Source organism: Tetrao urogallus, assembly GCF_951394365.1.
Source record: "Tetrao urogallus genome assembly, chromosome: 1".
In the NCBI taxonomy this organism is placed as follows: domain Eukaryota; kingdom Metazoa; phylum Chordata; class Aves; order Galliformes; family Phasianidae; genus Tetrao; species Tetrao urogallus.
This window is the reverse complement of record NC_136813.1, coordinates 146,461,490-146,533,106: the sequence shown is the minus strand read 5'-3', so window position 1 is coordinate 146,533,106 and position 71,617 is coordinate 146,461,490. Positions and strand designations below refer to the sequence as shown.

Genomic DNA, 71,617 nt, shown 5'->3' with positions numbered 1-71,617 from the left:
TTTCTAATGGAGTTTAAGTTCCCTCCCATCATGTTAAAGCGTAATGACAAACATCTTGCTTGCCTTGGTTGTTTTTCATGATTCAGAACTATTTAGAAATAGTTCACGGAGTCCCTGGGGGCTATAGACCACAGGCTGAAAATCACTTAATAATTCTCTTTTTCACGGTGCCTTGCAGATCCTTGGGACACAGCATCTCTTTCAACAGAAAGACCAAGGGGATACATCCATGAATGCGGTTACAGCTTATTTGAGGCAGAGTGCGTGTTTGTAGGTCAGAACATTTGGGGATGCGTGGCAAAAAGAACATGGTAGAGAACAAGAGGCCTAAGTGATATTCAGTGTATGATAATGAATTATTCATTCATTTTTTGCATTTGAAACTTGCCTTAGGAAGGCAAAGCGAGGTGAGGTGAGGTAAGTTTGTAGGGGAGCAAATACTGGTTAGATTTACTGCGCTGTGGGTAGTTTTGATTTGGTGTTAGGAACAGTCTGTGGCTGACTCTTTCTTCTTCAATTGTATTTTTAACTTTTGGCAAAGTCTTGAAGATGCTTATATTTATAGATGTCAGAAAGCAAAATAAATAAAAATAAGCTATTTGTATCTCTGTGCTTCTGTAATTCCAAGTCATAACTATGACTTCCACTGACCTAAAGAGGACCAAACAGCTCTTTTTTTTATAGCTCTGAAGAGCTCTGACAATACCTGATAGTGCTAAATATATGATACATTTCCCTCAAAGCCCCCCATCCTTGCTTTTAGTAAGAGCAAATTCTTATTTATGAGACAGCTCTCACAAGATGGAATCTGTTCTATAAGAAGACTGGTCTTACTCAACTTAGTCTGTACCAGCAACTGGTGTTTGCTGGAGTAGAAGTCACTGCTTCTGCTCAGTGGCAATTTATCCTGAGATACACACATGTAATTATGGATGAATGTCCCAGCCCCAGACACCTCCTGTCCTCAGACACTGTGATGATGCTCCCCTCGCACACGTTGGGTTGGGTTGCAGGATGTAACTGGACTGTCCTAACTCCACATCCAGATGTTGGGCACTGCCAAACCCATGACTGTCCAGTCTTTTGGCTTGCCTGGGATACGCTGAGTGAAGAGGAATTTGTCTTGGCCTACATATATGTTGATCTGTCCAAAAATACTCTTATTTATTTCCTTGGAAACTGTAACAGATACAGTGAGCACAGTAGCACTGTGTGATAGAACAAATTCCTAGCTACAAAGCACTATTTTTCAACAGTCATCACTATTAGATATGTGTTTTCATCACCAATGAACAGGAGCCTGCATTCCACAGTAGTGAACATCTGCACCAGCAGATGTGACCCACCCTTACTGTAACCTTTGCTGAAACACACCACCCGCCACTGTGCTCACATCCACTGCTGGGTCTCCAGAACTGCTTGGCAAGCACTGATGAATGCCAGTTGGTGCCATTTTTTCTGCTTGGAGGAACTCACTGACACACCTTTGCTTCATCTGCACTTCCATGTCAGATGACATTTTGTCAGACTGCCCCTCTGCTGCCCTCTGTCACACGGCACCAAAATGTAGTGGGATATTGGTGGGAAGATTCAGCCTCTATTGCCATACCACCAACATCCACCACTGATGTTGTAGGCCATCATAATGAAATAGGAGGCATTACTTTCAGAGCACGTAAAATACATAATATAGTTAACGCATATAAGTAACGAAACCATAAAACTAGTGGTATATTTGACCTTGTTTTTGTGAAGCTAACTCATCAGTCTGGTTTGATGGAAGTAGCTGCAATTCTTAGTGAGTTCTCAAAGTGTTCATCAGTGATTTTTTGTGACAGTTTATCTTTCCTGTGCTTCATCCTTGAAAACTGTTGTTCACATACTGCCAAAAAGTGATGACATGAATAAGGTGTGATTGTGAAGAGAGGGATATTTCTCTCTGCTAAGATAGGGCTTATAACAGTCTGGTAGAGAGGCATGATCAGATCTTTGAGTTGAATATCTGATTGCAACTCTGTACATTCATACATGTGCACATTTCATGCATTTGAAAATTTGCAGATAATGTATTTTATTATATTGACTGAAAATGAAGCTGCAAATATACAAAAAAATCTTTTTTTTTTTTTTCAATCTTGAAACCTACTCTCAAATTCCTTTATCAAAATGGAATGTACAGCTGCATATTTTTTGCTGCTCACAGGACTGTTTTTAGCCAATGTATCAAAGTGCATGAAGTTATCTGTCATCACTTCAGCTGGCATTGCAGTGCACCCCATGCCCTGGTTTCAGCCCAGGCAGTGTTAAAGCACACCAATATTTGGTTGTTGCTGAGTGATGGTTGCACACCCGGCATGGGGCACAGCCACTAATATGATGGCATGGAGCCATGATAGTGGACCATTTTGGTCCACAGGAACCACTGTGACTCTCTTTTCCCCACTTGCAGACAGGCAGGCAGATGGCAAAAGCCTGTGTGAAGCTGTGGAGTGTCTTCCCTTGGTACAGTCTCACTCAGAAAAAAGTTGCACCAGAGACAGAAACAAGCATGGGCTGGTGAGGCTCCATTGGATTTTTTAAGGCTCTGTTTTTACAATCCCTTAAAGAGTACCATTATCGTAAAAGAACCTGGTATTTGTGGATTTGGAAAGTCCAATAAAATTTAAGTGGGAAAACATACCAAGTCACACTTATTTTCTATATTTATAACTCTAGTTCTGACAATATGCCACAGATACTGCAGTCTAACCATACAAGGCTGCATCCTCAGTAAGGACATCTCTGTGTTTAAGGCATTCCCCTTCAATTTGTCATGGCCAGGAGATGAGTGCCCAGCATGTTGTGTGGGCAGGGGAGCAGTGCACAGTGAACTGTGGGTGACCACTGGACAGAACCAGTACAAGCACATGGGAGCCCCAGGAGTGGAGGACATGTTTGACAGCCACTGTCATCATCATCCAAAAAAAGCTTAAATAATTACGTTCTATACAATGGATGGGGAGCAAGAACTGGAGAAAATGCCCGCTCACATTCTTGCAGCCTCACAGCCCCCAGCACTAGAGCAAAAGCCATGCTGGGTCAGTCCCAGGCTGCAATTATTGGTACTGACAGCAAATCCAAGAGGTGTGCTCATTGCTGTCGCTGGATGCAGCTCTTCTTGTTGGTTAAACTTGATTTGCTACTAATGAATTATTAGCACCTCTCCCTCTGATTCTACTGTCTCAGGTGTGGCCCATGCCTGCTGCACACCCTTATGATGTGAACCTCATGTGCTCAGTGTTTCTCCCAGGTGTGCTTTACCAGCTTCTGGGAGGCAGTAACTCCCCACCATACCCTTGCTTTGTGTAACACGATGTGTGACATGAAAGTGGTCATCTAGTTTGCCATAACTAGCTAAAATGTTAAAGCAACAAACTATCTTGTCTTCTGTGAAGTGTTCCTTCTTGCTCCTTACCTCATGGAGGCTAAGACCTTTGCAACTCTTGTCATACAAAGCCCCGAGCCCCATTGTTTTGGCTGTCTCATAGCAATGAGTTAGAAACTTAGCAGGGCCTATGTCAGACAGTGACATGATATAACGTACACAATAATCTCCTTTTTTGGGAAGACTTTTGGTGTGCATGTGTAGGAGTATAAAGGCATTTATTTATTAGTATTATTTGTTTAAAGGACATAAGAAAGGACTCTGTTTAGAGTCCTTTCTTATGGACTCCTGCCTGTGCACTAATGGGTGAGGATGGGAGACACATTGTCAGAACCATCTAGGATCATCCTAGTGACATCCTGTGTAGCTCTGACTTGAAAACTGCTCCAGTGATCCTGCACAAGAGCTCTAAAGTGTCATGAGCCACAGATGTTAGCCACAGCATGTCTGTCCTCCACCCTGTTATACACTCCTGGTTTGAAGACTTACAGGGTACAGATCACATAAGGAAAGTTTTTTCGGAGTTCATTATTTCCTCTGTCAGAAATAAGTGATGATATTCTTATCTCGATTTCCAGCCACTGCATCTGATTTTACCTCCACTGCTTTGAAGAACTCCTATTAGAAACTTGTTCTCATGAAGACATTGTCAGGCCTGATCTTTTAACCATCTCTTTAGTATACCAAATGGATTATGGATCCATGATAGAAAGCAATGAACCCATTTCAAGTTACTGAGGATTACTCAGCAGCTGAGTTGCAGCAATGTGTTGTGCATGTGCTCTGAGCTTGCTGCAAGCAGAAAAGATGCACACAAGCATAAGACATTGTGAGCTGTTCTTTAATGGAAATTGGAACAGCCAAAGAGATTGCAGCAAAAACTGTAACCCAGTTGATGAGCAGTAGCTTCTAAAGCTCTTGTGACCTCCACGCTTTGGGTATGTGTCTGAGCTCTGAGCTAATTTACTCTCTCTGTGTGTACATTCAGTGCTTCATCACAAAGCTCAAGGGAATGAAGGGGCTGTGGGGACAGGTTTCTCTTCTCGCTTTTCTTAGCACTGAAGTGAAGACACATGAAGGACACTGAATAGTTTTTGTACCACAGTGTAGCTCCCAGCCACAATCCCAGGTTGATGGCAAAACAGAAGGTTTGTACTGCTGCAGCCACATGAGACCTTCATTTGGGGCTCAGAGAGACTGCAGGCAGTCCCCACAGTATGACTTTTCTCAGTCCATCAAAAGAAGTGATTTAAAATGTACTCTGTAATTAAATTATTATAACTAGCAGCAATTTCCTCCTGTTTGTAATTTAGTTCATATTACATTTATCTCCATCATTTTTGTCTGTATAAACTTGGGAATCTGTTTTTTAGTTGACTAATTTAGATTGAGAGATGAGGTTCTTCTGGGAGTAGATATCTGTAGGCTCCAAACTTCTCATCTTGAATCACCAGATCAGCCCAGGGCCAGGTTAGTGAGAGGAAGAAAGTCATTCCTTCCTGCTTGGTTTATCAAAGCATCTTGGCATTATTATTCAGGCTAAACACTGCTTGAAATTCTTGTGAATGCAAATTTTATATACAGAGATACAGAGAAGCTACAAGTGAGAAGGATATAACACTGCAGCACTTTCCCAGTCAGGTAATTCAGTGGTTTGCAGTGAGCTGGGTTGGGCTTTTTTTTTGAAGCCTGACCTGACTCAAAGCCCATAGAAGTCAGCGGTAAAACTCCCAAGAGACTTTGGCTTTAAGTCAAGGAATTAACTTGTATGTCTTAGTGCCATAGGATATTATTGAACTAAAGAGCTTATTAAGATTAAAAATGGGATTAGGCATTACCATGAATGAATGCAAAGAGGTTACATGGCTGAGATAAAGCTGCAAAGCTTCATTCTGCCCTTCAGGAAAAGACCCCAGAGTGGAGCTGTGGAAAAGAAAATTACTCATCACAGCATTACAGATAATGAGGTGCATCTTTTATCTTCCTAAACTGAGAAATCTGGCACAAAAGGTAGATGTGGAACTGAAACATCACAGCTTTACTCCAAGCAGTGATTCTTTCTGATTGATGCAATGAAAATATCTTGTTCATCTCGGTGCTTCTTCTTTTGAGCCTTGGATTTTTATTTTTTTCCCAATGAACTTTTCTCCCTTAGCCACTAAGATATCAGCAAAGGACCTCAGCACTGCGGGGAAGAAGTGGGCAGACATCAGAGAAAAGAGGGGAAAGGAGGGAGATGTAGAGAGGGAGCAGTGAGCGCAGTGCCAGCAGCTGATGTATGAGGGAAAGGCTACATGCTTTGGCTTGATGAAACCTTGCCAAGGGCAGCTGCTTGCTGCAGGCCGAGGGCACACTTGGGGCGAGCACTGGTGTGCATCTGAGCCAACAGCAGCATTTGTTTTTTCTTTTGGAGGAGGCTCATTGAAATAATAAATTCTGACAGCAGGGAGTGGGGCTGAGAGCTCACCATTTCTCTTTGATCATATTTATGTCTTTCCATTTCTTTACTGGTCTATTTATGTCTTGTTATCAGAAGCTTACAGATGGCTGCTAAACAGCTACTATGTATTTAATTTTGATATCGTAACAACAAAATACATTTGGTTGAAGTGTGTGGCTAGAAAAGTGGCTGAAGAATGGCTGGAAAGTTACCTACGAAGAGGACTAGGGATGCTGAACATGAACCAGCAGTGAACCCAGGTAACCAGGAAGGCCAATAGCCTGGCCTGTATCAGAAATAACGAGGCCAGCAGGTCTGGGGAAGTGTGTGCTTGTACGCATCACATGTGAGGCTTCATCTCAAGTACTGTTTTGGGTTTGGAGCCCCTCACTACAAGGACATTATGTTGCTCAGGTGGGTGCAGAGAAAAACAATAAAGCTGGTGAAGGGACTGGAAAACAAGAGTTATGAGGACCTATGGTGTTGTTTAGTCTGGAGAAGAAGAGGCTAAGGGGAAACCTCATGGTTCTCTGCAAGCACCTGAAAGGAGGTTGCAGCAAGGAGAATGCCAATCTCCTTTCCCAGGTGACAAGTGATAGAATGCGAGGAAATGGTCTCGACTTGTACCGGAGGAAGTCTACGTTTGATGGTAGGAAAAAATTCTTCACAGAGATGGTGGTCAAATATTAGAATGGGACATTCAGAGAAATGGTGGAATCCCCATTTGTGGAGGTATTGAAGAGATATATAGACATGGTACTGAGAGATATGATGTGGTAATGGAACTTAGTAGGTCACTTTAATGGTTGGATTTGATCTTGAAGGTCTCTTCCAATCTAGGTAGTTCTATAATTCTATTTCACATGAAAAAGCGAACTTACTCACTCTATACAACACTACTGTATTTCATGCAAGAAAACTGCAGTGATGATGGCCAGAGAGACTGCCCTGTCTCCTGCCAGAGTTACATCTAATCCATACCAGATGTTCTCCGCAGGGGATTATTGGATTATTTCTACAGTCCCACTGCAAATGTCCTAAGTAATAGAGCCTTCCCACTCCCATGGAAGAAGACACCAGCTTTCCCGAGAAAGAGATTTGTTAAGACTTGATAACATCTACTTAAAATTTTGCTGTCTTGTTATGGTCAGGTAGACTTTTTCTTGTATTATCCAGGTGATATTTGTCTTCTTTTGTTATCTACCTCCAGGTGGGAATCACAACTCCACTTGGCTGTTTCAGCAACTGGATCAGATTCCCCGCTGCCTGTACAGTCCTTACAGCTGCATTTCCTCATCTTTCTATCTGTATGTTTCCTTCCTCTCCCTCCCCCTTCCATGTTTGCTTGAAATGCGTAAAAGTTTATTAGGCTCTGTCCTCAGAATGCCTGGATCTGAATGCAGCCTTCTGGATGGGATGTAGCAGTGTTAAGTTTCTTTCAGGTTTTTCATAATATAGCTCCTTGTGGTGCTATTTCTATATAAGCAGTCTTAGTCCAGAATTGCTTTGTTTGCTGACCATATTTGGTTCCAATTTCATAGCCCCTTGCTTTCCTCTTGTTCTCGTTTTGGGACTGGTGCTTACCTGATCTTCTGCCAGCTTAAGATGTGTGTTTCAATGAACTGCTCCCCAGTACTTTCATCTGTGTGATCACCATCCTGACTATTTATGTGTGACCTGGTGCATACTGGCTTTCCCAAGACTGTTTTCCTGCATTTCCACAGTCCCTGCTTGCTATTGAAATTCAGTATTTGTTGGCTGAAATATTATGCTGTCTTGGAGATCAGGCTTAGTACTAACCCATTAGTTTCCAGCGATGCATTTACAAAGTGCCTATCCTGGAAAGACGTTGATCTCAGTGAGGATTTCAGGTAAAACTGCAATCACCAAAGCCAATCCTTACGCTATTGTTGTTTCTCATGTTGTTGGCTTGGTGTTATTTTTCTTCCTTTACTCTCAGACCTGCAGCCAGCCCCCTTGGTGCAGACAGATGCAAGCTTGCTATGCCTGTACCAACAGCTGCCTGGATGGTGAGGTGGCTGTCTGCTACAGGTTTGAGCTGACTAGTGTCCAACTCGCTTGTGAGATGAGCAGAAAGAGCTTGCATTCTCTTTGTGCCTAGAGAAACTAACGGGGAGGGTTTGTGAAAGCAATATTATTTTGTGCAATATTAGGTCACGGAGAAGCATCCATGTACTTGAGGAACTGTAGTCCATCTGCCTACAACCTACTGTGTCCCTCCACCCTCTGTAAACATGCTTAGATCACACTTACAAGAGATGCTTGCTAACAGCTCACATTGGAGTGTGTGTTAACAGTCCTGGGATTTCCATCCTGTGCTCCTTCTGTTCAGTCCTCACCAGAGGTAAAGGGAAACAGAACAAAAGCATTTGAGCTTTTCTTAGTTCTTCTTACAGGTCTTCTAATAGCACAAGGCACCTGGCTGTTATTGGAGCTGATATGGACTGGCTCCTCCTTGGTAACTGTCATTCACACTCTTGAGGAAATCTTTCCTTCCTTGGCATGTTTCTTGTGCTCACTGCTGCCCAAATCTCTCAGGGTACCAGAATCTTTTTTTCCATTTCTAAAGCCCACCTGGCTAGAGTCACACTCTTAACAAGATTCTCAGGAATGGGAGAGACCCTCAGAAAAATGATGAGACAAGGATGCGTTTATGAATGTCTGAAGACAGTAAGACTTTGGAGTGAAAGCATCAGTTTCACCCAGCAGGGTCAGCAAGGGCCAACAATCCCTCCACAGTTGTCCTAAACTCCAGATAAAGAAACCACATGAAAATAGAGTGCTGGTTAAAGGTAAGAGCTGTGAAAAATCAGGTACTGGAGACCTCAAGGTGGAAGATACTCTTTACATTACTTTTTCTGACTCTTAGAATCTCATTTGTAAGATAGAAAAATGTCCCACATAACATCCAAAAATATTGTCAGAATACATTTTTTAGCATCTTCCATACCATTTTGATCAGTAGAAAAATGGTAGAAAAATGCAGTAGTGGCTTAGTACTGAGGTGATGATTTTCAGACTTCTGTTGGATGGGAATCTTGCAGTGGACATCTCCAGATCTCCTGTAAACTCCAGCTCACACTGAATGTTTTTTCTTTATTGTGTTTCCTGAGATGGTTTAGATCATCTGTGGAAGGAAAGGCAAGACACACACTTCTTTCTTTTCCCAAGGTTCAGACTTCTTTTCTCTCACACGTTTAGGTCTATTTAACTCTTCAGAGACAGAAACACACCAGAGAAGATTGGACTCATCTCTGACGGCACTGTTGGTGCGATACAGAATTTTCCAGGCATCAGCTAATCTCAGCTTTAGTTTGTACTGTTGAACAGCAGTAACCACGTTAAAAGAACTTTCACTGGCTTTCAAAGTCATGTTAGGAAAGGATCCAATTAAAAAGGAAAAAAAGATACCTGGCTAACTGATATTTGTCTTTCACAGGAGAGACCGCACTCAAAGCCAAAACACTTTGAATTAGGCACTCAGTGAAGACATGCAAGAAAGAACCTCTGGAGATTGGTACAAAAGAAATCAATGAGACCTACCAGCATGTACCAGCAGGAAGTTAGTCCTCAGGAGCCTGAATCTCCTATGGATCTGTAGAAAGTTCAACAACAACGAGAAGCAAAGGGACACGAGTGGTGTAGCTCTCCTTTGCAGTCATAGCAATGAGAAGGAACTATGTTCTATGGAACTACGGAAATTACTATGGGTTGGAAGCACGCTGACACCCAGTTGCACAGTCCTGAAAGAAATAAAAAGCTGCCTAAAAGATTTCAGCCCTGAGCAAATGGTGCACAGCACGCCTGGGAGAATGCACCAATCATCACTCAGGAGCATTGCTTCTTAGATGATATCACAGTTAAGACTTTATTGCCTATTGTTTGGAGATAAATAGCTAGTTTTCTCTCATGAGGAGGGGTAACTGGCACTCAGAGATTTCCTAAGGAAAGGATTTTAGAGTGAAAAGCCGAGTCATCTGCCTTTCTCAGGACATATTTTGTAAGTAAGTCAGACTAAAGTTTTAGGATTTTAAAAATGTATTTTATTATTTTTATTGCTTTTGACATGTTTTTATAGTAAAAGAACAAAGAATAACATATTTCAATGTATATAGACTGAAGTCCTTCTAGAAACTATTTAAATATATTTGCTTTCTTGCATCACAGCCATCTCTTACTACTTGAGAAATTACAGCTTCAGGAGTTACATCTTGTTAGAAAAAAACTCCAAGTCCCAGACAAAACAACCGTGAGAATGTTTTAAAACTCCTAACTCTTTGAACTCCTTACAAAGAAAGGAACAAATGTCATTCCTATTAATGCATATAAATTATTTTAAAAATAACTAACAAACTGTGGTGACTCAAAGCATCTTCTGGCAAAGCTCCTCAGCCAGGCATGGGACAGGGGTATATGTGCGTTCCCATTGGAGGTGTGGTTCTGCTGGGAGCAGGGGTTATGGCAGTCTGATATGGAACTACATCAAGACCTTCCCCTTCGCTGAAACACTTCAGTCTCTGGGCTAAGGAGAGCTTTGCTTTTACCCCAGTGTTTTCTAACTGAGAATCTCACTATTTTTGTACTGCTTTCCCAAGGACTGGGATGACAAGTGAGCAAAAGAACTAATTTGAAGGTTCTCCTCTTGGTGTACTCCTGCTTAAAAAAGGAAAAGCTCCATGGAAATGGAGGCAGCCAGCTTGCAGGATGCAAATCTGGATCCAGTGGGTCTTTTCACAGACTGAAAAAATGAAATAAGGATCGCATTCTACAGGATTAGCAAAATGGGATGAAAAGCACAAGAGCACTGACATAGGAACATTCACATTTAACCGCAAAAGGAGAAGGCTAGCACATGCTTGAAGAAAAATGAAATCTGTCTCCTGCTGTAAAAGCTAAATAAAATATCACTTACATTCAGAACACATACAGAAAGAAGAAAAGCCTTAAAAGATACGAAAGGTGTGAGAAATGAGGAGTGAGCAGAAAGGACAGACTTGCCTCTGCCCATGGAAATAGCCGTGTGCAGCAATTAGCTAAATGATACATGACTCCAGTGCTGTGATTGCACTGCTGTTCTGAGCCACTCGTTGCTTTGCTGCTGCTGCTAATGACAGGAGCACTGAATAATAAAAGCTCTACTCTGGGCTGCCAGTGAGAATTTCCTTCAGCTTCTGGTGCTGGAGCTATATTTTACATGAAAACTGCTGGCTTTTACTTCTGCCATGACAGCAGCTGGTAACTATAGCAAAGCTGTGGATTTATAGCAATGCTTTATGTGTGGGGATTGATCTTCTAGGCAGGACTTGCTTTCCTCCTCACAGCCATTCCTTGCTGCTCATGAACATTCTTAGCACAGGAAAGACAAACCAGGGAGAGGCGGTTCGTATGCACAGAGGCTTGTGAAGCTGAAAGCAGTGATAAAAAATGCTGTCTGCTCTTATGCATATCACGTAGCTACAACAATGCCTGCTCCTTGCCTCTGACCAAAATGAAAGTCCTTCTTTAGTGCAGGGCAGAAGGGAATGTGGGTGCCTTCACTCACTGCTCACCAGTGCTGAGGCTGCCAGAGACCAGGAGACACAAATCGATGAGGTTAAGTGGATTTCCTCTGTGCTTGCCTGCAAACCCACATCCTAACCTCCCTCTGCCTCCCACCTCCTCCACTCTTATCTCTCCCAGGGGAACATCCAGATGGGCTCTGGAGCTTTGAGCTGGCAGAGGGTGAGGAGAAGAGCCTTCCTGCAGCTGAGTGCAATGAGACAGACTTGCCCATGCTAACTAATGCAATGCCATCTTCTGCTAGATGAGACAGAACTACCAACACTATCTGGTGGCAAATGGTAATGATTTTTTGTCTTTGTAATCAGCAGCGTGTCCTTGGAAACAAACTCTTCATGTAAATATGTATGGGCATGGGGACAGTGCAAATGTCATTCAAGGGTCTGCTTTCTAAGGAAAGGACACACAGTGTGGTATGGAGGGTCGTTTCTTTGGCATCGCAGCCACTCGGGAGCAAAAAGTAATGAAAAGCAGGATTAATTCATTTAGCTTTTGATCTCAGACACACACATTTTCATTTAACAGGATTACAACAGCCAGAGTCTTGTGACCCATAGCTGGTGGGCAGAGAGAACATTTTCCAAGCCCTTTCCCCCTTTCTTGGTGAGGTGCATCTTAGCAGCAGGTTCCTGGTGGTGAACCCCTGGGGAAGGCTCTCCCACATAAAAACAGCCCAATGTCTGGACTAGTTACTCTGATTCTGATATCTACAGATGAACTCCTGGCAACTAGTTGGTGTCCCAGATAACGTGGGAACATACCCATGGAAATCCTATATAGAAAGCTGTCAGAGAGAGAAGGAAGAAAAAAGAATGCGTTTGATATAATTAGTTCTGGGCATACATGCACACCCATGCACACACTATCTCAGCTAACCAGAAGAAAAGCTTAAATGAGGCTTCCTATTTTCTCCACACACGTGAAGATCTACAACAGTGGGAGAAGACAGCGTATGGTGCAGGGAGGCATTAAGACATTTTCAGTAGTTTCTTCACATGGAGCATGCAATCTGTTCAGGGTCCTGAATAACTTCTTTGACAAATTAATTTGCAAAGGACTTTCTCATAACTAGCTCTTACAAAACCATCCTGCTCATGAGCAGGTGGGTATAAGGGCCAGAAATCAGTGTCAAACATAATAAAGACCAAGCTGGCATCTGTGGAGTCAGCAGATGACACCAGTAGAGATGCTGGAGCCTTAGATGATCCCAAACTGGGCCAGCTCGTGCAGTTCCAGATGGCTGAAAGCTTCCCATGGGCAAATCACCGTGATATCTGCGAAAGAGAGAATGAGAAACGGGTTCTGGAGCAGCACTTCTTGGATTTCTATTGTATGAACAGAAAGGCTGATTTACTGAGAAAACATTAAAATGTGGGACAAGAAAGAAAAGTGAGACTCCATTTGAAAATTAAGTGAATCAATGAGCTCTTTAAATGTGGTACTAATACCAGTCTGAACCAGATCACTGTATTTTCTCCTATGCCATCTTTCTCTGTGAACATGACTATGGTTGCTTCAGTGGTGAGACTGGTGTGAAAATTCATTCTGGTTACGGGGTTTCTCCTGTTCTTATAAACTACCTGTAACCAAACTGTGGTATCCTTGAAGATGTGCAGTCTTAAATCAGATGCTGAATGATTTAGTGTAACATGTCCAGGACCTGTAACTCATTGATAGGTGCAGCTGTTATTTGACTAATTATAGGTCATTCAGTGTGTATTTTTCAGTCCAAAATCAGTACATTACATTCTTAAAATTAGGATTTTGGTGATAGCACAAACACTTCTCTAGCTGAGGTTTAGTTACTGTGATTTCTGCTATTAATAGCTTAGCACTTGGCATTTATTTGAGAACCTCATGCTGCTGAAATTCTTAGTCAGAGTATTAGCAGAAAACAAAGACAAACAAGCCCATTTGCAGCCAAGTGAAAGTATCCAAAAATTGAAGCATGACTAAACAGCCTTTCTGCCTTGTGTATGTAAGCATGAGCATGGCCATGGCAGCTTGCAGAGGGAGCACTGACCTCCTCCAGTGACCCTGAGAGCTGCAAAGAGGCCAGGCAGACGAAGGCCACCCCAGACAGACCTCTACAGTGCTGAAAAGTATGCATTTATGTTCAAGAGGGGCACAACAGCAACATTCTGCAATGCCTACCTGTGCCCAGCCCCTCCATGCCTGGGATGTCATCTCCAAACCTAGGAAAGAAAAGAGCAGGTGAAGGGTGAGTTTGAGACAGCAATACCAAGGGGAGAAGCCCCACAGCCCCAGACAGGGAAGGGGGAGCGTGGGCAGCAGATGATGAGGAGCAGCTCTAGGCTCAGGTGGGCCAGCACCAGGACAAGAGAGCTGATGGCACTATGGGACAGGAGAAGCCTCCTGGTTCCTTGCCTGGGGAAGGTGGTGCCACAGGAGCTCAGCTCAGCAGTGAGGAGCAACCCAACTAGAACAGTTTTTTTCTTCCCAAAATACCCTTACCCTTTTACTCCTTTTTTAGGAGGCTTGCTCTTGAACTGCCTTGTCTGTCTCTGCTTGAACTTGGGAGGGCCCTTCCGTGGTGTGGTGGGACCAGTGGGAGCATCTCCAGTGGTAAGGTTGGTGGTGGGGTTCTCGCTCATCGTTCGGCTACTGCCAGAAGTAAGACTGACTCAGATCCCTCTATCTGCAAGAGAGTGGCAAGGACTGACACAATATTCTGCTTATCATATCTAGGTACCAATAGTCTTGTGATAATTATGGGAAGTAGAATTGTGACAGAATTAAACATAAGGATACAAAATATAAAGAGAGACTGTTATGCATGCAAAGCAAGCAGTTTAAGCATTGCCTTTCATTGTGAATGCTAGAATTAAGATAACAAACTGTGAACATTCCTAATAGGAATGAAAAGTAACTTAATCCCATAGTTCAGTGACCTGTGGAATCGTAGAGAATTATACCTTTTCTGTCTCAGACATGGCTGGATTATTGGAGACATGTTTCTGCTGCTGCAGTTTGCCCCATGGTTTGGGCAGGATAGGCAGGTTTAGCCACTATTGTCTTCCAGTTTGCCTTCATGAGAGTAGAGCTAGAGTTTTTACTTGCTAGTTCTAGATATGACTAGTATTAGGAGCAATAAAGGCATGCTTATGGACTTATGGCTTAGAGATTTATCTTGTTCTTTGGAATCATCATGATATACAACACTTGTTCCTGTATCTGTGCCAACGCATTGCCTTCTGCACAGTGGTGAAGATGGGATGCTGAGCTAGATGGGCCTTTAGTCTGAGTGCAACTGCACTTAGGGCTTCAAGTTTACCAGTGCCAACCTTATGAGGAATAGCACAGAATTTCTGAAAAATTGTCATTGCAAACTGTGGTTTAGACAGACATTAATTTCTGAGGATTGAGGAGATAAAAGCCTATAACTTTCCACATTATCTGTTGTCCATTTTGATGTTTTGAAGAATTATGTTGCATACATTGACCTCATGACAAAATGGTGCACATGAGGCAAGTTCCACTTCTCAGGGGCTGTAGAATTGTCAGGCAGCAGTTCTGGTGTGGGAAAAACCTTTCCTGACTGAGAGCTGCTGCACAGAAAGCCCAGAGAGGACAGCAGGAACTCTCTCCAGTGCCCAAGGGAGAACCCTCAGCTTGATCAAATTCTGTGCTAATTAGTGTGCTAGAGCAGTTTGACCACTCCATTTATGGACAAAAATAATTGCCAGTTTTTCCTCTCCTCCCTGGAGTCACATTCTTCCCCATGACCATTATATAACTCCTGTCTCCAAGTTTCTATCCCTGTGCAGCCAGGCTGATGGAATAGCTGATGGAATTAACTTCAGGATTTTGGTACTAAAAGATAATCCTATTATGTCATCATAATGCTCAGGCCTAATCCCCAATATCACCTGCAGTGACACTCCAGACTTCTAATCTCAGAACTATAAATGCCATCAAAAATGAGTGTTCTTTTTTTTCTTAGTTTAGAGAATAGTCCGCATCTTTGTCAGTGCCTGAAAGAGCCAGAGTGCTGAAAACAAGGCCTGAGACGGAAGGAGAAACAGCATCCAAACAATCCTTCTGTGTCACTGGCAGACAAGAGCAAGGTGAAGAGCCGTGTTTCTGTATCTGTGGCAGTCTGGGAATACTTCTCCCCTGACATCCTTCCATCTGTGATAGCAGTAGAATGGATCCTCATGAAAACACCTAGAGGCATGCTAGTTCTCCTGTTGCTTGTGGCCAGGCTCTTGTCTCAGCTGTAACATCCCGTGCAGGAGGCTGGAAAGGCTCCAGCAGCCCCAAATGGAGCAGCAGATGGTTGTGTCTGCAGCTGAAGGATGCACAGATGCTATTCCTTTGCCTGTAACACAACGATTCCCAAGCACACAGTGTGCCCACAAACACAGGGACCAGCTTAATTCAGAGAAGCTGCTGGTTTGGCTGATCTCTGAAGAACCTGAGCAATTCCCAGAATCTATGGCTCTATTCTCACAGCGTGGTAGCTGGACAGGCACATGCTGTCACCTTCATCTCTTGCAGAAAGGGACAGGAGGTGCAGTGATTGAAGTTTCTGTATCCTTGGCACCCCTTACAATGGCTGCTCCCAAAAGTACAACCGGAGAAACAAACTGGCTAGCAGATTTCCAACCCTTTGTCCTGACAGCCAAAATTTGTAAGAGGCAACTGAGCTCAGACTTAGTTCCCAACTCAAGTTGCCAACTGCTGTCTGCCAGCATGGTACCTTAATCACAAAATGGTCATTGAAGGCAATTCCCCGTAGTTCTTTGAGTCTGTACCTTCATTCCATTGAGAAATATCAATGGGAAGATACAGTCCTTGGAATTTACTTGTTCCCAATCCAAAGTAGCTGTGTCCACATGCAGCTACTTCTATACCTAAGATTTGGGATAGAAAAGGATCTCCTGAAATCACACTTCATCCTGTCTCTTACATACATGAATTCAAGAAACAGCATTCAAGATAATGGAAAGGGACAATTCTATTACCTTCCTTACCAGTATCCCTCTACCCACTCTTCCCACACATCACCAAAAGAACGGGCAGAGGCAGGAAGCAGCCTCAGTGTCACAGAACAGCCTCCACCTGGCAGAAGGAATCTAGCTTCCCTCCCACTATGGAGTTGGCGGGACTTGCTTGCCATCACCCACAGGCAGAGGTGCCTTGGTTCATGCTGGAGCCCACCCTTTCCCAGTTCCCACTCCTCGTTATCAGCTGCCCCTGCCTTGGGATGGCATATTCCCAGCGGTGTTTCCCAACTTCCCTGTACCTGGTTACTTGGCTGGTCCCTGGTCCCACACCAGGCAGATAGTTGATCAATGCTGGGTGCAGATGAGTCTCCTCTGTCCCCTATAGGTGTTACGCAGCCCCAGGGCTTCCCAGGCTGTTGGAGCTCCTCAGCTGCTGCCGGCACTGGGATGCAACTTGCGGGCAAGAGCAGCTGTGGACGTGCAGGCTGCTGGGGAACAAGATGTTCTTCCACACACTTCCTCTGCCCCCTCCTCTGACAAGGAGTTACTAATTGCCCCTGACAGCATTTCTGTTCAGTTCAGGGCTTAATCCTTGGGGTAAGAGCCTTGCTTGCGTCCAACTGCTAATTATACCTAATGCGCATTAATGTGCTTATCTCAATTGCGTCAGATATCCCACCTCTGGGTTGCTGGCCAGGTTAATCATCCTTCTTTTACTTCTCTTTGAACCTAAAGAGGCTTGAATACTACTGTCAAGTGCTGACTCTTTAATCTGCCTCCTTAATCTCTGATCTGCTATGGAAAATTTCCCTGGCAGATAATGCAGATGCCTCACTTGACTTTCTTCAGACAGATTCAGCACAGAGTCTCTTCTTTCTTTATCAGATAACTTCAGGTACGGAATCCACCATGTGCCTGGTGTCTTTATGGTGCTGCAAGGATGTCAGACACAGAGCCCTCCATGCAGTGATGCACTGGGAATACACAGAATCCAAGAGGAAATACCCTCAATTTTTCAATCCTTTGGATAATTATTTCTTGACCTCATGAGAGCCACAGGCATTTTCCTTGCAGACAGGCTTTCATCGGGGCATAATGAATCCAGTATAAGATGCCTGGGGGGAGTCTCGGAGGCAGTCTTAGTCTCTTGAGTTGGCTAATCATAGACATGGAAACAGCACATGCATGTCCAACCCTTTCTGATCCAGTGCTCTAGACAAGATCTCACAACTCTTCTTAAAGTGTTAAGACCACAAACAAATGAAAGATGGACTCCAGAAGACAGGAACACACATCAAGTTGAACTGTATTCCCACAAAAGCTTCCCAGATGGCGATTACTGGAAAGACTATCTCAGTTAGGGGGTGACATCAAAGGAGGGATTCATTCACATGGGAGATGCAGTGCTGCTTAGTACGAGCTTCCCACTGATGTGCCCTATGCCCTGATCATCCCTGGGAACTCCAGGAGTGAGCCCACAGCCAGGCACTGCCAACAAACCCTTCCGAGGACTGCCCAGCCTCAAAAATAGTGTGGTCCTGGGGGATGGTGGAGCCTGGGACACACCAGTGCTGCAGCATGTGCCCTGATGCCCCAGCAGCCAGCCCTAACAGTAGGAGGAAACAGCAACAACTGTGCAGAAACACAACTACCTCTCTCAGCTACTGGGTGCACTCACGTTTTCCAAGCATGAAAATCCAAGCTAGGAAAAGACACCAACTTCTCTTGCACATACCCCTTCCCCTCCCCCCCCCCCCCCCCACTTATTCCATCGAGCTCCTTAAAAATACTCACAGTCCTAAAGGCTCCTCTTGCAAACCATTCAACTCCTGTCCTGCTGCCTGGGTAGAAAAAAGTCTCGAGGTGTCCTGCCTCCCACAGATATACCCTGCCAGCAGGTGACATCAGGGCACCAGGCGCCAATCAGGAACAGGCCCACGTGGGGCAGTGCGTGACCTTGGTGCCCTGCAGGTACGGAAAGGAGAGAGTTGGGGCTTCAGCTCTAATTCCAGCCCAGCGAAACCCCACTGGCAGTAATATGCATTATTTTGTGCAGGGCTTCATACCTCCAGTGCATTTCTATTGCCCGTTGTGGCTGCCTGGGAGAGCTGTGCAAGAGATTTGGAAAAAAAGTGAGAGGTATCTGCAGATAAGAAGAACCAGGGTCCTATTGGAAAGTGCTAGAAGATCATTTTCATCCTCAGCTGCAGCAGCACTGTGTGGCTTTAGCCTAACCTCAGGGCAAAGTTGCAGTGCTCTGGGTGTACTGGCTCTAGTGAAGGTCTGCTCACATAACCTCACTGTGCATCCGGCTAAACTAAAAGAGGGGAGATTTAGGTTAGAAGTTAGGGGGGAATTCTTCACTCAGAGGACAGTGAGGCACTGGTACAGCTGCGGGTGCCCCATCCCTGGAGTTCAAGGCTAGGTTGAATGGGGCCCTGGGCAGCTTGAGATGGTAGGTGGCAGCCCTGCCCACGGCACGGAGTGGAGTTGGGTGGGCTTTGAGGTGCCTTCCAACCTGAACTATTTTGTGATTCTATGTCAAGGACAGGAGCTGCCTAACATGAGGGGCCCTGGCAGAAGGGTCTGGCACAGCATCAGTCTGCTGCTGAGCCAGAGCCCACAGACGAGGCCTCTGGCCTTCCAGATGGCTGAAAGTAAAGGAGATAAATTCTTACTGAGACTCTGGGGTTACATTTAGAACAATCGATAAGGTCCTACCCCTAAGAGTGGACACAGGGAGTTAAATCCTGAGTGCAGCTGAGGACCTGCCCATCAAGCATAGAGGCAGCAGAGAAAAAAAGTTCCACGTGTTTGGGGATGATCATGCAGCTTTTGGAGACTTTGCAATTCTTTCTGGACATAGGAGGAGGAGATGGGAGCAGCAATGCTGGAGTTTAAGAAATGTCTGCATAATGCTCTCAAATATACAGACTGGTTTTTGGGTGCTGCTGTGTTGAGCCAGGAGTCGGATTAGATGATCCTTATGGGTCTCTTCCAACTCAAGACACTCTGTGATTCTGTGATCATGTTGGCGTTGCTTCTTCCCTTGCACTTGCACACAAACACACTGAGGCTGATGGTACTCAGCAGCTCCTGACAGCAAAATTGATTTCTGTGGGCAGGAACCTGCCTGTATGGATATAAACAGGTGCAGCCCACTGGCAGCAGGCTCCATCCCATCCCTGCTGCTCATTCCCATGCCTCCATCTGCTTCAGTCAGATTTCTGGGGCTCCCCCTCCCTCTCTGCCTTCTCCTGTGTAGGCAGAGCTGCTGGGAAAATTGGCTTTGCAGCCCCCGGTCCTTGTAGTCCTTTTGCTTGCATTCTTCTTGCCTCCTCCTCCCTGCTGTTCTGAGATCTTGCAGGCTTCCTTTTCTTAACCTTATAAATTTACATGTTTCCAGGCAGTTTGTTTTTGAAATATTCCTTTTGTTTTCCTGTTTTTCCAGGGAAAGCAGGCCCATTTCTCTTTATAAAAGCGGATATATGGGAAAAAAAATTTCCAGTGCTCCTTAAGTAGTGTGGCAGAAACTCCCAGAGCAGTTCTGCTTGTTGTGTTCTCTCCTATTCTCCACCATGACCAGGTCATTCTCCCTCTCCTCTCCTTCCTTCTCCTCTCTGCTTTGCTCCTTTTGTAGAGCTGCAGGCACCAGCCCTACGACTTAACTGGACAAGGACATTTGCCCAGGAATAGGGTACCTATTTATAGAATCATACAATTACAGAATCGTGAAGGTTGCAAAAGACCTCTAAGAACACCTAATCCAACTGTCAGCTCATCCCACCATGCCCACTAACCATGTCCTCAGTGCCACATCCACATGGTTCTGGAACACCTCCAGAGATGGTGACTCTGCCACCTCCCTGGGCAGCCTCAATACTCTTTCAGAGAATAAAGTTTTCCTGATATACAGCTTAAACCTACCATGGTGCAGCTTAAAGCCATTACCTCTTGTAGATGATCCCTTCCCAGCCCACAGTCCCTATCCCTACACCTTCCCAGGCTCTGGGACCACAGCAGCAGCCACTGCACCCAGAGCAGATCTCCAGGAGCTGCAGGGCTGTGTGGTGTCTGGTTTCCCAAAGGGAAACTATGAGATTCATCACCTTTGGCCGGGTTTGTCCCTATTCTAAGGAATAGCTTAAAGACATCTCTGAGGTTTTTGACCCTATTTATGAGCTGTGTAGCCATGGCAACTGTAGTTATACCAGAAATAGCAGCTTGTTTGAATGACAGAGAGTGCAAGTTTACAAGACAGTGACTTTTCCAGGGCCACTTTGCTTGTGGGACTGTGGAAGGTAATCGTTGCCAGGGGTCAGGCTGAGGATGGAGTGACTGAGGACTACAATAGCTCTTTTGAAACAAATTTCTACAATCTTATATCAGGTGCTTCTGAGATGTTGTGCTGTATTGATAGAGTGTGATTGCTTGCAATACAGGCATACCTGGCTGGGAACTGCTGGGGGATTTCTGTGGGTAAGCAGAGGTTTCCTACCTTCAAAGGCACAGCCTACCAAGTGCTTCTGCATCCCTGGCAGGAGGACAGATGTAGGACCTGAATTGGGAAAGTGATTGCCTGTTAGTTTTGTAGGTCAGTGAGGTTGTCATGTCAACAGTACTTCAGTGGGAAGCTTGGTGCACTGAGGTGTCTGCAAAAGAAATTTCACATAGAATCATAGAATGATTTGAGTTGGAAAGGACCTTTAAAGATCATCTGATCCAATTCCCCTGCAATGAACAGGGACACCTACAGCTAGAACAGGGTGCTCAGAGCCCCTCCAGCCTGGCTTTGATCGTCTCCAGGGATGGGGCTTCCACCACCTCTGTGTGCAACCTGTGGCAGTGCCTCACCACCCTGATTGTAAAAAACTTGCTGCAACCCTCCTTGCCCACTGTTCACCATGTCCCCAGCAGTCTGTGATGGTGAAAAAAGAAACAGATACAGAGAACTGAGTGTAGCTGCAAATATACATAACTGCAGATGCATGCAAACCAGCTCATCACAACTGCAGAGAAGGCGGCACCTTCATGGCATGTTGCATTGTCCTTCCTTCAGGTCATACGCTCTGGTTTCAGGACAAAGCACCTGACAGCCTGCAGTAAGCACAGTAGTTTGCTGACTCTGGGGATCTGCGCCTCTGTTGTGCTGAGTGCCCCTGCACTCAGCTTGCAGAGCAGCCTGCACTTGGATCTCATTTCCACTCATGCCATGGAGACTGCTTTGTTGGTAGGGTGGGGGTGGCAGAGGCAAAGATTTGCTCCTCCACTGCCAAGGCTCCAGAGAGAGATTTCCATGGGCAGTCTGGAGAAAGATGTCCTTTGAGGAAATGTAAATCAAGCCTCTGGCAACACACGGGATGAATTCCCAGCACAGCTGCAGCTGCTGTTTCCTCCTGGAGCCGCTCGGTGGTTCAGTGCCTCTCACAGCCTGATGACTCATATCTGAGCTGTCCGACCATCCTGCTGTCCCAGGGCTCCCTCAGGAAAAATTAAGTCCTCACCTTTCTCCTTCAATCAAGGTGCTCAATTCATGCATGCCAGCAGAGCATCGTAAAACCCGAGCTCTCAGGCACCAACACTTGAGGATGTGCTTGTTTTTTGTAGCAGGTGACATAAATCCTGTGTAGCTGTCATACACTTCATTAGCTACCAGCTACATTTCCTTGCTTCTACGCAGTGAGCCTGGCCTTTCTTTACGTGGGTAACAAAGTCTTGCCACATAACGCTAACAAGGAGTACATGGCTACGGTTTTGTTAACTCACACCAACCTTTCCATGATTGGTACTAATAAATACGGAAGCTGATGTACACAAATTGCACAGACCTGCAGACCAGAACCAGCCGCCCCAACATCTGCCATAGGAGCCATGAGCGTGGCCGTGCAGCACAAAGAGCTCCACACTGTGTAACTGCGCTGTGATTTATCACTTGGGAGCATCCCCTGCCCATTGCTGAGCTGTCCCAGGAGAAAGCAGTAACGTTACTGAGCGTCTTTCCTGTGCACTGACACTGCTTAAATGTCTGCAGCCAGGCTGCTGGCAGTGCTGCAAGGGGACTGTGTTCGTTAGATCAAAAAGCTTCCTTTCTTTTCTGTTCTTGCTCTGTCAACAATTGAAAGATGTTTTTTTTATTTTATTATTTCCCCCCAAATACCATTTAGCAAACAAGTTTAAAGTCCTGAACTATGACCTGGCATTTTTTCAGTTTTCTAAACAAGCACAAGGAGTTAACCTTCCTGTCTATGTGGCTGCCAGTAGGCAGAGCACGTGGTCACTCTTAAAAATGCACCTCAACAGCAGTTTTTACAGCGGTGTCTCCAGGATCTTCCTTAGAATTTTCTCCTCCCATTATTGACTCCTTCTGTATGAATTAGATGCCATACACCTGCATGCAGTGATTCAGTGATCCACTAGCACTCACTTAACATGTTCATGCATTGAATTAAGCGTGGAGGTAATACTGTTTAGCTTTATTGCTAAGAAGAAAAACAGAAGAGCCAGCAAGAGGGTGTCTTTATTTAGATCAGATAATTCCAGTGCTTTTTCAGTTTGAAATAGTGAAGCAAGTGACTCAGTGTCACTGGGCTATGAAGAAGTAACTGCACACAAGTCAGCTCCAGATGTCTCCTCTCCTGACAGCTCCCCTTCTCTTGCTCTGAAGGATTGATTCTCTCTCCTTGGCAACCAGCAGCCCAATCCAGAGAGGCTCCTCTAAAACATTTTGGTGAAATGTTTCTTTCTTCTTAAGGAGACACATCCATTACTGTGGCTTGCACAGCACACTACAGACATGCTCTTCTTTCCTCCTCCTCCCAGATAAAAGCACTGCCTTGCAATCTCATTCAACTCAGCTCTTTGCCACCACCACCATAATTAGGATCTTTTTTTGAAGTAACAGCTGAGGCTCTCAAACAGAACTGATTGCTGCTGGGGAGCATCCCGCATTCTCCTCGGGAACATTCAGCTAATGGGCAGAGGAGGCAGCTCTTCCAGCCCCATTAGCTGGTCTCCTGGGTGACTGCACACCTTCCAGGCACACTGATGCTGAATGCTCCAGCTGCCACGCGATAGCTGATCCCTGGTGAAATGACTGTGGAAGGGGGAAAAGCCAAGAGATGGAAGTGTAAATCACACTGAAAAAAAAAAAAAAAATTCTTCTTTTACAGCTGAGGTCTATGGCCAGGGATTAAGGCTGAGGTTCTCTCCTCAGGGTTTCATAAGTCTTTAGGTTTCACTGTTTTAAGTTTTTTATTTTTATGTGATGGTTTTGATTGGCACACCCCAGACTTTCTATTACTGTAGATCCTTGCTTTCATGCTTGCTTGTGAGTGGAGGTGCACCTCTCACCAACTGAGTTTGAGCCTCTTACTGTGAGGCTGCTCTGTGGCACGGGCTTGGGGCTCCAGCCACTTCTAGGTCCAGTCAAATATGATGAGCACATCACAGAATCACAGAACCATAGACTATCCCAAGTTGGAAGGATCTGGTTCCAGACAGGACCGCCCAAAACTCAAACCCTATGTCTGAGAGCACAGCTCAGAGATGAAGTGAACTGTTCAGGAGTTGTCATTGCACACCTGGCTTACTCATGTTGCACAAAGGATACAGTGGCAGGTTGACATCCACAGAGATCGATTTGCAGGGTCCATAGCTGAAGGTGTACAGTGACTGTAAAGGTTAAAGCTGGTTATAGAGGAAAATGAAAAAAAGGAAGGAAAGAGAGAGAGAAGGGAGAACGTTTCCCTGGTGACCAGCTGGGAATGGCAACAACGAGCTCCCATTGGAGCAGGGGTGCTGCAGGTGATGATGAGGAAGATGATAAAGATGGCAATTTATTGCCATGTTTTCCCTTAGCAAGACATGCTTTTGATCAGAACCCTCTTAAGCTCCCTACTGATTGTCCTCGGCTATGAGGCTATGACTCCGTTAGCTCTGAGAGAATTCTAATTGCATGCAAATGTTGTTGAGCTTCTGTATATATATGTTTTGGATGGCAGCTACTGAGAGTTTAAATAGCTGCTACCTACTTTGTTGAGCATAACATTTTCTCTTTTATATCCCTAAGTCTACAAAACAAGTGGCAAAGAAGGAGAGGGAGGAGGGCAATCCTCACTCCAGTGCTTTCCATGAGACCAGCACAAAACCACTGTGGGGGCTGGCAAGGGTACAGCTGTGGGATCCGCAGTGGGAACAGCACAAGTGCAGTAAAGCAGAACTGTTGCCACAGTGCCCAGAGCAGCACTGTGCTGAACACCAAGGCACGCACAGCACTGGAGAGCCAGCGGGAGCCTGGGCACTGCCTTGCTCTGAGCCTGAATTTCAGCACCAATCCAGGCTCCCTGCTGAGATGAGTGTTCAGCACGGGCAAGGCAGGGTGCAGCTGGCAAGGAGATTTGCTAAAGCCAGCGGGGAAAAAGAGGATGCCACATCTTTCCTAATTTAGTTCCAGTTTCAGCTCTGGCTGCGTCGGAGGGAAGCCACAGCGCACGGGGCATGCTTGGATAAATACCTCCGTAACACTCTGCCCAGGGATCAGCTTAGGGCTGAGATTTGATTACACATAGTGAGATCTGACCTTACATAACCACTTCTGAGAAGCCCCCTGAGGTTGCTTCCTACCCAACAACCGCTGAGAGATGTGAGATGGGCACAGCTCTCCTCCATGCAGGCATTCAGAAGAGGGACCCCAGTCCTTGGGGAAGGAATGTTCCCACACCTATTACCTTCCTTCCTGTCTCCCCTTCACTCCTTCCACCTTCACTGCCCTCTCCTTAAGTGGGCTGCAGTAACCATCCTTAGCCTGTCTCAGGATGGCCTCTGGATTTCCTCCATGCTCTATTTGCCTTTGCTCCCCCAGCTCCAGCCAAGCCCTCTCCCTCTCCTTGCCCTGCTGTTCTCCCTATGGCCAGCAAGGCATGCAGGAATAACATGTGAAGACTTTGAGTGCCTTCAGGCTAGAGATGGGGGTTATGGGATTAGCACGTTAACTGGCTTGAAAGCTACTTAAGCAAGCATTACATTTCCAATCTCCTCTCCATCTTTCAAGGAAATCTCTTCTGGAGGAGGTGGAGAGACGGAGCACCCAGTCACGTGTTGTGAAGTCAGCTCCTTGGCCAGCTGACAGCCCAAAGGGTGCTCTGGAGGCACCTGTGTGTGATCTAAGGAGGAGGAAGGGCCTCCACACAGTACAGGGACACTTGGCCCGAGGACACCCGTGGCTCAAACAGATGCTGTCCTTACAGCACTCACTGACATTAGTTTGCTGCACCGTGAGGTCTTCTTGGTGCATTGCTCATAGCCTCGGTGGAAATGGCAAAAAGCTTGAGGGGGAGGCAAAGCTCAGGACAGGGACAGAATTTGGCAGTGTTGTTCATTAGAGAGCAATGCAAGTGAGCAACACTGTGCATGGAGTTCATCACAGATGAAAATGAATAGCTGCGAAGCAAAATATTTAACAAGAGTAGTGGGAAAAGATATTGCACTACAGAGCCTCTTAAAACTACAAAAATGGATTCCTTGCCCATGGAATCATAGAATTATTAAGGCTGGGAAGATCACTATGATCATCTAGTCCAATCATCAGCCCATCACCACCATACCACTAAACTATGTCACTCAGTATGAGATCTATATCTTTTCGTGAACACTTTCAAGGATGGTGACTCCACCACATCACTGGGCAACCTGCTCCAATGCCTCACCAGACAGAACTCTGTATTCCCCTCCATGGTGCTTCCAGCCTAGGAAATTTCAGCTCAAATATAAACATTTTACAAATAAAGAGTGGGTGAAAATACAAGATTATAACAGGTGATGTTTTCCTCAGTTAATCACTTCTAAAAGCCATAAAACAGTTCAGTTCCTCAAATTCAGACACCTCTTATGTGGAGCACGGAGATGACATTTAGCAGCAGTGGAACACCATGTGAAAAAAAAAAAAGCCACCACAGAAGTGCTGGACAGCTGATGGCAGCAATCCAAACACAAAGAGAAGAATAATGCCATGCCTTATCTTTTCTTAAAGTTTTCAAGAAATCTCAAGGTGGGTTGGATCCAATAAGCTTCCACAGAAAGCATTTGACTATTAGCAGTAAAGGCTGTGTAGGTGAAGGATATACGCTTCAAATATTGAATAAGGTTTTCCTGTTCCTGACCAAGGGGTTGGAACTAGTTATATTTGAGGTCCCTTGCAATCCAAGCCATTCTGAGATTCTGTAATTCCGTAAGTTTGGACGCTAGTGGTTGGTCATGTGTATTAGTGTGGTCAACCAATTCTATGACTGACTGTGGTCAGAGGAGATCAAATGATTAAGAACTAGTAATAACATTTTATTTAATAACTTTAGATATTATTTTTCAACTAAAGTCATGTTTGAAGTATTGCCATTCTTTTGCAATCAAGCAAGGCACTATCAAGACATTGTCCTTGCTTCCTTCTGTCACATGCTAAGAAGTGGCTGCAGTTTGACAAAGTCTGCCAAGAGATGGTCTTCATTGCATGGCATCAGATTGTCACAGATCAAATACTTGGTGGCAGAGATTTGCTTTCAGTGATATTCTGCTGCAACATAGTTCAAAACCTGCCTTTTTTTTCCAGCAGATCAGTGACGTGGTTCCCCAGCGGGATGCCGGATATGCCAACCTGAAGGATGCTGCCTGGTTTCTAAGCTCCCATCTGCTCACCATGGTGCGTATCCAATGTCTGCAGTTCCTTCTCACCCCACTTACTAACAGGAAGATGAAGCAAAGAGCAATGACATTTATCCATGATTACATGCTGGCTAATTTATAATCTAGGGATAAAACCTGTTTCTCTTGTGTTCTGGGCATTCGTGCCAACATAAGTTGAGTGTACATATTCAAGTGTACGTCCCTGTACCTCTCTGCATATCTGTGGGTGTACTGGTCTCAATGTACGCTCACATACATTTAGAAATAGTGCATATACAGCACTGGTCTCTGCACATGGCCACTAAAATTTCCACCAAGGAAACCACAAATCAGGGTGTAACCAAATGGTAACCACAACCCTTGCACCTTCGCAGCAAAGGTGTTCTTGTCTCCAATGTAAACTGGTGATTCGACTGAAATTGGAGAGTGAGTCTAGACACCACAGGAGGTGATGCTAAAGGCTGATTTACAAGAGGCATGGGCTGCAAAAGAAGACCATAGTTAGCACTTCCAGCTGTCTAAATGTTGCCCAGGCCAACACTGTTCATGCCAGGCAGTGTGAGATGCCTTAACTTGGCATGGTCAAGGAAGGCACTTGTTCTATGCTTTCCCAATCTGCACTCCCATGCAGCCCCTTCCCTTTGCTAGCACAGGTGAACAAGGCTGGGAAACTGATCTGGGTTTAAAGCTCACTGACAGATACTTATGTGTCTGCTTACCAGGTCTTGGCAGGTATGTCTTAACTGAGCACAGCGCTGTATGCACAGAATCATAGAATGGTTTGGGTTAGAAGGGTCCTCGAAGCCCACCCAGCTCCACCAACTGCTGTGGGCAGGACTGCCACCCATCAGCTCAGGTTGCCCAGGGCCCCATCCAAGCTGGCCTTCAATGCCTCCAGTGATGGGGCACCCACAGCTTCTCTGAGCAGCCTGTGACAGTGTTCTGTTCAGTTCTGCTGTATTGTCCCATGAGGAGGATGAGATAGGAGTGAGAAAGAACAGCAAAGCATTAAGCAGTTTCTCTTGGTCGGGAACAAATTAATGGAGGCTTAAAATGACTCTGAGGCTACAACCCTGACTCAGTGAGAATCCATTGTCAGCCAGATATGTGCCCTGTTTGTCCCCTGAAAAGCATGAGGTCAGAATCAAAGTGCCACCCACAGCTTGGGTTAAAGATAAGGTAGGTTTGGAAAATCAGTCCCTCTCTTCTGAGATCTGCTTGTCCCTGGTAGAGATTTCTCTGATTCAGTTGTCTGCAGCCTCTAAAAATTTGTATGTGATAAACATTTTCTATCAGACGTGAATCTGGGGCAGAGAATGTAAGCCCCTCAACAATAGATTTGCTTAGCTCGGTTTGCTTCTGCAAACACATTAAAAGAAGTGCATCAGTCATTTCAGATCCAGATTTGCTGTTTGCAGACCAATGATCTAATTTGTCCTTAAATTCTGCTCTGAGGATGATGTGCACGGAAGAGTGATGTGAGTGAAGAAGCAGGTGGGCAATCTGCAAGTGGAAGAAGAGAAAACCTGCCTGTATTTCGGAGTGGAAGTGGGGTAAAATCCTTCTTGTATTTAAGCATGCCTGGGAAACGGGAGCTTATTGTTCCAGAGGCTGCTGATCTTTGGGACTGCTTGAAAATGGCTGGGAGCGGGGCACACGCGGCCGGATGGGAACGATGTGCCAATCAGGTGTAGCAGGTAGCGTGCGTTACTTGGGAAAAATGAGGCTCACCTGTAACGACCCCCACTTGTATCCCCGCCTATGCGTGAAAACGCTCGACCCGATTTTCCACACATCACCAGTATAAATCAGTACAACAATATACAGCGGCACCGGCTTTTCAGACCGATCTTAATTACAGGCAGGAAAAGAAACACAATTAAAACCGGGGATCGAACAACAAAGAGCTGAGCGCTCAGGTGCAGTAGCAGCAGCCCTCACAAAGAGCCGGGAGCCTCTCGGAGCCCCCTCCCGCACCCCGCCCGGGGGCTCCGCGCTCACACAAAGCCGCGCAAGAAGAGCGCAGCGCCCGGAGGGTCGGGCAGAGAGACGCGCGAAGGAGCGCTGCAGCATGCGGTCTCGGGGCTTCCTCTTCGAGTGGGCTGGTGGAGGGAGGCTTTTTTTTTTCTTTTTTTTTTTTTTTTTGGTAGTGTGAGTGATATTTATTTATTTATTTATTTATTTATTTTTTTTTTTTTTTTTTTTTTTTTTTTCCACCACCAACTTCCTTCCTGCTCCAACTGCCAAAGCGCAAAGCTGAGAGCTGAGAGCAGAGGAGGACCCCGCAAGCAGGCAGGCACCGCGCGCAGCAGTGAGTGCGAACCCGGGCGGAGGGGGGACGTCGAGGGGGGTGAACCTGGGGAGGGGGCAACTTTTTTGTTCCGCTATTTGGTTCCATCGCCCAGCCTGGCCGGCATACGGGCAGGGCCCTGTGCGCATCCGATGGGGAAGTTGGGTTCGGCGGTTGGGATGCGGACAGAGGGAGGGTCCCCCCGGTGCCCGAAGGATTTTCGGTAGCCGGACGCTGGGCTGCCCTTCTGCCCCCGCACCTCTAGGGTGGGACGTGGGGCACCGGTGGGGCCGTGTTTCAGTACCCCGGGGTGGGAAATTGCTTCCTCACCTCCCACAAACCCTCTTCCTGGAGATAAGCCTAGGATGAGGGAGGGGGGCATTTGAGGGAGTGAATTGGATATGCTGAGGGAACGTGAATAAAACGCTGACACCGTGACTGCCCTCTTTGTGTCTTGTGGTGGCATGGGGGGGTGAGGAGGTGCATCCCCCTGTGTACATCTCTCTGCCTCAAAATGCTGCAGATGCAGCCCCAGCACAGGCAGCTATGTGTAGGAGAGCACAGTCCCTCCGTGTCATCCCACAGCTGGCTTTATGGTGGGAAGTTCCTGATATGGCTCCAGCCCTCTCTCTGCTGCTGCATGAAAGCTCCCAGACCTCAAAGGTGCAGGCAATGCACAACTGAGGGTCGGGGCTGCAGTAAAGTGAGAAAAATACAGCAGAGCAGGGCATAAATAAGTCACGTCTCCTTGTGTAAAGCAGCTACAGGGTTAATGCTTTTCATTTTTAATGCAGCTGGTGGCCTGAGGCCCTGGGGGTTCTGTGGAGCTGTGTGCTTGGCACAGGAAGCCAAGCACCCCAACAGGTGGGCGCTAACATGCTCACCCTGGGGATGCTGCAGTGCCTCAGCCCTGCAGCATCTCTCTGCTGGTGGAGGGCACCGGTCCCACAGGTGGAGCGAGCAGATTCAGTGCCCAGAGCCCATCCCCAGCTCTCCCCACACCCCAGGGTTCTTCCTCAGCCCTGAAGAACTGCTGCCTGTGAGGTAAAGGCGGGGTGGGGAACAGGTGAGATGTGATCACCTCCCTGCCTTGGGAACATGGCAGGAAAGTCAGGTCCACAGATAGGAGATAAATGCTGGAGTGGGGTCTGATCACTGCCATCTTGCAAAGATGTACTTGAGCTGGCAGATGTTCAGCCCCAGCCAGGCTGTCCTCCATGGGCTCCTGCCACTGGTACAGCAGGCTACCTGTGTAACTCTTTGCAGGCTTTCAGAGCCTAAATGCATCTGCACCTCAGGTGAGCTCCCCTAAGGGCTGGCAGGGGAAATCTGCAACATGAATGATGCAAGGAGGAGGTCTGACTGAGGAGCAACCAGATGCCTCAATTCTGGCTCTGCCTCTTCTGTGCATGGGGCTGGTAATATCTTGCTCTCCTCCTGTGATAAATCACAACCCCTGTGTAGAATGGGAACAGGTGGGCAGTTGCTTTATAGTTCTAGTGGGGGCAGACAGCCTGGTATCACGAGAAAGCTCTGGCGGGTGGAAGTGACTCAGATCTGCAGCTGGAGCCCAATGGATGGCAAGACCTGGTGCTAGGTGCTGCAGCTCATCACATCCTCTTCCTGTGGCTGCTGTGCGATAGCACTGCAGGGTCATGAGGTGCCATCATTAGATGGCTGTGCTGGGGCTGCACAGCAGTGGGACACGAGCTACAGCGCTGTTATTGAGAAGCTCCTGGTTTCCTTCCTCATGAGGACAAGCTTGCGTGCCTTTCCTATAGTACACAGGTCCTTCATGCTCCCAGAGCCAGGAAGGGGCCTTTGGCTTCTGGGACATGCTTTCCTTCGAGGCCATTAGAACTGGGATTTCCTTTTACTTCCCAGCTGCTCCCCCCTGCAATAGTTCCTGACTCACCATAGCATGTTGTAGCAAAGCAGCTTTGTATCAGAGCTGTAACACAACTGAGTGCACTCACCCTTGTGCTGCTCAGTCCTTCCCTGTCTCTGTAATGTGCCTTTGCCAATATGCCCCTCCTTGAATGTTTTCCACTGGTCTCATCCATGCTGGGATAGCACTGGGAGGTCTGTGAATTACTCACTGCTGCCTGATTCCACTTGCTGATTCATTGTGGACTGTTGCATAAATATATATATATTTATTTGCATTCTCTTTCAGTGAAACTGAAAACAATCCTGGGAGCTTCCTACTGGGAACTTCAAGGCCACAGCTGTAGAGAGGAACAAAATGCTTAGTGGGGGAAATGCAAGTAACCAGGGAAAAAGTGAATTTTTAGCCTCTGAGGAACAGCCTCAGAGGATGAGTTAATATAAGGATAAGCTGAAGTGCACTGAGTGATCTGTGTAGCAGTGCAGCTCACCTCTCCTTCCTCTTGCTTGTCTTTGTCTCCTCTTTCCCTATCATGTCCCTCTGTCTCCCTGCTCTGCCTCCCATTTGGGATGCTGGCCAAGCTGCCTCACCACCTGCCTGGCACTCAGTGTTGTGTATCCTGGCTGAGCTGAGCTCCAGCCCTCCTGTCTCTCCTTTCTGAGAGATGAAGTACAGGTATGCAGGGCTGGATGCAGCCACCATCATGCTTCCTTCCTCAGCAGGAGGGAGACCTGATGAGTCTGGGGTGAGCAAACATTGAGAATACCAAGAGACAGATCAAAGTGAGTGCATCTCCTTGGGTGCTTTAGACAACATGCTGATGTAAGGGAGCTGCTGCCAGGTATATGATCTTTTTATGATCTCTGACTGTTGGCTTGTAAGAAGAGAGTGAGTGAAACATCTGTCCTCAGCTACATTCCTGTCTTTGTGCCCTGCTGTGTGGCTGTGGCTCTTTGTATAAGCTCTCTGGCAAGCACAGAAGCTGTGCACAGTGGCTTCTAATTGCAGGGTTGTCAGCTAGCGATTGCACTGCAGAGCGACTGTAAATCATTCTGGTATCAGCCTCCGCTCCTGCACCTCCTCCCTGCAAGGGAAGGCTGGTGGAAATCTGTGTGTGTGTGGTGTCTGTGGGTGAGCAGCGAGGGCAGAGGGGGCTGAGCTCAAGCCCAAATTTCAGCACAGCAGTGTCAGGATTGCTGATTGCTGCTGCCATTTGCCTTTGACGATCCTACTGTGTTGTGCCTGCCTGGCTGCCTGCGGAATTGACACGCAGTGTGCCCTCAAGGGTGCTACTCCCCACAGAGCAATCCCATTGACTGTCCCTTTCTTATACCCAGACCAAGCGACCATGACTGAGAAGACCCAGGAACCTCATGTGGAGGAGGATGATGATGAGCTGGATGGGAAACTGAACTACAAACCTCCTCCTCAGAAAACACTGCAGGAGCTGCAAGAGTTGGACAAAGATGATGAGAGCCTCACTAAGTACAAGAAGTCTCTGCTGGGAGATGGACCTGTGGTGGCAGGTAGGCAGGAGCATCCTGGTAGGAAGGGACTGGGGAGATTCATTGTAAGAGTGTGTCTGAACACAGAGATGGGGCAAGGTGGCCTCTAAGAAAAAGTAACTTGGCTGACTAGACTTCTGCTGGCAGACTGGGGATGGACAGGTGGAGAGATGCAGGGGATCTGGCAAGGAGGATGCCCTGAATATTAGACATAAAGTATCAGAGAGTGTTAGTGTTTGAAAGGGGCTTGTGGTATGGGGTGTGTGAGCCTTGGAGGGCTGCAGGGGGGTTAGGAATATGAGGGAACCAGCTTGTGCTGAAATGGGACCAAAAGAGAGATGTTGCTGTGGTAGAAAGACCTTGTCTAGGTATTGACATAGTGGCTGGAGGGATCCATGTTGAGTGTCTGGCATAGATACACGGTCCTGTTGTGCTACAAGAAGTTTGGTCTTACTGGGTGCTTTGTGAAGTGCATCCTCTGTGTGGGAAGTTCAGAAGCATTTCTTCGGTTTCTGTCCCCCTCAAACATTTAATTTCACAAGCTGACAGCTTCTCCCTTACTTTCCTACCTGCAGACCCAACAGCTCCCAACGTGGTGGTCACCCGACTCACCCTGGTGTGTGACTCTGCTCCAGGGCCAATCACTATGGACCTTACAGGTGGGTACAGACTCACTGGGCACACAGAAGAACACACAAAGACTCTGGGATGTTTCAAACTGAAAGGGAGTTTGTCCTCGAGATATCAGTGGGCTTTAGAGGAGTTGTGAGGATATCATGGCCTTGCTTTTGATTTTAAGGTGCACTTGTATGAAAAAGAAGATGCAACAGAGGGAAGTGCAGAGGATCTTTCTCTCATCTAGACTGCTCTGGTAGCTTCTGGTAGAAGGGTTCCTTCTGCTTTCTCTTCTTCCTTTCATTTAGAGCACATGGGACGTGCATGCATTTGGGTAACAGGCTGTTTTGAAACTTCAGAATCAAGCAATACTGCAGTTCCGGCTCCAGAGGACATGGGGAGAGGAACAGGCTTCACCTTATATGGGCTTTTCTATATAGAGAGGAAGCCAGACCCAGAGGGGCAGAGCAGCTTCCTGTTCAACTGCAACCACACAGTGCCTGGGAGGCCTCACTAGCTGGGCAGGGGCTGTGATACACAGCTCAGTTCACCCGGTCTGGGACTGGGCATGGCTGAAGCAGGGTATTAACAATGTGTAGTGCCTAACGATGAGCCTGCACATAAATATCTCTGTGTACCAAGACCTGTGTGTATTAAGCATTGTCGACACAGAAGCATGTGGATGTGGCACTGAGGAACGTGGTTAGTGGGCATGGTGATTGATGACGGGTTGTTGGTTGGACTAGATGATCTCAGTGGTCTTTTCCAACCTTAATGCTTCTATGATGCTTTGGTGTGAAGACTGATGCATATGCACTGCTCAGGTGTTGGCATTTCTGCCAATGTCTGCTCATCGGGCAATTGCAGTGTACTCGCATTGCAGGTATGCAGTCTTTTGAAGGGATGCTCACCTTGACACCAGTCCCAGCCCTGGCCCTCTGCAGGTGTTCTCTCCTTGCTGTGACACCCCTAGTTAATGGCTTGATCCTCTTCTCACAGGTGACCTTGAAGCACTCAAGAAAGAGACCTTTGTATTAAAGGAAGGAGTTGAATACAGAGTTAAGATCCATTTCAAAGTGAGTTGCTTTATGTATTGTTCTACCCATCAAGGGACTTGGTCTTTTCAGAGAATTACTTCTGCCTGTTCATCCCTTGGACGAAGTTGCCTTCTGTCCATCAAGGATGGTGAACAACAGGTTATTTGGAAATTTTGGCTGAGTTTGGCTGGACTTTACAGCCAAGAGAAAGTCTTTAATTCACACAGAGTGAGAATGGAAAAGAAGGAAAAGAGATGATGGCTCTTCTGCTTGCATTGCTGGGCTTGATGAATGCATAGCAAAGATTTAATACTGTAGCATTTGGCAGAAGATACCTGAATTCTCGAGTCATGACATATCCAAATGGGCTAGTTTCAACCCCTACTCTTCTGTTAAGCAGTGTGTCAGCCATTTCTGCTGTTTCCAGCTGAGAACAAAACTCAGTCACACTGCAGTGTGGCATCCAGCACTGAAATGATCATCTCTGCAAATGTTTGCTGCAGACAAAGCTGGGTTTGGCAGAGAAGGTAAAGAGAAGGAAGATAGTGTTCCTGAAACAGGAGGGAAAATGTAAATGTGTAGACTCTGCAGGAAAGATTTCCCTCTGTCTCTGAGGTCTACCTGCTGTCTCAGATGGCTTTGTCCTTAGACACACTTCCAGCTCTCTTTTATGCAATGAAATATTTCCAGCTGTATTTGAGCCCTGCTGACAGGAGATGCCTGGAGTTACTTAACTCCCTCCCTTAGTCCCAAAGCTGGTAGGAGCTGACACTATGTGAATTCTCCTCAAGATGTAAAAGGATCTTCCCATCTTGTTTCACCATGGAACTGTTCTGTAGAGGGGCAGTGTGTGTGGGATAGGGGCAGCAAGAGATATCCATGGGAGATTTGAAGAAAGATTACAAACAAAACTGTGCCCTCCATCTCCTGAGGAGCTCCTCTCATGAGGAGCTTTGCCAGCTCCTCACTGAGTTTAGAGGGCATCTGGGAGAGTTCAGTGAATCTTGCTCACATATTTGTACTGAAAGCGTGACTCCAGTCACCCATCTCTGGTTTCCCTTGCTTCACTTTTCTCTGTCATTATTAGTCTGTTCAGGGAATCTGCCTCAGACACCTTCAAAGTCAACAAGGAGATGCCCTCAGACACACAGAGAATGCTGCAGGTCTCTGGCTGCCTGTTGGGAAGTGACATTAGGACTCCCCACAGCGTGTCTTTTCTCAAACCCTTGAGAGCAGTTGTGTGAGGAGCCAAGGTGGACGTCTCTCTAAGGAGAGAAAAAACAGCAGATACAGGATCAAGATTCTCCCAGTGACTCTTACTTCTGGTCACTTTGTGCAGGTAAACAGGGACATTGTGTCAGGACTAAAATACGTGCAGCACACCTACCGAACAGGAGTGAAGGGTGAGTAAGAGACCTGCATGCCCTTCACACCCATGCTCTTTCTCTTGCAACCCTCTCTGCTCAAATAAGTGTTCCTGCAGATCTGGACTAGGACAGGGCCTCCCTGTGCTGCTGCACAGGAGATGTGGCTTCTCAGCAGAGTGCATTTGCCTGCACTTTGTGTCACCCAGGCCAACTGTTTCCTGTGCCTGTGTGAACTCATTACAAGCCAGCTCTGCTGTCTGTATGCTACACCACCAGCTGCAGCAGAAATGTCCCCAGAGATGCTGTTCAGACGGTGTTTGCCACAGGCTTCCTCTTCACCTCCCCCATCAGCCCTTGAAGTGTGGCTCAGTCCTTGTGGAGATTCTCACCCATCAAAGTTTCTTCCAGATGCACTTGGTAAAATTCACAGCCGCTCTGCAGAGCTTCCCACTGTCTGTGGAGGATTGTGCTTGCCTGTAGCCTCATGTGTTTTTACAGTACTGCCCTGCCTGGGCTTGGCAGAGGAAAGCCCCATTTTGCACACGCATCCCACATGTGTATTTTCGCATACAACCACCACTAAGGCTCCATTGTCTCATTAAGCATGCAGGTAATGTCCTCTGACCAGAAGAGAGAAGTAACAGAGGATAAAGAGAGATCTCTATCTGTGTGTTGAGGCTGCATACTTCCCACAACTGTTTGTTGTGAGAGCAGCATAGAGATGTGAGAGGGTACAGACTTAACTCCCTGCCCATCTTAGCCCACTTTCTCACTTCCTTCACTGATGGTACCCCTTGCTGGCCACGTCCCTTTCTCTCACCACTATTTCCTTTCTGTCAGTGATCTGTACTTGTGTTCATAGCTTTTTCTCTCCTTTATTATTCCCCTCCTGAGTGTTTCATTGCATGTGGATTGTTTTCTCCTAGTGGACAAAGCCACATTTATGGTTGGCAGCTATGGGCCACGGCCAGAGGAGTATGAATTCCTGACGCCTATTGAAGAAGCTCCTAAGGGGATGCTGGCTCGAGGCACCTACCACAACAAGTCCTTCTTCACGGATGATGACAAGCACGACCATCTCACCTGGGAGTGGAACCTGTCCATCAAGAAGGAATGGACAGAATGAGCTCACCCCATTTGCCTTCCCCCTTCCCTTCCCTTTGCCTCCTGCACCAGTCTCCAGGTGGGCCATGCCCACCACGCTGCTCCATCCTGCCACCATGGCCGGCCACAGCCCTTGCAGCTCTCCTCATGGGTGCTGGGGCTCTGTGCCAGCCTTGGTTGATGCACAGGCCTGCAGGTGGCCTTTGCTGCTTCTTCTGATACACTGAAAATAACCCGCCCATTCTCACCACCATCCCATCATGACATGCAATGGATTAAATTGGGAAGCATATCCCGCCCTTTCCCCCAGTACTTCCTCTTGTTGCCTCCATCTCTCCTCCTGTATCAACTCTGGTCCCGGGAAGTGCCTTTTCTAGGAAACAAGATCACCTCGCCAGCTCCTTGAGTCTCCTGGCAGGGCAGACTGGTCCCTGGAAAATCCCTCTCTGAGTTACACTTGCCATGTGCCCTGACTCATTGTAAATGGCTACTTATATCTCCCATGATGGTCTCCTGGTTTGTATCTGGTGCCCCACCCCGTTGAAATCCATTCTTGTGCAGGCAAAACCAGTCAGGGGGATGCAGCTAGATGCTGTAACAAGACATCAGTGTCTCAAGAATAAAAATGATTTCTTTCTTCTTCTCTGCATGAGCGTCTCTTTCTTTTCTGGAGTATGGCTCCTGATACTTCAGAGTTTGGCAGTGAGGCGCATGTGGCATTCGCTTCTCATATTTAATATTTCCCACGGCAACTGTTCTCATCCACCAGAGGAGATACAGGAGCTGCATGTCCCACTGGCTGAGCAAGTACATGGGAGCATCTGTGAGACCCAGCGCCCAGGGAAGTGCAGGGGAACCCTCTACACAGTGGTGTGGTTGAGATGCCCAACACTGTGTGTGAGGGCATACCTGCAACAGTGTTGGTGAGTTTGCCCAAGGCTGATGACTGTGCAGCAGGGAGGCCCGGGACTTTCTCCCAGCCAAACAGTTATCTCAGGAGCTGGAAGCTTTGCCCTGGCCAGCTGCTCCTTTCCCATCACATGGGAGTGATTGCGAGCCCCAGAAGCAGCTGACGTGTCGCTTGCCAAGGAAAGGTGTGGAGCAAGGTGGCATGGTGAAGAGAAGGCAAGCAGGCACCATGGGCACCTCTGTCTTCTCGTGTCTCTTTGTTATCCTCCTAGCCGGGAGCTCCCCAGCAGGCTGTGCTGAAGATAACAGCTCTACATCCCACAGTAAGTGAGCCTTCTCAGTCCTTCTCCTCACCCAGGGTGTGCTATACAAGCTGCGCATCGAGCTGGTGGGAGAGATATGGGGGGGCATGTAAGGGGTGAGATGCTCACATGGGTATGTGTGGGAGCATCAGAGCTGCTCTTCTGTACCCTTGGTCCAATTCTAACCTTTTCTCTCCAGGTACGGAAGGAGGTACAGAGAAACTTGTCCTATTGAATGACATCGCAGATGTGGAAGCCTTCATCAGTGGTGCGGAGGTGGCAGTTGTTGGGTTCTTCCAGGTGCGTTGGCAGCAACTGTCCTCTGACATGTCAGACATGTTCCATCTCAGGTGGGAGCCCTATCTCTGGTGGGACAGCAGGGTTGACGGGGCCCTTCATACCTCCACGCAGTGCCTCCTGCCATGGAGAGATGCTGGAGTTGTGATAGACTTGAAGTCATGAAGTGAGGGGTGCGTGGAGTGGGAAATGGAGCAAGGAGGGATGTGAGGCTGTTGGTAGGAGCCTGGAGTGTGAGAAAGAAAAATGCTGCAGGAGAAGGAAAAGGGGAATGTGGGTGGCAGAGAAACTGAGTGCTGTGGCACAAGATGAGTGGGAACATTGGCTGTTGGCTTTGGTCATTGGTGGCAGAGCAAGGCACTGCCTGCATGGCATGGCTGGGGAAGCTGGGCCCCAGGGAGCAGTGATGGTGGGGATTGTGTCTGAGAGGATTTGGGCTTAAGCTCAGTTTTCTCTTAGGGAGAACAGAGGCACGGTCCCTCTGGCTACTTTGTTCCCCAGAGTTGATACCCTTGAGGTCTGTGCCTCTCCATGACCAAATTAAATTGAAATGAGGCATCAGAGTGACTGATAGGTGCATGTGTCACTTGCCCCTTTTTCCTGCTACTTGAACTCCGGACTGCATACACTGCTCATGCCAGAGAAGACTTAATCCTTCCAAAACTAACTTCCCTCTGCAAGCTCCTTCCTCCTCCTGCCTTAGTCCTGGGGCTGGAGAGCAGACTAGGGAGGGGTTATGCGAGTGGGTTAAGGCAATGACATCTTGCAGCACACTGCAGAGTGAGGACTGCTGCTTCTGTAGCAACAAGTGTGTGAATGCTGGAGGTGTTTGCCCCAGGCCCTGCTTAACACTGATCACAGAGCACTAGCTGCCTGGGGCTGCGGCCTGCAGGCATACAGAGTTCCCTAGGGGCCTCTCTGGCAGCACTGTAGCCCTACAAGCCACAGAGGCTGTAGGTGTCTCCTTCTCTGGGGCAGCTGGCTGGGGTTGCAGCAGGGCTGGGACCTCCTGTGGGCAGTTTCGTGCCACCAGAACCCCATGCCACCTCTGCCTCCCTCCCATGGCATAGTTTAATTTATCAGCATGGGTCTAGGCAGCACAAGTTGCTAGGGCAGGGAGGGCTGAGTGTGCCGTCCTGAAGTGTGGGGACAGTCCTGGCTGCCAGGAACACAGGGCAGCAGCCAGCAGCCTGGCATGTGTTCAGTGCGTGAAGCACAGCAGGGCTCTGTTTAAGCGGCAGATAAGGACCTATGAGTGCCATGAGGCCTTGTCTTGGCCCTCTGCCCAAGGGTATATTCATCCACATAATGCCTGCGTTCCCTGCTCACCATAAATCATTTCTCTGCTGCAGCCTTTCAGCTCACTGCAGCGCACAGCTCAGCAAGCTGTGCCTGTAATGAGCTGGGAACTGCATGCCACGATGGAAAAACAGCGTGCTGCCCTGTGTGCTGTGTGAGAACAGGGCCTGTTCAGCCAGACCAAACCCATCCTTCATAGGAATGCTCCAAAACAAAGCAAATTCCCACACCATGCCTTAATGCAATCACCACAGCCATGTTGACGCGCTGGCATTTCCAAAACAAGTCACAAGAACTGTTTTCCTTTCATTGAAGAAGGAATTTTGTTTTCTGTTCTCTCTGGGCTCGCAAATAGCTGAGCTGACAGTTCAAAACGAAAAAAAAACAAAACAGCTTCCAAGCAGAGACTGTGTCTGGAGAATTTGAATCTAAAAAGTATCAAAAATACATCTCTCAGCAGAGAAGTTAGGAATGGGAATAGGAAGGCATGCGTTAATGCATCCTCAGGCTGGAGCTAATGCTCTCACTAGATAAGTGGTAAGCCCGAGGTATTTAACAATTTTAACAGCCCCCTGGACTCCAGAATCAAGAGACTCTCTTAAAAATGATCTGTGTATATAATGCATATAGCATGCACGTCTGTACGTGTAGATATGTAAGGGTTACACCTGGGTTCTGACTTTCTCGCCTCCTTTCTGAGAGCTCCAGGGCTTCACATCACCGCAGGGTGCACAGGGGGCAGCTGCAGCCCCGCGGCTCCCAGCGCCGGGAGGAAGACGAAGAGGAAGGCCGCGCGCCCGCAGCTGCGGGAAATGGCGGAGCGAGGCGCCCCGCGGGCGGATCCCGGGGCGGCCGGTAGGTGTCGCCCTTACGCCGTCGGGGCGCCGCTCTGACCGCCCTCTCTCCCTGTGCCCGCAGGAGCCGGAGAGCCCCGAGGTGTCGCAGCTCCGCCTGGCGGCCGCGCGGATTCCGGACGTGCCCTTCGCGCTCAGCAGCAGCTCCGCGGTGCGGGAGCACTACGGCGTGGCGGCGGCCACCGTCACGCTGTTCCGCAGGGTGCGTGCGCGGCGGGGCGCTCGGAACGAGGTTCTTTATAAAGAATGGGGGCTGTGTTCTGAGTGGCTCGCACGGAGTGCGGCGTGACTTGGATGGGGTTCCTGTGGCTTTGGAAAGGCTCCTGAGGCACATGGAAGGCATCTCCCGGCAGTGTTACAGTGAATCAACACAGCAGGAAATCACATCTTGCCAAGCTCACTTCAGGCAGGCTAAGCTGGCTCCGTGCATGCCCAATTTTTCCATCAGAGGCGGAGCAGGGCTCTGCAGTGACAGATGCCGTGCCACCAAATGAAATCCCCAACAGTAGATCCCTCGTAAGTCTAACACTGTGGTTGATGTGCTATTCTTTGGGCATGGGCCCATTAATAATTGTAGAATCACAGGATCATTATGGTTGGAAAATACCACTAAGATCACCTAGTCCAACCATCAGCCCATCCCCACTGTGCCCACTGACCATGTCCCTCAATGCCACATCCACATGGCTCTTGAATACCTCCAGGGATGGTGATTCCACCACCTCCCTGGGCAGCCTGTGCCACTGCAGCACCACTCTATTAAGGGCAGTGTGCCCTTGTGGTCAAGATGACCAGTGGCTGGTAGTGATAGGACATGGAGTAATGGCCTAAAATTTGACAATAGTAAGTTCCAAAGACATGTGGAAGAACTTCTGTATAGTAAAGGTGACAGACCACTGGAATAGGTTGTCCAAAGAGATTGTGGAGTTTTCTTCTATGGAGATATTAAAGATCCGTCTGGATGCCTACCTGTGTGATTTACTGTCGGGGACATCCTTTAGCAGGGGGGTTGGACTCAAGTGATCTCTTGAGGTCCCTTCCAACTCCTGCAGTTCTGTGATTCTGTGATTCTAAGAAATTTTTTCCAACCTGAGCCTCCTCTGGAACAACTTGAGGTCATCACCTCTCATCCTATTGCTGTTACCCAGGAGAAAAGGGTGACTCCCATCTTGCTACACCCTCTTTTCAGATCATTGTAGAGAGTAATAAGGTCTCACCTGAACCTTGGGTACAGGCGTACAAAACTAAACACAGCACTCAAGGTACTACTTTGCAGTTTCTGAGGGATGGATGCTGTGCAAGCTCAAATAGTTTTGACTGCAGCCATAGTTGTCTTGTTCAGAAGAACAAGTTCAGTAGAAATTGAAGGTATTTCTACTGAAATATAAGAAGATGATATTTTGAAGGGTTTTTTGAAGGGCCATGTACTTACTGAAAGAATACCACCAAAAGCCAAGAGCAGGCATATCAGTTTCCTGGGATTGCACTTGAAAACAGGGAAGAGAGATGCCTCAGAGGAGAGGGGCCTTAGGAAGTGCAAGATATCCTAAAAAGCTACAAAGTACAGTGTTACAAGAGCTCTAAGCACACTGGCTGGTTGTTCTGTGTGCTACAGAAGCTGCATGTGGTGCTTTAGTCAAGTTCTAGATCTGAGTTTCACAAAGGTTACATAAAGCCCATTTGTTCCCGTTCTTTTTCATCTTTTGCCTGCACCATGTTTACCACCAGTATAATCCAAATAGTGCAAGGAGAATGATCTAAGAGTGAGCAATAAGTAGACAAATCCTTTCCTTTAACTTTCTATTTGCCATGCACAGATAGTAGAATCATAGAATCACCAAGGTTGGAAAAGACCTCCAAGATCTTCCAGTCCAACCACCCACCTACCACCGATATGTCCCCACTAAATCATGCCCCATAGTACAACATCTAAACGTTTCTTGAACACCTCCAGGAGCGGTGACTCCACCACTCTCCTGGGCAGCCCATTCCAGTGCATGACCAGTCTTCCAGGAAGAATGTTTCTTAATATCCAACCTGAATCTCCCCTGGTGCAATGCTGCAATTGCGATTTGAAGTAACACTCACCTCAGTTTTGGTTCTTAGCCATGATGATTTTCTTCCAGAAACACTGAAAAGATCCTTTGTTTTTACTCTGTGGCAGATAGTGAGGATTGAATACTGCACTGGGATGGTGTTCGATAAAAGAAAGTTTGGATTGTTGGAATTTGTGTTCTATGGTTCACAGTTCAATTTTTACAGCTGAATTCTTATTTAATAAGGAAAAAAAATCAAGAAACAGACACTAGCTAGGTTCAAATGAGGTTGGCAATTCTTTTGTCTAATTTTCTTAAATTTAAGTTATTTTTCTGAAATTTAAGTTATTCAGACACATTATTTTTCTTTTTATTCTGAACACTGTGTAGGAGTAAGGAGTCAGAGCTAAGAAATAAAAGTAAAAAGAACTGAGATGGGAACTTAGAATCAAACATTCATTTGAAGAATACAAAGATGGGTGACCAGGATGACAGTGAATCAGAGGCATAAACTCATCCTTCCTTGTTTTTGCATAGCGTGAAACACACATAATGCTTAGAAATTTGTAATTACGGTAGTAGGATGGTCTGCTGTCAACTGCTGAAATGTTTTTGTGTATAGTGGAGCAAAGCTAATTTATTCTATTGAAGAATCTAGCCTGACAGATCTAAAAGGACATAACTAACAGATGTAAATAAGCTAATTACAAAGAGTAATGAAGACATTTTGGGCAGAGCTTCAACTATTAGATGCAAACTATTTTCAACCTTTTTTTTCTTGGGATCCTGAATGCTGACAGCACATCAAGGATATTTTTACCCCTAGCTGGAAACCAGGTGTTTGCAGAAGTTCACTAAAGTTAAGAGAAAGTTTTCTGTGCTTAGATTGGGTCCCAAAGTCTCTCTGATCTCACCTGCTCAGGTGTTGCACCAACCTGATCCCATTCACTAGAGTAGAGTCACCCTTTCACTTTATGCTGGGGCGAATCTGTGAGAGAAATCATGCTGCACTGTCTGAAAAACACCCGTTTGGGTTACCAGACCCAATGGCCCCCTACCAGATCAAAGACGTTGCTAATGACCACAGAAAAGCAAAAAATTTTGTTAGATGTCTGCACTCTGCTGGAAAAACTAACACAAGTGTTTTCAGAGGTTGTACAGATGCAGAGGATAAAATCCGGGGTGTGCATGTGGACATTTCCTCAGCTCTAAGAACCTCATTCAACACGGGTATGAAAAGTCTTCAAATCCCAAACTTTGATCCCACTGGTTGTCGCAGCCTAGCACGCTCGTGGCTCAACTCATTCATCTCTTGCAATGGTACCATAGAGCAACTATGCCCTGTTGGCTGGTTTGGCCTTTATTTGATGTTTGACTGCTCTTTTTTTTTTTCCTGTTTACCAAGTCAAGCAAACCTCAATAAAATTACACTGGGGGTGAGAGGGGGTGAGTGTGGGAAGATGTGTGGCAGGATGGATTTTCCTCTAAAGCTAAAATGTGCTGTGCTTGATTTTTTATTTTTTATTTTTTTTCTGCTGTACTGGAAAAAAATCCTCTTTTTATTGGAGAGATTTCCTGCTTGCACAATGTTTCCAGGAAATCCATACAGTCCATGCCAATGTTTATTACTTGTAGAAAAAATAGAATAAGCAGATGAAGATTTTAAAGAGGAATATAAAGCCAAAGTCAATGTAAGGAATTAGGCTATGTTAATGATCGCTTCTCACAACTCCTAGATTAGTTTATTGGCTAATCTTCCCTGTCTCCAGTGCAGTAGGAGCAGATAACGATAGGACATCTTGTCCTCAGTATATCACCGAGAACGTCTTGTTCTCAGTGATATGCCATGAGTTTGCTTTGTCCTTGGGAGACTGAGGGAGGGTGGAAGATCCTTATGCCGAAGTGCATGCAGATCTCTGTAGGTCTAATGGCTCAAGAAATGGCGTTTTTATTCTGGAAAGAAGACAAAGATGGTGTCCTGGGGGGTGGGTGTCTCTGTGAGTGAGTGCCATCAGCAGCTCTGAAGGAAATAAGGGAGGGACAGCTGTGACCTGTGGTATCTTTTCATGTCTTCAGGCAGACAAAGAAAGGATAGATATGGATATGGACAAAGAAGAAATTGATGCCGATAAGATGACTCGTTTCATTCGAATGAATGAGCTCCGCCTGGTGACAGAGTACAACCCTACGGTAATTAGCAGCTCCTCACTGCCCTCACCCCAGCACCTGGCCTCCTCCATAGCTGCCTCCTCTGGCTCAAGTGTTTATGCATGAGGATGTGTGCAGGGGTTGCTACAGTGGTGTAGATGGAGCTGGGGGAAGCCGGTGCATATCTTTGCTGCTGCTGAATGACGTGGGAGCAGATCTTGCATTGGATTAGACAGGTGGGGTGGAGAGAGGATAGAAGGCACTTCCTCTGGTCTCCCAGTAGATTTGAGGCATTGGTGGGCAAAGAACTGCATTTCTTACCACTCCTGCTGCTTCTTCCCCGGGGCATTTGTCATGCCGTACCATGCCTACAGATTTTGCTCGGCCAGGATCCTCTCTCTGTGTCTGAGAAACCTCAAGAAACAAGGAAATCCAGTGACCTGCTCCTTGGAGCAGGTTTTTCTTCATCACCCAGAAAAATGGGCTTAACATATGTCTGGCTATTTTAAAGCATATTCAAAAACTGGTAGGAAACTTCCCAAACAAAAATTTTCCCATCCCCTCCATCCTTTACCCCATTGTTTGTCAACTCTACAAAAATAAAATCAGACATAGGATCATAGAATCATAGAATCATAGAGTCATAGAATATCCTGATCTGGAAGAGACTCGTAAGGATGTGCAAGTCCAACTCTTGGCTCCAACACAGGGCAACCCGAAAATCGGACCATATGCCTGAGAGCACCATCCAAATGCTTCTTGAACTCCAGCACTTGGGGCAGTGCCACTTCTGTGCAGCCCGTTCCATGCCCACCACTCTCTGGTACAGACCCTGTCCCTGACCCCCAGCCACCCCTTCCCTGACGCAGCTCCATGCTGTTCCCTCGGGCCCTGTCGCTGTCACACAGAGCAGAGCTCAGCGCTGCCCCTCAGCTCCCTGTGAGGAGTGGCAGCCATCAGCCCTCCCCTCAGCTCCTCTGCTCCGGGTGAGCAAACCAGAGGACTTCAGCTGCTCCCCATATGCCTTGTCCTCCAGACCCTTCATCATCTTTGTAGTCCTCCTTTGGACAATCTCTGATAGTTTCATGTTCTTTTTTACTTAATGCTTCCATGCTGGTCATCTTCTTTAGCTTACCCACCTGTCTGGCACTTGGCACATCTCCTTCTGCCTACAGAGGGTGACCACAGGCTCCCCTGAAATGCTGGCAGTTCACTGGGATGCTTGCTATGGAGCAAGTAGTTTTTATAACACCAGCTGACTGCAAGGCTGAGACTGTCATTGCTAACAATGTCTTCTGAATAGCTCTAGCAGTGCTGATCGTGCTCAGTATAATCAAAGGAGGATGGCCTGACCAATTTCAAAGCTGTATCTTTTCAAACAGATGCCAAACATCAGCTAAGAGGGCTGGCACATTCCCCAGTTCAGGTTCAGCATGCTATTTTGGGAGAGCATTTTGTTTTGGAAATGCAGCATTTTGTTTCTGAAGTGAAATACTGTAGAATCTTTTTTTCTGCTTTTTTTTTTTTTTTTTTTTTTTAAATAATAATTAAAACACAGATTTATTTTTTTCCTTCTGAGAAAGGATATGAAAAACATTTCAAAATCACAGAACATTTCCTAGAGCAGAAAAGCTATATCCTGCCCCTCTGTCCTGACAACTCTTTGAGAGCGGCCCAGAAGTGACAGTGGGGACGTTCTTATTATCTTTATAAAAATCCTGGCCTTCTGAATCCTCGTGGCCTTCACTGCATCCCTTGGCAGTTCATCAGACTGTAGCTCTCTCTCTGTGAGTTTCTGCTCCACAGTGTCCCATTCAGCACCCAGACTGCCTTTCTGACCTGGAGATCCTGAGCTTTTCAGCCATTCCTTCCATCCTGGCTTGCAGTACATGTGGTGTTTTATTGCTTTTTTTCTTTTTCTCTTGACACTCTGGAGCCCTACCAAGGTGCTGCAATTAACAGTGCCTCCTGCAGTCCAAGGCTTGAAACTCTTCCAGCTCTGCTAACATAACTTGTTGTTTTTTTTTGTTTTTTGTTTTTTTTGCAAATATTTATTCCCAGTGCATATACTGTTTATATCTAAGAAAGCTGCAGGTCAGCAAAGGCTTGGATAACAGAGATCAAATCAAGCGCTGCCAAGAGTTTCTCTCCCTGTCCCGGGGCCCTAACTGTTTCTCCCACATACTTCAGGCATTTTTATGCAACACTTAGCCTGTGTACTTCCCAGGAGAGTGTGATGCAATCCAGCCGTGATGCTAAGCTATGCAAATCTCTTGCGAAAGTCTGTGTGGACAGATATATCTTTGTGTGCCACTGTCGGGGGAACTGCAGCTCCAGCCATGCCCCCACAGCTCCATGGCTCTGGTGCTGCCTGGCTTCACCCTCATCTCCAGCTCTGTCCTTTTCCATGAGGTCTTCTGACACTCTGCATTCCTTCTGCTCTGCCCTGCCCCACCGGCATGCTACAGAGAAGTTAAGGGATACGAAAAGTCTGATAAGCATTATGCAAAGGAGAAAATCCCAGCCACCAGAAACAAGATGCTTTTAGGTGCAGACATGCACTCTCTGACCCTGTCTCTGTTACTCCTGGAGTGTGTGGAAACTTTCTCCTCCTCTGGGGAAGTGCTGGCATGGATCTCTATGGCCTGTGTGGTTTTGGCTGCGTGTGGGGATGCAGCAGGTCAGCTGGAGCACAGCCCCACTCCTGTTTGGTTTGAGGGAGAGGCGATTTGCCTGGGGAGCAGGTGGGAGGAGAGGTGGGATGAGGAGGAGTGAATACCCGGAGGTTGCACATGGGCTTTCTGGACACTGCCAGTCCCTGCTCCTCAAAAATGGCAATTGTATGCGGCCTGCTCAGCCCCTGCCCAGGCACAGCCTGCTGCAGTCCTCTCCCCACTGCAGAGGTAGTCTTAACCCAAAGCATTTTGGACTGCCCAGCCCCTTGGGTTGCTGAAATGGAGCTTTGGGCTCAGCCTCATCCAAAACACAGTGCAATGCTGAGGAAAGGAAATAATATGACACACCAAACTCAGCATCATAAACCCTTCCCACTTGCTTGTTCTCAATTCAGCCAGGTGCTGGATCTCAGCAATTCAGGGCATCATTACCATGGAATCACACAATCAGAATCCATAAGTCTGGAAAAGACATCTTTGATCATCTAGCCCAACCATTCACCCTCCACCAACACTGTCCACTATGTTCCTCAGTTCCACAGCTACATGTTTCTTGAAAACTTCCAGGGACATTTATTCCACCACCCCCTGGACAGCTCGTTCCAGTGCCTGACCGCTCTTTTGGAGAATTTTTTCCTAATATCCAAGCTGAACCCCCGCTTGTGCAACTTGAGGCCATGAGGCCGACCCCAGCTTCGTTACCATCTTCTTTCTGGTCATTGCAGAGTGCGATAAAGTCTCCCCTGAGTCTCCTCTTATTATATTGTTTTCAAACCTTCCCTCTCCAATTCCTTGCCATTCCAGACATCAGCTTGCTCTGAGCAGACAGTCTCCCTGCCTGGTCACTGGCCATCCCAAGGGCAGTGAGGAGCCCTTGTGAGCTGCAGACTCCTGGATCAGGAATAAGTGAAACCAAGAGGTTAAGTGCTTCCACAAAGAACCCAGATTAGATGCCTCCTGCTTTAAAAGAACTTGTCCTGCTTATTAGACTGATTCTCAAAGAAGTCTCAGCTTAGGCATAGGAGTTGATGCCCTTCTGGCAGTGCATCCGATATGCATTGAATGTCTCTTTGTATGTTTCTCTCTCTGTTTGTGGTGGTCATGTTTTTGGCAGACAGCAATAGGTGTGCTGCACAGTTCTCTCCAGCTTCACCTCCTCCTGTTCACAGACAAGAAGTCCCCAGAGCACCCTGAGCAAATGCGCAGATATCGTGAAGCAGCGGAGCTCTTTGAGGATAAGGTAAGTCCAAAGAGGAGAGTCGTGGGAGAGCAAAAAAGAAAGACAGTGATTATTTCCATGGAAATAGAAGGCATCATGTCCTGTTCTATTAGGGGAGCAATGCTACTATTGCTACTATAGTTATATAGTATATATATATATTATATATATAATATAGCAACGCTATATTGCTACTATTAGGGGAGCAATGACCAAATGGGAAGAAAAGATGATTATCTGGATAATTAAATGGACAAGTTGTATCTGTACACCTTTTGCCAGTTTGCCTCCAAGGGAGAATAACCTTTGTATCCCGCTTCCCCACTCTCTCAGTGGGACATTGTGTACTTCCTTGCTTCTAGACCAATTTTATTCTCTTCCACTGGGAGATGACAAACAGCTGTTGCACTTCCGCCCAGCAATAGTCACATTCCACTGTTATGAGAGGTGATCTTGTGCATACAGCTTGCGAGATGCCAAAGAACATTATATAAGTGACCAGATAGAAATTGATGTTGCAGTTCTTCTTAACACTTAGCCTTCTGGTTAGTTCCTGAGGAAGTGGCTATTTTAAAGGAATTGAAGATGGGTTTTTCTGATTTCCCATAGCAAGATGGTGGGGTAGAAGGGATCTTTCAGAGAAATTTCCTCCAATTCCCATCCCTGTGTGGACAGAGCTCTCCAAGCAGTAAATCTTCACATGGCTGATTCTATGCCAGCAGCTGGATTACAGGGGATTTTGGTCCAGGGAACAGAGAAAGGAACTGGCAAGCAAAAAGGGATTGGAAGCAACAGGCAGGCATTTAGGACAGGAGATCAAAGCATCAGAGAAGGTTGAGATGAGTGGCAGTGGAAGGGATCTTCCTGGGAGAAACGTGGAGTTGGAAAGAGTTGGGGTTTGAGAACCAGAACATCTGCATGATCTGTTTGCTGTACTGAAGGAGAAGATTAAAATTCAAGTATATTCTCATCTTCAGTTGGAAAGGCCTCCTCAGGACCACACACCCCCAAATGTCTCGAGATTTGTTTATGACAGGACTTCCATGGATCTTGCCATTTCTACCGTCCATTGGCAAGAGAGCGGGCAGAAACCATGTGTGAAAGTCAAAGATCTCTTAAAAAGTGTTTTGTTTTGATTGATACTTGCTGATAAAAGGAAACAATCTGAAAAAGTCCAGTTGTCATGTGAGATATTTGTTACAGTGGCTCCATTATCTCTGTTCATCAGCAGCGATACTGTTAAGCATCACTGTCCTTTGCTGATGCAGCTGCAGCCCGTTTTCCACTCATATGGCGTGCTTTGATCTGAGTGAAGGGGAATGATTTTCCTAGAACTACTTCACAAAGCATTGGATAAAAAAGTCATACTGCAGTCCAGATAATTAATAAATTACCAGCTATCCAAATCTAACTTTTTTTTAAATTCATGCAGGCAAATTTCTCCCTGAATCAGCCTAGAGGAATTTGCAAAAAATGAAATACAGAGGTAAAAGGTGTAGGGGTTTGGCTAATTATTTGCACTTTACTGTGGTGGTACTGCTATACACCTAGATGGAAGGATTGAGAATCTAGTAGGTTGTATTTCCCATGGGATGAGCGTTCTGAGAAGCAAATTATGATTCGGGCTGCCTTCTTACAAAGCAGTAAAAAAAGACTAGAACTAGGACTTATTTGTGCTGCAGTTTGAGTTTGCAATCATTGATTTGAGTTTACAATCATTGCTGTGCAGTAAGGAGGCTTTCAGGCTCCCTCTGAGCATGTACCACTGCATAGAGCTTGCAGAGTGCTGTAAGAATGGGGACATGGTGTGTGTCCCACCTGCTCTTCAATGACAGCACAGAACACTGATGTAGTCTTGAGAAGGTTCTCAAGCAGGATTTGAGGTGCCAATTCTTACACTCATCTCTGCTGAGGTCTGAGGGAAAAGGAGTCCTTGTCCTTGTCTTTACCACTTGGAGAAAGAATACAACCAGTTGTGTGGACTTACGGAGAGAAGAAGAGAAAATGTTGTTGACCCAAAAAGTGAAGAAAATAGATAATGAGGAGGTGATTCACCTGGCACTTCCTGAGTTATGATCCCTTCCTCTTTGTTTTATTATATTTTCATCTCTACCTGAGACAAATCTCAGGTTTTCATCTAAAGATTCTTCTAGATTTGATAGTGCAATCTGAGGGCTATAAAATGCTGGAGAGGAAAACACAAATGTTAGATAATGGTAAGTAACCAAGAACTGACAATAATAATAAGAAATGTGGTACTTTCTAGCAAATCTTGAGAAACAATTGTGGGTGAGTAAAAATGAACAGACAGAACTCAGTGCTACAGCTGCAGGAACCCACCAGTGTCCTTAGAAGGGTCCCACAGCAATCAAATATGTACTCATTTGGAAAAGTACTGCCAAAAATCCAAGCTTTCTACTGGAAAGGAAATGTCAGAATTAGTGTTAGTGAGCCAAACTAACATAAGCATCTTCAGTTTTCTTTCTGTAATATCAGAGTACAACATGACAATGACATTTGGTGTAGCTCATGAGTGTTTGTAGACGTTTCAATGAGGTGATTCTGGGAATAATAAAAGCAGTTTCTGCTACGACTGATATAACATGGTTTATAATGTTAAAATGATATGTGTAGTGACGTTCACAAAGCCCCTTTTAGTTTATATGTAGGGCCATTTAGAAATTAGTTCTGAGAAACTGCTGAAAGACCTTCAAGAGTTCTTCTATGAAAAGGAAAGGACAGTGTCCTTTTTCTTGAAGACAGTAATTTATACAGTTTTTATTTTGATTGGCAGATACGGATGTCTCCAAAGCTGAGAGGGATTATCATTAGAGTTAGTCATAAACAGGAAAACATGCAAATATGGAATGTCTGTCACTAGACGGATATCTGAAGTTGTTTATATAGCTTTCTTTTTTTTCTTTTTTAATTTGTGACTAATATTTTCATTTTTTTTGCTTTGATTTACTAAGTAAACTATGAAAGAAATGACTCAGACTTCAGAAGTTGATGTTTTTGCTTAGACAGCCTCCTCAAAGAATGAAGATATCAGCTCCATAAAGCTCAAGGTCAAACACTGGACACAAGGCTTGATCATCCTTCCTGTTGGTCTTCTTTGGAGAAGAAACTAAGAAACATGAAATTGGTTTCCACCGTTGCAGTGCTATGTTCAGTTTCACTGAACTCCTTGAACAATACCATCATTCTATATCTTAGCATTTACCAGGAACTTCATGTTCTAAAAGCACCAGGCTAGGAATCAAGTTGTCAAGACACTAAGACAACACCATGTAAAAAAATCTTTGAAAGAACTCAGTGCGGATAACATTGCTCAGATAATATTGCACGGTGTACTGTTTTCTCAGAACATCATGTCTAGATAGTTTGTTTTGGGAGTTCTCATGCATGCAATAGCTGCAATAGCTCTTTCACTGCCTCTAGTAGCAGGTCTTTAAACACACATACACACACAAGGGGATTGATACAAGTTGAAACAAATTCATAGAAAATTGTTTTTGACGGGGAAAAAAAAAACAGCTATTGCAGAGAATAGTTTAAAATAGAAAACAAACTTTCTGTTTTGGATGAAACAACCTAGTTTCTACTAGTGATATGAGAGTTGGCATTGTAAATGGAATTTGCTTTCGTGAGTTATAGCTTTGGTAAGTAGTCTGAGCAAAGGCTTTAGGCTCATTTCAGCACTGGCAGTGGAGAACAATCCTTAATTTCCTTCTAAAATACATGTAATAGAAGTGCCTGTCAACATTTGTTGAAGAGTTCATCCTAGATAACTGCCAGAGACCAGACCAAGATATAGATGTCAGAAGTTAGGCAAAGTGAATTGTTTCATGGTCAGTAGGATTTTCCATGGTTACCACATTTATTCTTTATGATTACAGCTGGCTGGGAATCTCTAAGTAAAACAAATTCCTCACGAGAAAATGCCAGTTCCACCAGGTGGGATCTATCATGAACACGTCCGTGCTCAAAAATCTGCTTGGTTTCTTGCTGCTTCAGAGACCAGGCTTCCAGTGCTCGTGGCCTCAGCATAAGTTCACCCTACAGACTGCCCCACAGCTGTCACTTGGAGACCAGTGCACCCAGTGCTGTATTTTGGCAGCCTGCAGCTGTGTGAGCTCCATGTGTGTCACTGGAGATATCCAATACAAGAACTGTGGATGATGTTAACAGCTGTTCTAGTTGAGTTTTCTGTTTTAACTGTTTTTTTTATGCAAGGAAGAAAACAAGAATTCTAACCCTCAAACTTTTTACTCTTTTATTTTTTACTCTGTTCTTCATGCTCATAGTTTCTTAGTTTGAGGATTTTTAACAAAGGCTAAAGGGAAGAATGTTGACTTACATTTATATCAGTGTTTAAAACGCTGCTCATCTGTTTTAAAGCTGGAGGAACTTTTGCATAACAAAGAAATAAAAAATTAACAAACTTAGTATTCCAAAGTCTTTATCAAATTAAATTCTTGCTTAACATTTGATTTAAGAAAATGCTGTTGTCTAGTGAATATTCCATAGAGAAAACAAAAACTTGGTGAACAAATTGGTGAAGAATATGATACCACCTCCTGTACCACCCCTCTGAAAGTGCTTCCATCCAACACTAGCCTATTCCAGTTTGCATGTTAGAAGGAGAGCCCTAAAACACAAGGCTTGTTCCAGTTCCTTCTACTCCAGCTCAGAACTTGGGGTTCAGCTCTTAGATAGATCCTTAGATCTATGACCCTTGGATTTATGATGACCAAACCAGAGAGCTCTGGTTTGATGTTTTATCCTGCAAAAGGATGAACTTAGCATTCTGAACTTAGCATTCTGAACCACAACCTGTCTGCTCATTAGTTGTTGCCTCTGGGACATAGTTAACTCTTGGAAGAGACATTGCAAGTGCATCTGTTAAATCCAGTGAAACTGTTGTTGCTGTTTATCACAGTGATTAACTGCAGTTAGGCTTACATCAGCCTACTTATTCTTCCTATAGGCCATTGCCTAGAGAAGTTTCCATACATGTATATATTTTTGTTTGTTTGTTTTGTTTTTAAGAACATAATTTTAATTAAAAATATGAGATTATTGAATCATAGAATGGTTTGGGTTGGAAGGGATCTCAAGGATTATCAGCTCCAACCCCTGCCTTGGACAGGGCTGCCACCCACCAGCTCAGGCTGCTCAGAACCCCATCCAACCTGGCCTTGAATGACTCCAGGGATGGGGCACCCACAGCTCTCTGGGCAGCCTATGACAGCGCCTCATCGCCCTCTCAGTGAAAAACTTCCCCCAATATCTATTCTAAATCTCTCCTCCTTTGTTTTAAAATAGTTTCCCCATATTCTTTCACCTGTGTAAAAAGTTGTAAAAGTAAAAGGCAAAAATTTACCAAGATTATTTTTAAAGAATCAAACAGTTTTGAACTAGCTTGAGTGTTCTTGATTGAAAAGAAGGAAAAAGATGAGTCACAGCCTGGGAACTGAGCACATCATCTTCACGTCACATTAATGTTATTTTTGTAAATGCCTCTATTTCTTGTATAAATTGAGTTGTACCCATGTCTGCAGGCACATTTAATATACTAGGCCCTATAGACTGCACAGCTCAAAGAGAAGATAAAATAACACATACTAGCTGGTTTCTTTGACTTGGATGTCACCTGCTGTAGGATTCTATTTAATCAGATCATTGATTAAATTGTTCAACTGCTGTATTTACTCTATCAGATGTATAGGTAATATTTGTATTTATTATTAACAGACAATTTAACAAAGCTTTTTTTATATAGATGAGCACCTTATTGATAACGTTTTAGATTCTAGAATTTTAATCTTCTACCAATTCCTACTGCAACCTGTAAAATATCAGTTGCAATTTACTCTTGAAATGGGATGAATAGGCTGTCAAATCATCCTAGCAGTATTATGATCCTTGGCTTTGTCTTGATCTCCAAGACTACTTGGGAGTCCAGAAAAATGTATGCTGTTCTCACCAGGGCATCTCTCCCCAAGTCTAAACAACTCTCCATTAAACTTGTCTGTGGGGGCAGTGGTGTAATGCCAACAATTCTCATTTCCCAAATTACTGCATCTTCATTTCTAGTCACTCCAGCTGACCTAAATTCATCCTTTGTGTTTTGCACTCTCATGTTCTTATCCTCGACAGTTTATACTGTCCTATTCTTCCCTCCTACGTTCTTGCAGTTGTGTTTGATCTTCCACACACCAAAATACCATTTTGCCATGCCACCCTGGCTCTTGCATAAATCTAAGCATCTTATCCTGACAGCATGCAAGTAGAGGAATCAGCTTCTTCTACATGTGCCTTTGAGTTAAAAGACATCTTTGTTCTTCATCTGTTAAGTGAACAGAATAGGAGACTGCCGTTGTAACATACTGTGGATATATTTTTAAAGAAGGGATAAGCAGACAGTTTGAGTTGTATTGTAAATATGGATTTGATAAAATACAGAAAAATGCTCTGCATGGAGCAGTTAGATAGTGACAGAGGAAAGTGTTGTTATAACAGAGCATGTTAGGTTTTCTCTAATTCAAAAAAAATATTACTGTTAATCTGTCTATGATGACTGTTTGAAGATCTGTTCTCTCAGTCTCTGCTTTGCTCACATTTTGTCTCCTGTTTATATCACAGATTCTCTTTGTCCTGGTAGACATTAACTTGAAAAGCAATGAGCAAGTGATGGCATACTTCAAACTGAAGAAGTCCCAGCTGCCAGCTCTGGCTATATTCCACACACCAGATGAGAAACACGATGTGTTGCCTCTGGATGAAGTCTCCATTGAACGTGTGAAGGACTTCTGCAATGCTTTCTTACAAAAAATGCAAAAGGTAAGAGAGCATTTCTGAGTAGGCTATAGGATGCTAGGGTCTCTTAGAAAGATGCTGTTTCTCACAAGGCTCTTAAGGAAATAACTTCAGCTCCTTGAACACATTCCCTATCTGCTACCTCCTCCTCATTTTCATTTTCACCTGAATATCAGAAAAAACATTAGATCTTGAACAGAGCAGACATGGATGTGTTTCCAGAACCTCTTTGTTCACTGACCTCTGTCGTCTCAGTCTACAGCAAGAAGAATTCATTGACTTTTGTATGAAGGTCTCAAAGAAAGCATCTATTTTCTGGGAGCAGCAGCTGGGAGGTTAGATGGAGGGTGCTTTTGGACACTGAGTATGATCATGGTGGTTGTCAGCAGTCAGGAGAGGATCAGAGAGACAGTGATCAATGGCAGGGATGAAAAGAAGGCCACAGAGATGAGGTGTACAGACAAGGGCTCTGCTGGAGGTCTCTGGAAGGAGAGGGACAGTTTAATCTCCATGTTCATTCAGTGCTAGTGTTCTCTCTTTGTCAAACCTCACCTTCCTGTAACACAGAAGCTTTGTGCATCAGAACCCTGTGTTGTACAATTGAAATAGAATAGGCAGGGCAGTGCCATGGAGAACAGAGGGAGACATTTAAATTTGCTTGTTTCCTTTTATCACTGTGCTGAGAAGCTGAGTGATGTCAAAGTTGATTTCATGCCTTTACTGTGTTTTAGGAAGAAGACAAGCCAGAGGAGAAGGCCTTCAATGAGGAACTCTAACTCTTTCTCAACAAACATGATGACTGTGCCCAGAGCCATCTGCTCTTGGTGTATAAAGAGTTCACTTAGCTTCACAGCTCAGGAATTCTTGGTATAATAGGATTAAGGGGCCAAGTCAGTCACGGATTTCCATCTCCATGCCATGCACGTATTTGCTGCCTGTCCTCTCTAGGAATCACTTCTCTCTTCTGATTTGCTGGCTCCAGCTCTCTTTCTTATTTTTCCAGGTGCTCTGGTATTGCTGTAAACAGTGTGCTTCCACTTAACCTCTGATGAAGCAACAGGCAATATAACAAAATCGCAACATCAGAGATATACCTTGTAGCTCCCAGAAAGACTGACAGATCTGTTTCTCTCATAATGCCTCCCATGTTCTCTTTGCTTTTGGTGCCATGCTGGGATCCAGCAGGTTCAGTCAACCTATTGTGACACTAGGAACAGATTGGTTGTTTAATGTCACACATGGTACTAAATAAAGCAGAAAGTGAATATCCTGAATTTTTATGGAAGCATGTGATTTCCCACTCCCCGTGTCTGTCACTTAAGGACAAAGCCTGTGCATTACTGAATGAACAGGCTTGCAACATCTAAGCAGACAGATTAGTTGCTAAGAGTCATTTCCCATGGAACTAGACATGTGACCCACAAGTCCACGAGGATAAGAGATTTCTGTGAGGGTCTGGGATCAGAACAGCGCTTTTTACAGCAAATGTGAGCTGGTGCAGCAAAAATGAGTAAGCCTGAGATGCAGATTAAGGAATGGAATCTGTGGCAGAATGGCAATAGAAAATTGCATTGCAAGGTAGGGACTATTTCCACAGTGCATTAGGAGGAGAGGCTGTTGTCAGTTTATTGACCTCAGATATCTGAGGTCTCACTGCTGGCACACAGAGGATGGGGACTTTGCAGGCGAGGGGTCTGAGCCATCTCTGTTCTGCTGTATTAGATGCATGCAGTGGCCTTTCCTCATAGTTGGCTCTGCATCCTTTGGCATGGAGTATGGATGCTCCTGTCAAACAGTGACTGCATTGTCTCTTGGGGCTTGAGAGACTTGGCTTGAGACAGGGAGACTAAGAGGCGTAAAGCTGAGAAACCTCAACATTTTTCAGAGATCGGCACAAGGCAAAAAACTGGGAATAGAAAGGAGTTGCACTTGTGAATGAAGCAAACACAGATGCCCACTTCAGAGGGATAGGTGAAGAGCTGAAGGGGATGCAAACAAACTGCTAACCACCACAGTGAAGGGCACAGCAAGAAGGATCTGTGTACAAGAGAGGCAGGTGTTAACCCAGCATTAGTTCTTGCCTCCTCCATGTGAATCTATCTGATGTCTCTTATCAGCCTGAGGCTCTGTCACTTACGCAGCCAGATTTACCTGCTGTTGTGCTCTGACCTCCCTTCTTCTCCACTTACATAAAGCAAGACTGTTGCTGTAAAAGTCATTTAGGGAATCAGTATTGATGCCCATTTCCAGGGGAAAGTGAGATGACAAAAACAATATTCAGGACTGTGCCTTGTGTTGGCAAAGCCGACAAAATGTCTCCTTGCACAGTGAGCTCTCTCTTCAGAGGCAGGGAGGTGAGCAACATGGGGTGTCAGAACTCTGTAGCTGCAGAATCAACACAGAATCACAGAGTCATTAAGATTGGAAAGACCTCTAGGATAATCTCCAGTAAGCAGCCCATCCCCACCATGCTCACTAACCATGTCCCTCAGTGCCACATCCATGGTTCTTGAACACCGTCAGTGATGGTGACTCCACCCCCTCCCTGGGCAGCCTGTGCCACTGCTGCACCACTCTTTTGGAGAAGAAAAGTTCTTCCCTTGTCAGTTCCCTTGTTCAGTTCTTTTCTTGTCAAAGTTGAGTGCTCCCTAACCTCTGGTTGGCATATAGCTTATGGAAACTGTTGGTATCTGGATGCAGACAGATAATTACAATGAAGACGCCAGTGAAGAGGTGAATTTGGGGCATTATGTGCTGTACATTTTTTCAGGCTGGTAGAAGTGGAGGCACCTGCTCTCAGCCCTTAAAGGTCTTCCACAGAGACGTGTTGAGGAGCCTTGACATTGTGGATGTTCCCAGTGTCACGCACCTATGTGGTACAAACCAAACAGTGTGTGGGTAACCAGCCTGCTGCACGGGTGTCTGAGGTTTATGTCTTGGCCCTGTATGGACATGACAACTGCAGAACCTGGGCACAGCAACGTGACTTTTCTTCAGGGCCAGAGGGAAACAAACAGGATGTGAACGGAGCCCTGGTTCTGCAAACAAGCCCTGGAGCAAAAGCAACATCCCCAGTGACCCTGTTCACTCTGTACACAGATAATTATAGGAACAGCTTTTTGGGATTTTCTCTGTGTACACGGTGAGCAGGGAGGTTCATTCCTTCTGCACCTTCCTGAGCTCAGCACAAAACCAATAATCGTGGGATCCACAACAACTGCAGGAAAAGCCTGTATTTACTAGGAGAACTTGCAAAGTGGTGGTAATGGAGCCAGGGATCTTGGTCTGCCTTATTCCCCATGCTCTGAAGCTTCTACAGCGCAGCTTTAGTGGTGGGTTTAGTCACTGCAATGGTGCATCTAAGGAAATAAACAGAGGCAGAATCTCATGGAGGGACAATCTCTGTTTGTTGTTTTATTTTGGGTTTGGGCCCCAGCTGTATTATCTCTGACTTGAGTTTGTGACGTATGTAGGCCAGATGTTTGGAGCTGCTTGAGGATACAAGGCCAGCTTTCAGGAGGAGGAAGAGATAGATGCAAATCGACATAGGGCAGGACACTGTGTGAAAGCCCCTGCTTTGCAGCAATGCCTGAACCCAAAGAATCTGTGAAATATTTAAGCTAGCAGCTGAGTCTGCCCAGCAGCAAATCTGGGCTTTGTCAGCATTTGAGACTGCTGTCTTTACCCCAGGGAATGGGGATTGGGTTGCACCATGACGCAACTTCACATTCATCCTTTCTGAGAAAGGATTTGGGCCTCCAGGAGCAGAACATTGAAAATGCCTGGAGGTTCAGTGGGGGGACTGACATTTTTGTGTTTTCTCCACCCGAACGCCTTAGTATGAAATAAATGAATGTCTCTTAGAGTTGAAGACAGGGTCCCATGAGCAATACCCACATAGCCTGCTTGGGGATAAGCCAAGTCCTCATGGTACTGCTCAGCTATCTCAGACACTTACTACAGTCCTCTCCTCAATGTGCCCTGATCTTTGGTGGGATATTTCCCCACTCACTGTAAAGCTTTCATCAGTTTGAGCAAGGAAGGTAAAAGGGGAAATTCAGTATCGTATGGGGGTATTAGTCAACAGCTGGCTGTTGACTGGAGAAGAGGAAGCTCAGGGAAACCTTATCGCTCTTTACAATGACCTGAACACAGGTTTTAGCAAGGTGGGGTTCAGCCTCTTCTCTCAGGTGTAGCAATAGGACAAAAGCGGTTGACCTCAAGTTGCACCAGAGGAGGTTCAGGTTGGATATGAGGAAGAATTACTCCTCAGAAGGAGCAGTGCAGCAGCAGCACAGGCTGCTCAGGGAGGTGGTGGAGTCACCATCCCTGGAGGTGTTCCAGAACTGTGTGGATGTGGCACTGAGGGGCATGGTTAGTGGGCATGGTGGGGATGGCCTGATGGTTGGGATAAGTGATCTTAGAGATCTTTTCCAACCTTAATAATTCTGTGATTCTATGATACGCTCAGTTTCAGTTGTTAGAGTCACTGTCTCTGATCACTCCTGTCTTTGAGCACAGAATTTGTTTCCTCCCTTTTTTTTGTAGCATAGGCCCAAACCAAAGTCTAAATATTGCTGAATGCAGGGGAATTAAATCTCTGTAGGTTTAATTCCAAGCCAGGTAGAACCTAGAAGTTCAATCCAAACATGTCTGCACCTAAAGCATGTTGTAGAGTGCTGTGTCTGGTCATGAGTGGCTTCTGAGCTGCTGGGAGTCTAGTCAGCAGGAGAAGGGCCAGAATAACCTGAAGGAGAGGAGATGACTCTGCCTTCTGTGCATGGGGTGGCCTGGAGATTGGAGGAGGAAGAGTGAAGATTTCAGTTACGGTAAGTACTGTTATCCTCTTTATAATAAAAGGAGGAAGGGCATAGCAGGCTGACACCTCTGCTTGTCCAGAAGGAAGCTGGACCAACAAATCCAGGTAGTGACACCAGAAGAAAACCCTCCCTGGCAGGTGGACAGACCACAGGGCTTAATCACTCCGCACCTCTACACAGGACACTTCCCCTCAGCACCACTAACAGCAGCCCATGGGCTGACAAGGAGGCGGGGGCAGTTGACACTGGAGGGGGAAATATTGTCTGAAGGATGCAGCTGGGGAAGTGGTTTGCAGAAGCATGAAGGAGCAGGACAGCGAAAAGCCAGAGGTTGGTGTGGGAGGAGGAAGGGACTTGACCAGAGGGTGATGCTGTCAGGGACAGGCAAGGGTCAGTGTAGAAGGTGCTGGGTGGATACCACAGGGAGCTGATAATGATGGGGAGGAAAACATAGTAGGGTTTTTTTCTGGTGCTGTGAATCAAGTTCCTCTGTGAGCCACTTTGGCTCAGTCACTAAGAAAACTTCAGTGGAAAAACCTGCAAAGCCACAGATGTGCAATGAAGAAGAAAGTACTTGTTCTCTTCTTTGAATTTCTCTCTTCACTGCTAATATATCTAAAAATCTAGGCAGGCAGGCTGTTCCCCTGAGCTGCAGATAGCGCATTTCTCCAGCTGAGAGGAAAGACTCTTGAATTACTGCCTGCCTTCTTGCACCAAGCCTCTGGATATGGAAGTGTTTGCTTGCTTTCTTACCATGGCTGCAGAGCAGCATGGTGTCCTCCTCCCCACATCCTCACCTGAGCTCAAGCCCTTGCCCTGGAGCCTCCCATGTTCCATGTGCAGGATGAAAAGCCAAGCCTATATACCCCACAGCCTGAACTCATGAGGTGAGCACAGAACTAGGGAAGTCCCATGCTTCAGAGGTTCAGCAGGCTGTGCTGAAATACCTGCCCCTCCGCTATGTGAGGGAGTCTTTGGTGAATCAGGCTGTATGGTTTATATAACGTCTGCACCACCAGCATTACTTCGTCTATCACCTGAGTGATTGGTTGTATCACTTTCTGTAATTTCTTGCACAGGATTGGGATAACTAATCACTACTTCCACAGGACCAGAAGACATAGGTGCAGTTCACTTCTTGTTCCTCAGTCTGTGGGAAACTGCAGAGAAATGTCAAGTCCCTGGGTTTGCGACTCAGTTACCAAGGGAGTAGGATGGGCTCTTGCAATTTTCCTGCTGTTGTTGATATTAATGACTGGAACCAACAGAATAATCACCCCAAGAAAAAATCTTCATCTGTTTTCTTATCCATGAGTAATACAGGGCTGTATGCCCAAAAGATTGCTTTTTAAAATATAGACATGGATATTTGCAGTATAAATCTGCTGTGCTTTAAGTATTCTTTGGCATTTTGGAATTCTGTGTGGGTGTTGACCCTAGGCTATTTCATGACTTCCCATTTTATTTTCCTTGGCCAATTACTTTTATTATTTGGCTGAAATGCAGAAGAGACAGACAATAACTTACACCAGATAACAAAGGAAGCCTGTGGGCAGAACTGGAAAGAGAACCTGGATCTCCCGGATCCAGATATCCCTAGCCAGACCTTCTCAGATATCTACATGGCCGGACCTTCTCTTCACTCTCCATCTCCCTGTGACTATCAAAGTTGAAGTGACAGTCTTTCAAAGAATATCTGTACATACAGAGAATTTTAGAAGATCTATGGAAACCTATGAATGATCCACTGCCATATTTGACCTATCCACTGATGACCTATCCACTGGTACATTTAACTTTGGCAAGAGCTTTGGCAATGCATGAGCACAGTAGAAAGGAAGGGACTGCTCATTGCAAACAGATTCAGGGCATTTCTGATGTTATAACTGAAACAGTGATACTTGTATCATGGCATCTTTAAAAGGTTATCACTTTCCGTATACCTGTTCTGTCATTTGGATGTCTGATGTTGCCACAGCTAATGAATCTTCCAGCCATTTCACCTTGCACTTCCCTAGCACTGAAACAGTGAATCCTTGGTGATCTGCTAATGACCACCACTGCAGAGAGATACAAAGCACTCTGGAAAGATGCTGTCCTCCCTGAGAGAAGCAAACAGGAACAGGGTACCCTGAGAAACACAGCAGGGCTGTCCTCAGTATCCAAAACCTCTCTCCTGTCTTTCTGCCTTCTCTTTTCTGCATGGAGACTTTCATGGGTGCAAACAACTACGCAGACCCTCGCAGTCTCTAAGGATGGAACACAGTGTACCTGCACCCCTCTCCCTTCTCACTCCCCATCTTTTTTTTGTGAGGGGCGGCCTTTGGACTCCGGCTATGAGTTTATTTCTCTGTTTTCCTATCCCTTACACTAGAGGCATTGTTGTCCCAAGCCCAACCCTGCTGCTCCCGAGGGAAGGTGGCTGCCACAGTGCACGTGCTCCAGGCACTCCCTTCTAGAAATATCACAGGCAAACTGGGAATAAGAATCCACCAGACACCCTTCTTCCCAGAGATAGTGAAGCAACATGTTGCAACACAAGGGAATGGATTTTTTGCCTCACCATGAGGACCCTGTTCACAAATACACTTCTGCTTGGTCTGTGAATCCTGGAACTGGTTTAGTGAAACTAGGTGTTGGCCAGAGAAGAAAAGTCCAAAAGTCACACCATTAGCTTTGTTATGCCAGAATGCAGTGGTTCTGACCATAACACGCCGTTACCTCCTTACCTCCCAGTGCCTTGCAAGGTGCCAAGCTCTCTGGCATCCCTGTGCCTACTTTTTGAATATCCAAGAAGGAGTGCTCGCTTTCATTTGGGCTGGGCTTAACCTGACCGTCTGTCCTTGTGCTAGGAACCCATCATGCACACAAACCCAAAGTCCTCAAATTGGCTAGCTGCTATTCATAGCTGTGACAACCAAGCTTAAGGCTTGGCACTGGTTTGTTTATTTTTGATGTATTAAATCTGTCTCTGTGAATTTCCCTTTGACAGGTAGAGACATGCCAGGTTTGGGAAGCATATGTGGGAGGGGGCTTTGTTTCCAGATGAACACTTTCCTCTGCTGGTTTTCTCCCAGCCCCACCATCCACTCACAGAATTCACAGGTGGTTGGGAAAAGAAGCAAATACTCCCAACCAACAGCACAGAGGACAGGGCTGGGAGAAAAAGAAATGCCACCTGCCCCCAAATGCTCAAAACATGGAGATGGCAGAATCCTGAGAGGGGCATCAGGGTACAGAGGCTTCAGCTGGCTTCTGTGTAGCATCCCAGCATCTGTGATATGTTACCGGAGAACAGCAACAGATTATCACTATACTGATAGCACATAGGTGGGCAGAGACATCAGTTAACACGGAAAAGAGCTCCAGGGGATGAAGAAGAAGGTGAACTGGATGTCCAAGCCTTTGGGACACCTGCATATCATCATCTGTCATCACCAAGCTCGAGGCTTGGGAGGCCAACTGGTGATAAAAGGGTCCTTGGCTGAGAAAAGTGCTCCTGCCAGACAGGCATCTCCTGTGGAGGAACAAGGACAGGCACGTAACTAACAACACATCGCTCCCTTCTTGGGCTTGTACAGAACTCAGCACAAACAAGATTTTACTGTTCATTAAGCCCTTGGGGGATTGTCTGGGAGAAACTCATTTGACTGTAGACCTTACTGGAGTTAGCTGTTCATTTCAGGTGTGTGCTTAGGTCTCAAAACGGACAAAGGTCTTTGTAAGAGCTAGAGAGTATTTTTTTATTGATTGGGTGATCCAGCAGGTTCTCCAGTGAAATGATTATTGAGAAAGACAGTTGCCTCCCTCAAAGAGTTAAAGTGACAGGTAGATCATAGAATGATAGAATCATTTGAGTTGGAAGGGACCTTTTGCAGTCATTAGTCCACTTCCCCTGCAATGAACAAGGACACTATATGGTGCTAAGAGTACCCCCAACCTGACCTTGGGTGTCTCTGGGGATAGGGCATCTATTGCCTCTCTGGGCAGCCAGTGCCTTACCACCTTAACTATAAAAAACTTTTTCCTTACATCCAATCTAAATCTCCCCTCTATTAATTTTAAACCACTTCCCCTTGTCCTGTCCCAACAGGCTCTGCTGAAGAGTCTGTCCCCTTCCTTTTTACAGCTCCCCATTAGGCACCAAAAGGCCCTCTCTGATCTCCGTGGAGCCTTCTTTTTTCCATGCTGAACAGCCCCAGCTCCCTTGGCCTGTTCTCATAGGAAGGTGTTCCATCCATTGGATCATTTCTATGGCCCTTCTCTGGATGTGCTTTATCAGGTCCATGTCTCTCCCATACTGAGGATTCCACTTTTTGAACACTGTACTCAGGTGAGGACTCACAAGTGCAGAGCAGAGGGGCAGGGTCACCTCTCTTGCTGTGCTGACCATGCTCCTTTGGTTGCAGCCCAGGGTGTGGGTGGCTTTCTGGGCTGCAAGGGCACACCGCTGGCTCATGTCCAGCTGCCATCCACCAGTACCCCCACGTCCTTTTTGGCAGGACTCTGCTCTGTTCTTTCATCCCCCAGCTTGTACTGGTAGTGGGGGATGCCACAACCCAGGTGCAAGACCTTGCACCTGGATTAATTGAACCTCATGGCTGGACAAGTAATATGGGAGAAGGCTCATTCTACAGATGTCTACGGATGTTTGGTAAATAATATATACACAACAGAGGCTCTCATGCAATATCTGCTTTAAGAAAATTAAATAATATCCTCACTAATCTTAGGCTTAGCCAGCCATCAGTGTTGTAAATGCTTGTGTACTGAACATATGACTCATCCGGTGTATCTTACTGGTAAACACAGAACATCACATTCCAGTGTAAATGTGGCTGTAAGAAGGAGTCTGTAAAGGTAGAAATCTCAATAGTATACAGCTTATTGGGAGCTAGGAAGTATCGCCTATGGAACCCATTGGTAGAACAAAGGGGAAAAATCTGTTTAGTTAAAGGCCCAGGAAGGACAAATTCTCTTTGTTGGTGAAAGTCTTTAATGAAAAGTCCTACTAAGGAAAAACCTCTAGTGATTTTGGTTCTGCTACTGAATTTTAAAATGCCATCCTTTATCACATACAGTGAGAAAAATGGGTGATCAATGTCATCACAGTGGACCCCAAACAACGTTGACCAAGACAAGTGAGGGAGGAGGCTGAGTCCAAGAATGTCACCTTATACCTGCAGCACTGGTGCTCTTTTTGTGTATTTGATCTGGATTTGCCCATGGCATCTGTTTAGAAAGAGGGAAGAGCTCTGAGTCAAAGAGAGAAGAGCTCTGAGGAAAGTTTCTTATCACATAGACCACTGCCAAAGCTACACAATGGCATGAGATGCTTTTGGCAGAAGACTTTTTCATACTGAAGATATCATAAAATGTCAGTATGGTACATTTTGGTACCTCAGTTTGTACTGAATGAAGTTGCAGTAGTGGAGTAACAGAAATCAGTGTGAGACACTATAAGAAGGGAAGGCTTTGTTTCAAACCACATTGATTTCGCTCATTCAGACAAATATTCATAACCACATAGTCACAAACAGCAGGACATGTTTGTCATAATGTTTGGTTTCCTTGCAGTGACATAGAATGCAGGGTTCTACAGTCTTCATTATGTCACCCTGGGTTTTTCATAGCTTGATTACTACATGCTCATTTTAGACGCATTTTCAACATCCTTCAGGAACTGACAGTATTTGTGGTCTTTTGTCTCTACACCTTTTCCCACCTCTGAGTATCATTACATCTTACTGTTTTTTGTCTCCTCATCTACGTATGTTATGGTTCATTCTCATTCTTTTTCATAGCACTGTCATCTCTAATTATTTGATGTTGTGCTGGGAACTTAACAATCTCCTAATCAAGGGTGCCATCACTATGTGCTGTTCTTGTAGCCCTTCTTCTGCCTTTCTTCCAAGTGCTTCCACATCCAGATCTCTCGTTCCATTTATACCAATTGCTTCTTTTACAGTGTAAAGGAAGTTATGGCTTCTAGTGATAAAGTCATTATCCCCGGTAAAGCAATGAATTCTGGATCCAGTGCCATTTCATGAAGAAGAGAAAACAAATTCAAAAGCAATAAAAATTGATCTATCTTTTGTTCTCCTTTCAAAATTATTTCCTGCTTTATGAGAACAATGTTTCTTTGTAAAAATAATAGGAAGATTTAATAAACAATAAATATATCTCCAAAGAGAGTATAATTAGTGCATGAAATTCATTATTATCGAAGGTCATCTGGTCTTGGCAGGTATGTGATGTTAGGAACATTAATATCATTTGTAGTTATGCACCAGAAGATAAGAAGAATCAGACTTAATTCTTCAAGAGATAAGAAAGTCTTTCTTCTCACCACAAACTTTATTTCACAATTAGCTGGGTATCACACATTTCCCTCCAGTCCTCCAATCTTCCTTTGAAGCCTATCAGCTCCTGACAACAAACAGAGCCCAAGATCAGGGCTTGGTATGTCACAGAAAATGTTATTTACTTACTAAAGACAAAATTTATGATGCTATACATGTACTGAACCGAAAACAGAGCAAAAAAGCAGTAGTGCTTGTAAATATTTCAGCGGTCTCCTGCATTCAAGACAGCACAGAAATGTTTCAGTCTGATCTGGACTTCACAAGTACTGGCAGATTTTGGATCTAAGTTCACTATCTAAGTTCACTGTCATGCTATCTAAGTTCAGTGGTTAAAAAAGTCACAATATTTTTCTTTTTTATTTACCAGATGGATGAGCAAAGTGAAACAGCAGCTGCTTTCTTATCGCTCTGCATGTCTGTACAGGAAATATGGTGGGCAAATCTCATCTGATCCCAAGGAATGAATCACGTCAGGACATTTTTGTGTTCATGTGGTGAAGTGAAAGGGTTGGGAATGGACAAGGAGGAGTGATTTCTGCACCCCTTTCCCACAAGAGTGCGACCCAGAAGTATGCTCTGTTTTTACAGTCAGATTTCAAATTTTTTCTTTGCTTGGTTTTTAATGGGATACTGGGAGTATAAGCAATGTTAGTTACTTGTATTGTTTAATCCCCACAAAGGAGCCTCTGCCAATGTTTTCAACATCCAAATATTAACAATATCCTTTCTCTTCCTTCCTTCCCAGACAGTAGAAGAAATAGGCTTGGTCTATGTGGATGTGTGTGGGTGGGTGGAGGTGAAGCCAAAGTAAGCAGTAGAGTTAGTTTTTAGCCCTGAACGCTTTGGTTACCTTTTTTTTTTTTCAGTGAATTAAATATCCTTGGTCTGGCTTCTGTGAAATTCTGCTCTTCTGTGCTATGAATTTCCCGTTACCAGTAATATTTTTCTCAATGTTTCAGGCAAATACAGCTGTTCTGGGAAGTCCTGGCCAAACATGAAGAGTTGGTATTTGAGCTAAATAAATGATATTTCATGGAGAGTGCTATGTATTGGAGTTGAAGGCTTGAGCAGCAAGCAAAAGTGGAAAGTAATGACTTCGCATTGAACTGTGCTGCTGACCCCAAACATTCCTGTTTTTATATCCGGCTTGAGATTTTTCCAGGACACTGGGCTTCATTTTTAGGTCTGATGGATTACAAGAAGTGACTTCGAGGATTACAACTCCATAGACAATGGCTGTGAATTTATACCTGGTCTGAATCACAACAGATTAAAAATTAGTCGCCAACAGCAGACAGCAGCTAAAAAATTAGTAGCATACAGCAGCTAAAAAACCCAATCTGTCAATCAACTAACCAACCAACCAACCAACAACCAAAGAAACCTTACAGCTCACAAATTGGAAACCTCTTTTTATGAAAGTGGCTGATGGGGATACAAGCCCAGGTTCTGTAGAATACAGCAAGCGAAGGAAGACTGATCATTTTACCTCTGGATTTGATCAGAGAGGAAAGTTCTGGGCCTTTTCATGGCATTTAACTTCAGTCCTACTCCTTGGCACTGGTCTACTGAGCAACCAGTCAGCTTGAATACGAGAATGTGTTCCACATATGTTGCTGGGCAAACTCACTGAAAGTCATCATGTGGCACGGAAAAGGGAATTTCTAAAGTGATCTTGGTCTAAAACTTCGGAGGAAGCATGAAAGAAAATAACTATGAGCTGGCATGGGGATCTTTGTCCTTCTCCATAGAAGACTGACACTACTTATAAACTTCAGGTGTTAGTTTCTAAAATACTCGTAAGACTGTGCATGGCGTATTTGCTTTGTTAGAATGAATGTCAATTAGAACCAGTAGGTATTTTCCCACTATAATCTTCTTTTTGCACAAAGCTGTAAAGCTGGTGACAAAATTCTTCTCAGGGAAAAGGTAGAAACTGATTTCAAAGATACGTATTCAAGTATTTTAAGCAAAAGGAAAACAAAGGTTACTTCTTATGAAATTACTCATTAATCCCTACGACTGAAATGGAAATGAATCATGTTGATTATTTTGAAATAATTTTTTTGTTTGTTTTTTGTGAAACTAGATTTCTCTGGTTTATATGTACACCATTTCTTTTAATTTTTGAGAATTTTTAAATCTCGTTTTGAAATGTCTAAATTTGTGTTTTTCCCAGGTTGAACAACGGGTTTTTGAACTAGCTGTCGGGTTAATATCGGGTAGTGGAGTGAGTTTGTTGCCAAAACTAGCACACACTCAGATACGGATATCAAGTTCTTTAAATGTCTGAAATGTGTTCCATTTATTTTTATTTCATACTCTTCTGACTAGCTTCTGTGTTTAAAAATCACCCCTCTTTCTAAAGCTTAGTGTCAGTATGCTAGTTTTCAGCATGATTTATTTCATGAGGTTGTTGACTTTAATTATATTGTGGATACTCAGACACTGTTACTTAGTGGCTGAATTATACTTGCTCCTTGGATCTATTCCTAGGCATTACTTAGGACTAAATGAAAAAGTAAAAATAAAGTCTTGTTTTCTCATGTGCTGCAGAACTAGTTGTTCCAAAAAGCACTTGTTTATCACGTTGAGAAATCACTAAGCTGTAGCCCATGTGGTGGCTGACTAACTTACATCCTGAAACATGGGAGTGAGCTTGGAAAGGGCTGTCCAGATCAGTGTGTTCAGTTCTTGGTACTCTGGGCATCCTGGGTTTGGAACTCACTTTTGAAATGCCATGAATGCAATGGAGCTGGTGGAGTTTATTTCCCTGATGTAGTGCTCAGCAAGTGCCAAAGCCTTCCTAGAGGCAATCAGAGTGGCTTAAATAATTCTACCTTCCTAGTGCTTACTGCAGCACACTCATTGAAAACAAAGTCTATCTTTTCATTGAGCTCAATGAGCTGTTCCTTTACTTTCCTTCTCTATTTTCAAAACAGCCCTTTTTTCCTCTCCTTCTCTAGGAACTCTCAGTCATCCCTTCCACTGATGTTCCCTTATCACTTTGTGTCATCAGCTAGCCTCCTCAGCAAGTATTCCCTTTCTGAGCAGTCATTAAAGGAAATATTCAGTTAAGACAATTCAAAGATGTACTCAAATGGCAGTTTCTCAACATTTCTCCTTTCCACTGCTCAAACTTCTGTCCCATTTGTCTGCTTCCTTATCATCTCACAGTTTTGACTTTAATGCCTATCTTATCTGATTTAACTAATAGAGTGCCAGATGGTACTGTGGCCAAAGATATTCAGTATAGTTGAGAACAATCAGAACTTCTATGCCTCAGTTTCCCTCAGGGTGCTGTGTAGCACAGGGCTGAATACTCAGCAGTACCTGAGAGGCAGCAGAGGGAGCACAAAAGATGTTCTGCTCTTTCCACTGCTTTTCAGAGGTAGTTTGTGACAATGACTCCAATACCCTCAGGATATACAGGGAACATTTTACTCCTTCTCTCTTGTACTGGCAAGAATTAAATAAGAAGACAGAGCTCCAGCTCTCCTCTGACATTTCAGAGATCAGGGCAGAGCTTTCCTTCCTGCATCACCCTAATGCTTTGCAAGCTGTCTGTAGCAGTAATGGCATGATTCCAAACCAGGAATTTCCATGTCAGGTTTCTGTTCTCAGTCTCCATCAGTCTCTTGCTTGTGCAAGGACACACATAATGTGGTACCATTGTGCCACAGACAGGTCTGAACTTTCCACAGTCAAAACTGGAGCCAGCAGTGTGCCCTCACAGCCCAGAAATCCAACCATGGATTGGGCTGCACCAAAAGTAGCATAGCCAGCAGGGTGAGGAAGGTGATCCTGCCCCTCTGCTCTCTGCTGGTGAGACCTCACCTGAGCACAGTGTCCAGACACGGAGTCCTCAGCACAGGAGAGATATGGAGCTTGGCTGAGCTGGAGCACTGCTGGCATGGGTTCGTGCATAGGCTTGGCATCCTGGTGTGGTGCACATGGGCACCTGACCTGGGTATCTTGGGTGTGTTTACAGAGCCAGGAAACAAGGACTCCAGTATCCCAACCCAGCCGGCACCTGTCCTGGGTTTTCCAATGGCTAGTCTAGCTCTGTTGTGGGTCTGGAGGAGGGGGAACCAGTTGCAAAAAGAGCATGAAAGGAAATGGGAGAAGACCTCCTGCTCCCTATGGATCAACAGGTGCCCTAGCCAGCACCATGGTTTTGATCAGGGTGGGCATAGAAAAGAGGGAGACTGAGCTTGTCCTTGGACCTCTGTTTATGGGCGCAGAAAGGCAGCTTGGGCTGTGCCTCCCTCACCCTCAGTGCCTGCTCTGGTTCCCTCCTCTCGCTATTGGCTTGAAGTTTTTATTTCCTGGCAGAGGGCTGAAGGTGTTTTGACTGAGAAGGTGGAAGCTTGAGGGTGGATCGAGAGTGGGAAACAGAAGGGGGAGGAGTCACTCATCAATGCTAATAAATAAAAGGCCCTTCTTTTTCCGTGCAGGGCCCAGGACGCTGGAAGAGCTGCCCCTTGGACGAGCTGCAGGCTGGCTGGAAAGAACGGCTCTGTGAGTACGCAGGGACTGCCTCGCTTTGCCTGGATGGCTGCTTGCTATAATGCCTTTCTGAGGCTTCACAGCTGCAAACTGCTAGGAGTGGTTGCTGTGTCTTGTGTAAAACTGTGGTTCTCCATTTCAGCAGGAAACGGGACAGAGGGCTGCTTTTCTGAATATCCCTTTTTAGGGGGAACTGTGGAAATCCCTCAGGCATTTGCTGGCGGTTCATCTCACCTTCTCTTTCTGTAGTTCTAACCAGTGGATGCTACTAGAACGAAAGGAGATTTGGCTCAGAGTGCCACACCATGTACTACATGTGGGGCAGCTCAGTGATGCTGGGGAGGGGAGGTGTGTGCTGGAAAATCCAGGGTGCAGGCAGAATGAACAGGAGATCATTCTTCCCAGGGTAAAATGCTCCCTGAAGTCAAGTTTTTGGTATAGAGCCAGAACGTTCATTGATCCCTTGGA

The 71,617-nt window shown here is 45.6% G+C and overlaps 3 protein-coding genes across 3 annotated transcripts; 2 read left to right on the top strand and 1 right to left on the bottom strand.

Annotated features, from left to right (window-relative positions):
• Positions 1–12,641: 12,641 nt before the first annotated feature.
• PDE6H (phosphodiesterase 6H) lies at positions 12,642–14,059 on the bottom strand (the record flags this gene model as incomplete). The annotated part of the gene is made up of 3 exons (XM_079535680.1): positions 12,642–12,718; positions 13,599–13,639; positions 13,920–14,059. The coding sequence occupies 3 exons, from the start codon at positions 14,057–14,059 to the stop codon at positions 12,642–12,644; spliced, it is 258 nt and encodes an 85-aa protein (XP_079391806.1).
• An 18,549-nt stretch (positions 14,060–32,608) lies between these two features.
• Positions 32,609–36,916, top strand: ARHGDIB (Rho GDP dissociation inhibitor beta; the record flags this gene model as incomplete). The annotated part of the gene is made up of 5 exons (XM_079535176.1): positions 32,609–32,792; positions 33,347–33,430; positions 34,386–34,462; positions 35,763–35,826; positions 36,717–36,916. The coding sequence occupies exons 1-5, from the start codon at positions 32,615–32,617 to the stop codon at positions 36,914–36,916; spliced, it is 603 nt and encodes a 200-aa protein (XP_079391302.1). The 5' UTR covers positions 32,609–32,614.
• A 1,089-nt stretch (positions 36,917–38,005) lies between these two features.
• ERP27 (endoplasmic reticulum protein 27) lies at positions 38,006–55,497 on the top strand (the record flags this gene model as incomplete). Its single annotated transcript, XM_079545122.1, has 6 exons — positions 38,006–38,126; positions 38,305–38,405; positions 40,620–40,757; positions 44,668–44,781; positions 48,529–48,654; positions 55,282–55,497. 6 exons carry the CDS (start codon positions 38,006–38,008, stop codon positions 55,495–55,497), a joined length of 816 nt encoding a protein of 271 aa, XP_079401248.1.
• Positions 55,498–71,617: the final 16,120 nt, after the last annotated feature.